The sequence below is a fragment of the Petaurus breviceps genome, unplaced genomic scaffold, assembly GCF_028583685.1.
Source record: "Petaurus breviceps papuanus isolate PSGF00001 unplaced genomic scaffold, PetGlider_PUasm1.0 174, whole genome shotgun sequence".
In the NCBI taxonomy this organism is placed as follows: Eukaryota; Metazoa; Chordata; class Mammalia; order Diprotodontia; family Petauridae; genus Petaurus; species Petaurus breviceps.
Window position 1 is genome coordinate 12,786,313 of NW_027185761.1, and position 72,089 is coordinate 12,858,401.

The 72,089-nt window shown below is 38.7% G+C and overlaps 1 protein-coding gene across 1 annotated transcript; it reads right to left on the bottom strand.

Annotated features, from left to right (window-relative positions):
* Positions 1-16,367: 16,367 nt before the first annotated feature.
* FBXW12 (F-box and WD repeat domain containing 12) lies at positions 16,368-51,631 on the bottom strand. Its single transcript, XM_069083762.1, has 10 exons — positions 51,412-51,631; positions 49,925-49,962; positions 42,017-42,180; positions 41,333-41,451; positions 37,089-37,298; positions 31,198-31,362; positions 24,962-25,169; positions 22,058-22,236; positions 21,848-21,975; positions 16,368-20,823 (listed from the first exon to the last, which is right to left on the bottom strand). Exons 1-10 carry the CDS (start codon positions 51,505-51,507, stop codon positions 20,724-20,726), a joined length of 1,407 nt encoding a protein of 468 aa, XP_068939863.1. The 5' UTR covers positions 51,508-51,631; the 3' UTR covers positions 16,368-20,723.
* Between the last annotated feature and the right edge of the window lie 20,458 nt (positions 51,632-72,089).

Sequence of the window (72,089 nt, forward strand, 5' to 3'; positions counted from 1 at the left end):
AGATTGCCTATTTAGAGCATGTTACACATTTCCTGTAATTGAGGAACTCTTCCAAGGTGATATGTTCATAATTTTATGAAGAATGATAAAAATGAGTAGTAATATAACAATCTTATAAATTCAGCATAATTTTGACATACCTTTGTAAACATCATTAAATTCAAATGAAGTTATTAGTTGGCAGATCTTCTCTGACCTCTTTCCCTTCCACTAAGAATTTTAAAATAGTACAATAAAACCTTGAATTGCTCAGGGAGTGGTGTTTCCTGGTTAACTCCTTTAATTTTATCATTGTTGGAAACATTACTAATGTTCTAATCTTTGGTCTTAAGCCTGTTCTGAACATGAGGGTTCACAATCCTAATCTTTAGATTATTCAAGATTGCTTTGTTATTGAGGGTTATCATTCAAAATGTTCTCCTTTCATCCTGCTTTGCATGCAGGCATTTTGAATATCTGTGGGATTCAGGGCATATTTTGAAAGTTTATTTTTTTTAAATAAAGCTAAAAATATATGTTGTCCTTGTCTCTAAAAATGGAGTGTTTTGAATGGGAGTAGAAAATTAATTTTTTTTATGTATGTCCTTTATTTTGTTCTCCACACCAAACCTAGAATGGCTCAGGTGTAATGCCTCTAGACAATTTATAAAGACAATCTAGTCCAACCTATTTTTCCAAAGAAGAATCAGATCAAAAGTATTATTTAAAAGATAACATAGCTAGTTTGTAGAGTCAGGAATAGCTCAGATATTTCTTTGATACTCTTTCTGTTATACTATGCTATCTGTATCAATATCCATTTATTATTTAAATCCCCCAGAGAAGTCAGTTGCCATACCCAAGGATTTGAGCCAGGATTTGAATCATTTTTTTTTTTTTACTCTTACATCTATCACTCTTCCTGCCTTTTGGTGCTTCCTGTGTCCTTTATTCATCCAGTTTGCATCTGGCTTCATTTTAGGAAATAATATAATGAAATAAATTCCTCAGTTTTCATTTTTCCAAGATATGTGAGGAATAGAGTTGGCAGAATATGAATTAGAATTTTGTAATTAAAATACAAAAGATGATCACTCTTCAAAGCACCACCAAGGTATACTATGTTTTACAAAAGTTGAGAAAGGAATCATATAGGGGTGGCTAGGTGGCACAGTGAATAGAGTACTGGCCTTGAAGTCAGGAGGACCTGAGTTCAAATGTGATCTCAGACACTTAACACTTACTAGCTGTGTGACCTTGGGCAAGTCACTTAACCCCAATTGCCCTGCCTTCTCCCCTCCAAAAAGCAAAAACAAACAAAAAAAGAAAGGAACCATATTTTTGTTACCTTTTTGCCTTTATAAAAACTTGTGGTCCTCTAGCTTGTATAAGACCTTTTTGGTTCTATACCCTGATTTTAAATTGGATTTGGAAGAAGTTGAATAACAAAGTTCTGTTCACCAGTATTTTGATTTATATAGAACCTTTCCAAAGAATGTCATCCATATTAGATAGAATGAGGTTTGCATTTCTTATGCAATTTTCTAATTAATTTAACTTATGGGTAGAATGTTATTTTAAATTGTAGGCTAATATTTTAAAAATAAAGGCAGCTCCTAAAGTAAAGCATAGTTAAAAATATTTTATTCCTTAAACTCTTAACATAACTTTGTTTCCTTGCCTCAAAACTTAATCCTCTGTTATTTCCACAGCAGTCTATTATGATGTTGAAAACCGGATTTCCAGTTAAGTCATCAGCAGAAGCAAGTAAGATTGTTTTATCTTTTTTAAATGTGCCTTTTGGCGGAAATGTATATTTTAATAATATGGCAAGCATCTTTAAAATTTAGAGTAAAAACAGAACCCCTAAAAATTGATCAAGACCGGGTCATGGAGAAGATTAAAGTTGGGGAGAGAGTCATAGAAATTGTACCTATGAAAATCCTGTCGTAACATATGCTGTATACTGGGCTATATGAATAGGATGGGTCCAGTTGTTCATGGCCCTTTTACCATATTCTCCTTCACAGACTTGAGATTTATAGGGATATATGAGAGAAGACTAGAACTATGGAATTTGTGTAATTTTTGGTAGCAGTTCTGATATGACAAAAATAACAGGTATGCACAATCCCCATATACTATGCAACTTCTACCATGGTTTTTGGAAATTGTGTTAACCTGTGTGTTTTGAAACCATAATGGGAAATATATCCACAAAGCCTTTTTATAGTTTGCACAAAGCTATAAGGCATATAATGTTAATATACTCATTTTTCAGATGAGGCTGAGGCTTACCAAAATTGTGACTTATCCAGGGTCACATAGCTAGTGACATCCAGAATGGAATTCAACAAGGCTCTTTGACTTCCAGAAGTCGGTGCTTTTTCTGCTACTGCCAGTCTGCCCATGATTACACAGTGATACTGCATAGATGGTTCAGTGTAACGATAAGTGTATAAACTACACTGTGTAATTCTTGATCTGGCAATTATTTGTTAAATGTCATCTCTTGTGAAAATTTAATTTCTAAGCACAAGGGGGAAATACAGAAGAAATCGTCTAAAGTCAAGGCAGCTGCACTCTGCCATATAATATTTCTGTATTACAAAGTTTGAAAGGATCATGTTCAGCATAAAGGGAAATACGCATTTAGATCTTGAACCACTGAAATATTCAAAATAAATCATAAATATGCTCACTATATGCTGAGAACGGTGGTTGCAAAATTGAGATAGGATGTTTTGAGACATTTAGATAAGATAAGGTTTTAACTAGTTGACCTAAAGAAAAGGTTCTTTTCAGCTCTGTAATTATGATCTTATGGTCCATCCTTCTATGGAACTTTTATAGTTTAATAGTAAACCCCTTTGGAGTTAAAATTTTGGTTACTCAGCTTCACTATTTTTGTGTAGTTCTTTAATAACTGATTTAACTAGTCATTTGTATTGACAGTCAGCAAGCACTTAAATATCTTAGGAGAGATGAAGTTATTGATTTAACTAGTCGTTTCTGATTCTAGAGTTGTTGCTTAGATGTTTTTAACAAAGCTCTTGCCAAATAAAATATTTCTCAGTTAACTTAAGGGTATTATTTAATTTCTCAATTTTTCTTTAAAGGTCATTTGAAATCCTAGTTACTCTGGAAAATTGGTTTAGAATTGAAGGTAATCATACCTTGGATTACATTCTCCTTCCAAATTGTAGTATGACAAATAAAATATTACTGTGAATATCTGCATGTTACTATTATAATTTTTGTATCATGCCAAATTACTCCCAAGTTTCTGGGTTTCTACTCAAGTGCAGAGTTTGATTGTCTTTATCACTAGGATAAATTGTAAATTAGTGAATTAGGGTTTTAGTATTTATACATCATTTCCCAAAGCTAATCATTTTGTTTAAGCTAATGATATTCTGCCTTGATTGTTGGCCACTTGTAAATAATCATATATTAAATTGTATTCTAATTTCCAGTGCTAGGGACCAAAGTCATTTAAACTTTTCCTGATACCCCTAATTAAGGTTGAAGGGTCTCCTTTAAACTAGTAAATTGTTATTCTTAACAATAGCAGCCTCTTTTACAACCAGTTTGTGTGTGTAAATATATATATATAAAATTTGGTAAATGCCTATGGTGATATTGCATATTATGAAATCTGTATCAAAGCAGCATTTATTAGATTATAGTACTGAATTCTGTTATTGTACACTTAGTGTTTGCTGTGTATGGGATACAGACATCTTTATTATTTAAAAAGGATGGAAATTTCTAGGATCAGGCCTTTGTCTCTAATTGTCTAAATTGTGTTTCTTGCTGCAGTGAAATATTAATAAGACATAGACTCAGCTGATCAAGCTTGGTAAATGGTCTTTGACTTCTCATCCTCTAAATATTTCTAGGAATGGATAAACGAGTAAGATTTGTTTTTAATTTTTTAATTTTTGCTTTTTTTTTGGAGGGGGGAAGGTAGAGCAATTGGGGTTAAGTGACTTGCCCGAGGTCACACAGCTAGTAAATGTTAACTATCTGAGTCTGGATTTGAACTCAGGTCCTCCTGACTCCAGGGCCAGTGCTCTATTCACTGTGCCACCCCGCTGCCCCATAGATGCATTTTTTCAAGGTAATTTTGAGGGTTAGTCCAAGAACAAATTTATGGATTATGCCAAGTTCTAGCATTGCCTGCCACCTTCCCATTTTCGCCTCTCCTTTAAAAACTTTTCCTTTATTGCCTCTTTTATGTCAAATAATATTCCCCATTGTTCTTCTCCCAGCACACCTTTCTTTCTTACTCTTTAAATTTATTCTTTTAACTCATCTCATCATTGTCAATTCTTATCTTTGCACTCTGTGTACACCCCTTCTCTAACTACCCTATTAATGGTAAAGTTCTTAGCAGTTACAAGTATTATCTGCCCATGTGGGAATATAAACAATTCAACTTTATTGACTCTCTCATGAGTTCTGTTTCCTATTTATCTTTTTATGCTTCTCTGGAGTCTTGTATTTGAAAGCCAGATTTTCTATTCAATTCTGTTTTTTTCATTAGGAATGCTTGAAAGTCCTCTATTTCATTAAATGTCCGTTTTTTTCCCCCTTGAATGCTTATCCACAGTTTTGCTGGATAGGTTATTCTTGGTTGTAATCTTAGCTCCTTTGCCTTCGGGAATATCACTCCAAGCCCCTCGCATTCTTTAAAGTGGAAGCTGCTAAATCTTGTGTGATCCTGACTGTGGCTCAATAGATAATTTAAATTGCTTCCTTCTGGCTGCTTGCAGTGTTTTCTCCTTGATCCAGGAGGTCTAGAATTTGGCTATAATATTCCTGGGAGTTTTTGATATCTTTTTCTCGAGGTAGTTGGTAAATTCTTTCTGTTTCTATTTTACCCTCTGATTCTCAGATATTGGGGAAATTTTCCTAGATAATTTATTGAAATAATGTTTAGGGTCTTCCTTTTTTTTTAATCTTGACTTTCAGGTAGTCCAGATTAGTTATTTTTCCAATGAAATATTTCACATTTTCTTATATTTTATCATTCTTTTGATTTTGCTTTTTGATGTCTTACGGATTCATTAGCTTCCAGTTGCTTAATTCTAATTTTTTTTTTAAAGCAATTGGGGTTAAGTAACTTGTTCAAGGTTACACGCCAGTTATTTGTGGGTGTGGTGCTGAGTATCTGAGCCCGGATTTGATCCCCCAGGTCATCCCGACACTGGGGCCGGTGCTCTTACTCGCTGTGCTACCGGGCTGCCCCCTCAATTCTAATTTTTAAGGAATTACTTTCTTCAGTGAATTTTTGTACCTTTTTTTTCCCCTGTGGCCAATTCTACTTGTTAAGCCATTCTCTTAAGTGGATTTTTGTGCCTTTTTTTTTTTAAACCATTTGGATTTTTAAGATGTTTGTTTCAGTATTTTTTTTTTTGGTGCCTCTTTTAACTAAGCTGTTGATTTTCCTAAAATAATTTTTCATTTCTTTTCCCAATTTTTTTTTCTGCCTCCCTTTATTTGATTTTTAAAATCCTTTTTGAGCTCCTCCAGGAATTCTTGTTGCACTTGTGTCAATTCACTTTTATTTTTCTTTGTGACTTTGCTAATCCATTGTTATCATCTGAGTTAGTAGCCTGATCTTCTTTGTCACCATAGTAACTTTTTTATGGCTGGGTTCCTTTTTTGTTGTTTGCACATTTTTCCCACTTATTTCTTGACTTTTACTTTTATGTTAAAGTTGGCCTCTGCTCCCAAAGTGTAGGGGACACTGTCCCAAGCTTCAGATTTTTCATGCTGCTGTTTTCAGACCTAGGTCTGTGAGTCTGTTAAGTTTTCAGTACTTCCAAAGTGTTGTTACCTAAGGAAAGGTGTGGTCACTGTTCTCCTGGCCTGTACTCTGCTCTTTACCTTGTTTCTCTGTAGGTGCAGGAGTTAGCTCTCCTCTTGGCTCTAAAACTACCCAATTCCCCTGCTCTCCTACAGCCTCAAGCACTAGTACTCCTTTCTGCCTTGGAACTGAGGCCAGAGCCCCCTACTCTCATGAGCAACCACTAACACTCTTCTTTATCTTAGCGCTATGACCAGGGTCCTTGCTCCCCTGCCCCTCCACCCCAAGTGCTAGTGCTCATCTTTGCCCTGAAACTGTATATGCCCATTGCAAGAGGGTCCTGAACCCCATGCCGTCAAAGGGTTCCCTGTAATTCTTTCTGATCAGGTATCTGAACCCATTTGTGGGTTTGAGAGCTCCTGGAGCTGCTCCTGCATGATGGCTACCTCCAAGGCTGTGCTCTAGGCCAAGTCACCACCCCAGTGAGATGAACTTTTTCTATGGACTTTCTAAGTTGTCTCAGTCTGCAGAACTGTTTCACCCCAACCTTTTGTTTGGTTTTGCTGCTCCAGAATTTGATTTGAGATGTTATTTGGAGGGGAGTTTGGGAAAGTTCAAGTAAGTTCCTGTCTCTACTCTGCCATCCTGGCTTTGCCACCATACCAAGTTCTAACAGTGTTAAGAATGGTTTGTTAAAATTTAATTTGGTATTAAGATATAAAAGGTTCCAAGTGTGGAAAAATTTGGAATTCTTGTTTTTGTATGTTTGGTGGTTTGTTTATTCAACAGTACTCTGCAATTTTAGTTTTCAAGTTAATTTCTTAAACTTATTTATTAATTTGTTCATTAACACAGTTTAAAATCACATACAGGAAAACAACAGGATCATGTCAGCAGAAGAAAGCACCATTATTTTGCTTTTTTTCTTGATCTCTTGACTGGTCTGAACTGAGATTCTTTCTCAACATCTGCGACTACTAAAACAGTCTCCACTGTGGGATGAGGTAGTAGGTTGTATAGTTTTAGGGTCACACCCACCACTGGGAGATAACTATACAATCTACTGTCTTTCTTAAAGTGGGAGGAAATCTTCAGGAATATTGTTTTTATTTGAAATTAATAACTAAATGTCATAGAATAGTTTGGTCATAACTCATTATAATGTGAATTATATAAATTATATTTGAAGGTACAGCATTCATTTGTTTACATATTTTTAAAAAAGAAGCAAAGTTTTGTTGGCAACTGGTTTAAAGGGAAAATCTCACATTTATGTCTTTAAAATTCATAGATTTGTATTTTTTTTCCTTAAGTATATCTCATGTTATTGTGCCTCTAATTGGCATGAACAGATTTGTATGAGTTACAAAGAAATAAAGCAATTACTAGACATAATTATAAATTCTACCTTCTTGGGTAAAAAAACTATCTTACACAATTCCTTATGTCTGTTGATTTGAGGACAATATTGTATCCACTGTAATTATTAACTAAGATTTAGATAAGGTTCAGGTGCCCAACTTATCATAAAAAGCAGTTTGAGAACCATGAATATGACTTTTTGGTTTTTATACTTCTTTCTCTTCATACTTTTTGTAACCCTTTGTACATTTGGACTTCTAGAGTAAGCAAAAAACTTTTTTATATTGTATTATGTCAAAAAATGTTAATGTGTAAAATTATAAGTATTTATCATAACTGTGTTAAGATAAATGGTTTTATACTTGTCATCTTTCCGAAAGCTTTTGATCGCCATTGCTTAAGATTGCTCTATCAGAGTGAGGTAGTAGATTGTATAGTTGTGGGGTAGTGATTTTACCCTGTTCAGGAGATAACTATACAATCTATTGCCTTCCCTGAGGAGTAGACGTTCTACTGTTGGTTTTTTTTGCTATGATTTGTATCTGCTCAATTTTTCAAAGTTGGGAATAGTTCAATTCATAATCCTACTATTGTATTTTCAGATTTACAGAGAAGTTTCTTAAAATGCTAATTTTACAGGTACAATCAATATTAAGAGTATACTCTACTAGCTACATGGAAGAAGTCTGTATTCACCTGTTCTGGCATATTGGGTTCAGTCATGGACAACATATTTTAGAGAGAACATTGATAAGCTGGAAAGCCTTCAGAAGAGGTCAAATAGAGTGGTGAGTTGATACTATATAAGAATGAGTTTAGCCTACCAAAAAGACTAGAGGAAAATGATAGTTTTCTTCAAAGTATTTGAGGAGCTGTCATTTGGAAGGGTGACTAGACTTGTTCTCTTTAGTCTCAGAGAGCAGAATTAGGAACAATAGGTGGAAATTGCAAAGTAGCAAATTTAGGTTTAAGATTAAAAAAAAAATTAACCAGTGACTCAGAGATAGTACATAGGAGTTCTTTAAAGTAAGACTAAGTGACCCCTTTCCATGTCTGTAATAGAGGGAATCCATGTTCATGTATAGTTTGTTTGTATTAAATGGCTCTTGAGCTCCCACCTCTGAGACTTGATTCTGTGAAGGTAACATATGTATATACCTGAGTAGTAATATTTTTGAAACTGGAAATTTTTTTTTTTTAAGAGTTGGGAGAATATCCTGCCTAATCCTGGGGGATTGGCACACTTTTAATTTGACAACGAGTTCAACATACAAGCAAGGGACCACCTAAAGATATAAAATATTCATATTCTATAACCAGTGAAGATAAATATTTTTGTACTTCCTCACTTCTTACCTACTCCCTCCCAAAAGTCAAAGAAATAAAAATAAATGGTATTTTTCTATTCACAAAAGCAATTCAGTGAACATTAAAAGGACATTATGTGTAACTTGATGTGCTCATAAAACTCTGTAGGTGATATTTTGGTTTTAGTGTAAATTTCCAATATTGTAATTCTTGAATTTACTCATAAATATTAAGCTTTGTTAAAAATTGTTTATGCTGCTAAAACTTAAGGAAATCTACTATCTTAGTTTATTCTAATTTGAGAAGCTACAAAAGCTTGAACAGATAAAAATAGACAAATTCATATTGTAGCACAGTTATGTGTTTTTGAACTTGGTGTTCTTCCATAGTGTCAAGAACACAGAGAAACTGCAAAATTAACTCATCTGAAAGACTTGCCACATATAACTAATCAGTATCCTTTCTGATTGTCAGCAATGTGTGCTTCATTTTCATCATAATCTTTTCAAACCTAAAGGTTTGCCAGGATTTAAACATGCAACCCGTTCAGTTTTTCTTCACATGTGGTGTGTTTCTAAATATACCAACCTGGGCATATTTCAGCAAACTAAAAAGCTTGAAGCAGACAAAAAGAAAAAACTAAAGGTATAAAATAATAGGGCTATCAGAGTTGCAAGGAGGGATGTTTGTGTTACAGTATCACTCTGCAACCAGGACATGTACCTGAAGATGTTCTGTAGTCAGCAACATTTGAAAGATTTGCTCCACAGCACATCCTACATGCTGTTTACTTTGTAATCCCACCCAATGCAGTAGCAGTGATAGCATTACTTTACCTTATTTGAATCCTGAATCTGAGGTTTTCAACAAAATGGACTGACAAAATTTGCCCAGTTTGTCGAAAAAATTTCACATTGTTTTTATAAGTGAAACTACACTTGGATTCTTAATTAGTTTAAAAAAATATTCTGGTGCAGAATGTCTGACAAGTACAATGTGTGATTCAAATTGAATAATTTCTAAAGAAAATATTAAGACTGTAGTGAACATGGTTTTTGCATTCAGTCATTTTCAACCCCACCCCTACCTCCTTTGAACTCTTATTTGTGGCTAAGAAAAACCAATAAACAAAAGCATCCAGTATACATATAATGGTGTGTGCAACAATTTTTCCTAATCCCTCATTCCTCACTTCCTCTGAAGAAAGAAAGATGTATCATTATTTGTTCTCTGGATTTTCATTAAAGAAGAGTCAGCTTCCTGTATTTAAAGTATTTTGTGAAAAACTAAAATGGTATGTATAATGTTGGCTATTGTTTCAGTGAACTTTTCATTTAAATTATTTTCAATTCTGTATAGTCTCTTTGTTTTGGTTATTTCCACCCGTGTCCATTTGTAGAGACCTTCCCATGTTCCTCTGATTTCCTCATATGCGTAATTTTATAACATAGAAAACTATGCATAAAATATTTAAATGATAATCTGTTACATGTCATATATATGACATAGTTTTCCTGAACATTCCTCAACCCAAACTCCTGCTTTGCAGTTTTTACTAGCAGAGTACCACTATGAATATTCTAGAATATATGGGCTTTATTTTTCTCTGAATTCCTTAGTGAATGTCTCATTAAATTCTGAGATCCCTGATTTAAAGGATGAGGATATTGTGGTCACTTTTCTTTCAGAATTCCAAATTGAAATATACTTTGTTTCCAAGAATATCAGTATGCTTGGACCCGCATTTTTGCCAATTTGCTGGGTGTGCAAGTTGTTTGAAACCTCTTTTACTTTGTATTTCTCTTATTGTTAGTGATTTAGAACATATTTTCATGTGGTCATTTATAGCTTGCAAATTCTTATTTTGAAACTTTATATCCTTTCTATTCATTTCTTAAACTTTTAAATTCATCATTCATTGTTTGGTATAATGGAAAGATCACTAACAAGGTTTGAGGGAGACCTGGGTTTTTTAACCCAGTGCTCCTGATTTAGGCACATTTCATTTTTATTGGGGAAAATTAGATTAGACTTAAGCTATCCCTAAAATAGCTTCTCACTCTAAAAACTGATTTTTATTCAGCAAGTAATATATTAGTCCCTTTTACATGTTTTGTAACTCTTTGGGTGTTCATTCTTTTTGAAGATTGACTTTAGGTCATGGAGTAGACAGGCTACCAAATTTTATTTATCCGTTATGATTGTTCTCCCATGCCACTATCACATTATTTGTATTACTGCAAAGCAAATATTAAAACTATTATTTACTATAGAACTAAGTGTTTTGAGCCTGATATATTTCACTTGGGCTTCTTTCTTGTTGTTTGTGGTTATAGCTCAGTTTTTAAAAAACAAAGTTTGATTCCTTCTACAGGCAAGTTTATCCATTTTTCTGTGAATACTCTTAATATAGGGTGCCTCATTGATTCTTTGTAGAGATTACATTACCAGTTCATATTTGGACTCTCAGAAAATGCCTATTTTGTAATTCGTTGGTGGGCTTGACAATGTAAAAACTTATTTCCACTGCATTTTCTTGTATTGACAATGGTGTTCCAGGAGAATATTGCATTTTTAAGGACTTTGGTTAGTTTTTACATGTTTTTGTTATTTATATTGACTTGTAGACAAATTAGCATCTTGTTTACCCATCTAACTAAGAGTTTTGATGTAAAAAACTGCTTATAATATTTGATCATTTGATGTCTGTTAGATGTTTGTTTTTGTGAACTTTATAAATTCCAAGAACTGAAGGCCAAGAGGAGCCCAGTCGCAACTATCTTCCAACTCCAGAGTATAGATACTTTCTGTCATTCCTCTGACCTGTCTTCTGACCAAGCCCAACATTAAGCTCCTTGTTTCTAATCTCTTGGAAGAATAAATGGACTCTAGTGCTGTTTTGATTCTTTCCATTTGAGAATTAACCCTACACTAAAAGAGACAAAACTTTTAACCGGAGAGGAGGTACTGAATCTTCCGAAAACGTCTGTGGCCCCTCCTGGCAGAAATATGTCTTGCTCTTTCATTTAGTGGTATTGTAAGATTTGTTGGTGTACAGAAATTGTAAAGATTGCCCTGTTCTCCAGTCTTCCCCAAACCTTCGTGTGTCCAGAATGACCAAGAACATTTGCTATTCCTTGCTGTAGGAGGAAAGCCCAGAATTTCAAGCACATTCGTACAAATTTCAAAGCAGCATTTGCTCTTTTTTCTAGTTCAGATCTTTAAAAGTCAAAGGGAAGAAAGCACAGAATCTTCTTTGGTGTGCTTATTTTTCAAAGAAGATTTGGAAAAATCTTAGTATTATTTGATTAAATTTCTGTGCTTTAGCACAGACACTTTTGTCCCCACAAATTATTTAATTGGTGAGGGATGAGTTAAGTTTTCAGACTGGTCATCTGCATACCATTGGTATAACTGACTTCAGTTTATTCATGGGTCAGTAAATTTAAAAATGCAGTGCTGTTTTTAGATTTTTTTTTTTTTAAGTAACTTGCTCAAGGTTACACAGCCAGTTATTTCTGGGTGTGGTGATAAGTATCTGAGCACGGATTTGATCCCAGGTTATCCTGACTCTGGGGCTGGTGCTCTTACTGCGCCACCTGGCTGACCTTGTTTTTAGAATTTTCTGAAGAATGTGGAGTAACAAACTCAATAAATATGCTAGAGGGGTGGCCAGGTGGCTCAGTAAGTAAGTGCCAGCCCTGGAGTCGGGAGACCCAGGATCGGTTCCAGCCTCAGATACTTTAACACCCACACAAAATGACTTGGCCGTGTAACCTTGAGCAAATTACTTAACTCCAATTGCTTAAAAAAACTCAGAATTATCATGGAGGATATTCTCTGATTTACTAATTAGGTACTGTCAAATAATGTTTACAGTATTGCCTACTGTGATGGAATCATTTCTTTTATAACAGTTTTGAACTTTTGGTTAATTATATAAATTTAACAAGTATAAGTGTTTGTAGTCTTAAGAACAGTGTGAATGGAAGGAATGATTGGTCTAAATTTCAGGAACTAAATATTACAAATGTGGCCTAAGCTAACAGGTTGGTTCACAGTGCAGCTGCCAAATAGAAGAACTGCAGAAGAATGAATGGGCTCCTAGGAAGAGGTAGTAGGTTGCATAGTTTTAGGGCAGGGATTTTGCCCACAAGGAGTTAACTATACAACCTGCTGCCTTTCTTAGGGCTCTATTATTACAACGGAACCTGTTTCTTGGCTCAGTTTATAAGTAGATGTCTCCATGTTAAATGGGGGTGAGGGTGGGAGAAAACTAGAACTATACAGAAAACACAAGTATATAATTAGTGATGTTATATTCAAGTACTCAGCAGGTTTGGTCATAGACTGCAATTATTAGGATTCCTCAATAAAAATAGCTACTGAATTTATTGAGGTATTAAAAGTATTAGCCCAACAATCTGAAAATGGCATGTGGTATCACAAGATTTACTTGGACCAAAAATATGTTTAATTGTATTAAAAACAGAGATCAATGTTCATGTAACCTAAGTTTTTAATATTAAACTTAGATGTGTCACATGACAGGTTTTTTTTTTATGTTGGGCCTATAAATTGCTTTAAAAGGTGGATTTCCTTAGAACATCAAGTTGCTTAGCATGGGCACTCTTTTCTATGAGTGATTATTATTTATAGATGGATTTAATGCTAAAAATTTATCTTTTTAGGACATGCTTAGAGAAATTTCTAAGGACTGCTTAGAAGCTTTTTCAGTGATAGACTTGAATAGATGACCTTAGAATTTTGTTAACAGACTCTCTGAAAACCAGGTGTGTGTAAATGTCAACTTTCCCTGTTCTCGCTTCCCTAAAGAATAAATATTATCTAACTTGTTGGACTTTTAAAAATATCTTATTTAAGTTAAAGCTGTATAATAAAAATGTTGAATGTCTTATTTAACTAAATTTTTTCCCTACAGAATTTTGTTTTTAACTGCTACTTTAATTTGCCTATGTGAACTCTTGCTTACATGTAGGGAAGAATGAACTATTAGCAAATAAACATCTGTTCCAAATCAACTTTTTTGTCTTTCATTCACAAAAGCTCCAGTTTCAAGATTTACAGAAATTCATATATTCAAGACTCATGGTGGTGATTTTTGGGGGGCTGAGTGGAATCAAACTGGTAACTTAATTGGTGTACAGAGCTCAGTGTAAGGACTTTCTCAATACAGATAAGGAATTTAGGTTCAGCCCCAGAATTTATAGGTGGGGAAACTGGAATAAAGAGGAAATATTACCTGCTCTGTATCTAATAACTAGTGTCTTGAGGTGGGATTTGAACACTGATCTTATTCAGCCCTATCCTCTATACACACTTTTTTTTTTAAGCAATTGGGGTTAAGTAACTTGCTCAAGGTTACACGGCCAGGTGTTTCTGGGTGGGTGCTAAGTGTCTGAGCCCGGATTCGATCCCCAGGTCATCCTGACACTGGAGCCAGTGCTCTTACTCGCTGTGCTACCTGGCTGCCCCTATACACACTTTTAAAAAAAGCATTTGTAGACATTAATTTACCCAGCATCATAGTAATAATGTCTTAGGTAAAACTAAAACCCAGTGTTCTGGAGTGAGGCCAGCTCTCTTCCCTCTTTTCTATGTTGTGTTGCTTCTTGGTCTAAAGATAAATTTATTAATTTCTAGGGAACACCATTTTAGGCGTGCAACCTATATTTTATCAAGTACCTACTACATGTTAGCCACTGAGGATAAAAATGAAACTCCATACTATCCAATATTTTTTTGCTTGCCTTTTTGTCCATTCCTTAGAACATCACATCTACTGTTGTAAAATTTTAGCTTTTTATAATGTTAGTATATTTTGATAAGCTAAGAAAAAAACAGGGATATCTTTTGGGCTATCCTAAATCTTTTATGATAATTTATTCTCACAAGAGGTCATCCCACCCCCACCCATGCTGACCTTGCAACTATCTTGGTTTTTTTAATTTCTAACAATCATTTTCTTGAAATTAAGTTTTTCAAGCATCTGCTATGTACAAAGTACTTGCTGGTTGCTGGCATAAAACTTCCTACCTTGGAAGCTCTTAAGAGCCCGTGGAAGAACAAAGATGGTGACTAATAATATTTGAAACTATTATAAGTAAGGAAGTAATATTTAAGGACCTAAGGAAGCTTGATTTTTTCTTTTTGGAGGGGGTAAGGGCAGGGCAGTTGGGATTAAGTGACTTTCCTAAAGTCACAGTGTTAAGTGTGTGAGGCTGGATTTGAACTTGAGTCCTTGACTCTAGGGCCGGTGCTCTGCTCATTGCGCCATCTAGCGGCCCAAAAAAGCTCGTTTTTCAATAGTGAATATAGTCACTAATAATGACATTGCTGATAAAAAGTTGGATAACTTGGTAAATAAGTTAAAATTAGCCCCAAGGCTATGTTCCCTTTTAAAATTTACCCATCAAATAATGGAAGATTGACCACAAGAAGAGAGAAGTTAATCAATGCGTCAGATAAAATTAGGAAGGATTGCTGGGGAGACTGTTTCCTCTTCATTTTGTCCCAATATTAAATATCAAATGTATTTCTTTTAAGTAGAACTGAAATAATGGTGTCAACAGTTGGAATTAATTTCTACTCCGGAAAAGATTGGATAATGATAAAAAGTTGCAAAGTACTTTTTCTTTTAAGCCCTTTAATCTTGAATTAGGGTGATCATGATTAATCTCTTAATTTGGGATGAGGTTTGGTTAGGTTATGATTTACTCATGGTTACAGCTACCATCATAAGTTTCTTTTCCTTGCTTTTTTGGGGGAGGGCAATTGGGGTTAAGTGACTTGCCCAAGGTCACATGGCTAGTAAGTGTAATCAAGCTTCTGAGGTCGGATTTGAACTCACGTCCTGACTCCAGGGCCAGTGCTCTATTCACTGCACCACCTAGCCGCCCCCATCATAAGTTTCAAATTTGTCTTTCCTGACTCCCAAGTATAACATTCCATCCACTGTACCACACTACCATAATCAATATAGTTATCTTTAAAGCAGAGAAAAAAAGCTAAGCCAGCCCAGTGATCTGTCTGACTGCTGAGGCCTACATAAATATTACTACTATCAGCCTCCATAATTGGCATGTCTTTGTTTCTCTGTAGGAAGTATCATATGAAGAGTGAACTTCACCTTCAGGCTGAAAATAGTTCTATTTGTCCAAAACAATCTTGTCCTTCAAATCGGGTGGGGAGCCTGTGTCCTTGAGGCCACATGTGGCCTTCTAAGTCCTTAAGTGCAGCCCTTTTGAGTCCAAACTTCACAGATCAAATACCCTAATGAAAGGATTTGTCCTTTAAAACATGAACTCAGTCAAAAGGCCACATCCAAGGACCTAGAAGGCCATATGTGGCCTTAAGGCTAAAAGTCCCCCACCCCTGCTCTAAGTAGAATCTAGTTCTTGTATGGTACCAGGATTTGATTGAAAAGTTCATGTTTGCTCCCTGTAAACAATGACTCTACCCAGTTCATGTATCCCCATTAGACTTGAGTTAAACTTTCGGGCCCTCCAAGGACGATTCATCTCTCTGGTACTTGGTTGCCCTTTTTCAGTCTTATATTTTCATTGTTTTCCATGTTTCAACACATGGCTATTTCATATAATAGGGCAGTCCTTGGTTTTTGCTTCATTTCCTAATGGTGCCCAACATTTTGTAGGCTCCCTTTAGTCCCAGCAATACATAAATCTATTGTCATCAGTGTATAGCCTTTGATGTTAACAGTTTAGACTGGGAGGCTTTCAAGGTTCTACCAGCTCATAATTACTGTAGTGATTATTTTTTAAAATGTTATGACCTTTCCAATGTTCTTGGAATGTCAGTCATTAGTTTCTTTGGTGTCAGGCACTATACTAAGCATTGGAGATACAGAGTTGAGGCAAAAACAGTCTGCTCAAGCAGTTTATTCTAATAGAGACAACATGCAAGTAATTATATACATGGAAGATAAAATTAGACGAAAGTGACTTGGGGGCTGGAGAACTAGGTAAGCCTCTAGCAGCATGTGGGATTTGGGTTGAGCCTTGAAGCTAGGAATCTAAAGTTTAGTGGGGAGGGGAATTAGAATACAGAACAAATTTCCCTAGTCTCATTGGCCCATTTTTATACAGCCTGCAAGCAAAGAATGGGTTTATACGTTATTAAATAAAAGAACACTTAAAATGTTAAACTTTCTTACCTTACAAAACCCTTATGAAAACAGGCTAAGCATGTTCAATTATAGTAATAGTAAAGGTGAGAGTTCCATACAAGGGGTGGTAGTTGCATGAGTGGAAAAGAGGTGAAAGATGTGGAAGTTAAGAACAATTGAACAGACTTATTATGTGGGGTGAATGCAAATGAGTTAAGGATGACAGGTAATCAACCTTGATGAATAGGAAGATGGTGGTACTTTTTCCCACCACTTAATAGTACTTTATTTTTTTCTAATTACATGTAAAGATAGTATCCAACATGTACTTTTACAAGATTTCAAGTTCTAAACTTTCCCCCCTCCCTCACTCCACTCCCCAAGATGGCATACAATCTAATATAGGCTATACATGTATAATCATATTAAACATACTTCCATATTAGTCATGTTGTGAAAGAATCATAACAAAAAGAAAAAAAAAACAATTGTATGCTTTGATATGCATTCAGACTTCATAGTTCTTTCTCTGAATGTGGATATCATTGTATTGCTGAGCAGAGGTGTCTATCAAAGTTGGTTGTCACAGTATTGCTGTTACCATGTATAATGTTCTGGCTCTGCTCACTTTCCTCAGCATTGGTTCATGTGTCTTTCCAGATTTTTCTGAAATCTGCCTGCTCATCATTTCTTATAGAATAGTAGTATACTGTTACTGTAATATACCATGACTTTTTCAGTGATTCCCCAATTGATGGACATCCCCTTGATTTCAATTCTTTGGATGGTGGTCCTTTAAAAAATAGAAAGTTGAGGGGATGGGAAGGTTTAGGAGGGAAAGAAAATCTACAGGTGCTTAAGCTGCTTTGGGGAATTCACTTTGACATATCTAAGAGGCAGTTGGTGATTGAGGACTATAGCTCAAGTGGGAGATTAAGACTGGAGATATATATATATATATATATATATATATCTGGGTATATAATCTATATGAGACAATTGGACCCATGTGAACTGATGATCTCACCAAGCAAGACAGGAAAAAGAAGAGGGACCAGGACAGAGCCACAGATTATAGATGAGAACAAGTAGTATTCACACCAAGGAGACCTATATGCCAACAAAAATGAATATAGCATCAGTACTGAGAAATGGAAGTAGTAAACATTTTTAGTTTTTAACTTTTTGTTAATGAAACCATGTGCACAATAATAATTGACTACAGTAATGTAAGTGTTTGATAAACCCAAAGATTCAAGCTTTTGGGATAAGAACTCACTATTTGATAAAAAAATAAAACTACTGAGAAAACTGGAAAGTAGTTTGGCATAAACTAGGTACAGATCAACATCTCACACCATATGCCAAGATAAGGTCAAAATGGATATGTGATTTAGACATAAAGGGTGATACCATAGACAAATCAGGGGAGCATGGAATAGTTTACATGTCAGATCTGTGGATAAGGTAAAGATTTATGACCAAGACAGAGCATTACAAGATGTAAAATGGATAATTTTGATTGTTACATTAAAAAGGTTTTGGACAAACAAAATCAATGCAGCCAAGATTAGAAAGAAAGCAGAAAGTTGGGGTAAATTTTTTACAGCAAGTGTCTCTGATAAAAGCCTTATTTCTCATATATTTATATAACTGAGTCAAATTTATAAAGATACAAGTTTTTGATAAATGATCAAAAGATATGAACAGGCAGTTTTCAAATAAACCAAAACTATAATTATGAGGAAGAAAAATGGTTAATTATATTTAGAGAAATGCAAATTAAAATATTTCTGAGGTACCACCTCACACTTACCAGATTGGCTAACATAAAAGAAAAATGACAAATGTTGGAGGGAATGTGGGAAAATTGGGACATTAATACACAGTTGCTGGAGTTGTGAACTGATCCAACTATTCTGGAGAGCAATTTGGAACTATGTCCAAAGGACTATATAAAACCATACCCTTTGACCCAGTAATACCTTTACTCAGGTTCCCAAAGAAGGTGATACCATGCTCTGGGAGGTGCTGGAACAATGGGGGGGGGGCAGTTGTAGCCTTGAGGGCACTGAATAAAAATAAAAAGGTAGTGGAAGCATAAGATCATAAGCATAATAAGGTCAAGTCCTTAAGTCAGGTCTTAAGCAAGTCTTGGCAGAGACAAGTGAACTTGTCATGCATTGTCAGGAAATCCAGCATGCATCAACAAATAATGACTTGTTTACAATATGTTTCATACACACATACATATATAACATACAGTTATATAATATCTCATCATCAAAATCTCAATGCAGGTAGAAAAGCACAAATTTACAATAAATTATTAAATTTAAGATGTGTCATTAAAATTTCTTTAAATGATGCAATTTTTTTAAAAAAGTGTTAAACAAAGTAGAATTCCAGAGGGGTGCTGAGTAAATTTACTTTAAAAGGGAGCAGTAGGCCAAATAAGTCTGGGAACCTCTGCTCTACAAGGTCTGTATCCCAAAGAGATTTTTTAAAAAGGGTGGGGGTTAGGGGGAGGACTTATACAAAAACATTTATAGCAACTTTTTGTGGTGGCAGAAAATTAGAAATTGGGAGGATTTCCATCAACTGGAGAGTAGTTGAACAAATTGTGGTATATGATTGTAGTGAAATACTATTGTGATATAAGAAATGATGAGGAGGATGCTTTCAGAAAAATCTGGAAAGATTTACATGAACTGATGCAAAGTGAAGTGAGCAGAACCAGAACATTGTATGCAGTAATAGAACATTGTATGATGAACAGCTGTAAGTGAATTAACTATTCTCAGCAATAATTCAAGACATTTCCAAAGGACTTTTGATGAAAAATGCTATCCACCTCCAGAGAAAGAACTGATAGGAGCCTGAATGAAGATCGAAGCACAGTATTTTTCACTTTTTTCCTCACTGATTTTTTTTGCCTGTGTTTTCTTTCACAACATGACTAATAGGGATATGTGTTTTGCATGATTGCACATGTATAACCTATATCAAATTGCTTACCTTCTCAGGGAGGGGAAAGAGAAGGGAGGGAGAGAATTTGGAACTCAAATTTTTTTTTAAAAAGTTTAAAATAGTTCCTACATGCAGTTGGGGAAAAAAATTTTTTTAAAGTTTGCATAAAAAAAGAGGAACCATGTAAATTATGTAAAAATATACATGTAAACCAGCTTCTCTTACTAGAAAAGCTACTCAGATGACATGTTACTATCAAGTGGAATAAAGCCATTTTATGCAAAATGCAAAAGAAATATGTACAGAAAAACAAGTAGCGACATACAGCTTCAGGAATTATATTCAACCTAAAGAAGAAAAAAAGCATCAGGATTTTCCCAGCCAAAAAAGGAAGCCTACCTTACATAAATACCATCTCAAACATTCAAAGTCTTCCATTCCTGTGCTGCTTTCATAATAAATGGGATTAGGAGAACACTTGCAAGGAGAAATCAGAAGAGAGGCTTCTTTCCCAGGCACTTTAAAGAGAACTTGGCAGCAGAAATGCATCACTTACAATACCTAGGCAACTTTGTGGGTCAAGTGTTTGGTAAATGTACTGGAGTGAGGCAGTTGGAATGGTCACATTAGCATGCATAGTAAACTCTTTAGAAGTGGGTAATGATGAGTTGTACTTTCCCTTAACAAAAAGAACCTTCAGTAATTGAAATATCCATTGCCTGGTTGAAGAAGGGAGTACTGAGTTTGCATATGGATCTCAATGAATACTAGATCTAGCCCATAAAACAGAAGGCACTTATCGCATTACATACTTTTAAGTAGTCCAACTTGTTACAGATTCAGATTGAAATGAAAAAAAAAAATTCCCAAGAATTCAACCACATAGGTACATGCTTAAGTAAAACTTGTTTATACAAGCTACTATGTAATTCTTTACATACTTTATTAGAGTAAAAAAATTTTAAATCATGTATCTTTGTATCCTTCATTGAGTCTTAGCTATAGTAGGGAAGCAAATATTTGTTAAATGAATGTCATCACAACTTGCCTTCCAATTTATTGGTCAAAATTTTTATAATTTCTAATGTTCTTTACTAAAGACAGAATGGAGAGAAAATTATAACTACTCTCATCTTAAATGTGTTATAGATTGAAGAAATATGCCCTTAAAACACTCTTGCCACATTTTCTGGACTCCACAGCCATGATGCTCACATTGTCACATGCCACATCTGTGAATCCACTACAGGGAAAGAAGAGAAAATGCTTGTAAATGAAAAACATGTAACAAGAGTTTAATGCTACCAATTACTCTCTGGAGTGAGTCACCTCTGTAAAGACAATTTTATCTTTCCAAAGGGTTCTTGGTCCTGGAGGGCTACCCTGGGACACTAGATGTGAGATTTTTGAGAACCCAAGTAGCTGCTGTAGAGCAGGAAAACATTGTTGGGATATTTCAGACTGAGTGGCAATAACAATCTTATACTTAGACATCCAATCCCAGTCACTAAAATCCCAAGGAGCACTCACTCACTGGATCTTTGCCAAACAAAGGCCTGCTTTCTATTGAATTTGTAAGGTTCACTGGTTCAGTAACTAAGGTAGTATTCATTCAAATGAAAAACAGCATTCCACAATGAATGAGTATCAAAATGAAGTGTTCCAAAGAGCTGAAATTTCAAGATTTATATGAAAACTTATAAAATGATGCTAAGTCCTATTAGAAGATCCTATTCCCATCCTTAGGTGACAGCCTACTTTAAGCAAAATTCAATACAACAAAATTCCAAAGGCTCCAAATAACTGAAGGCAGTACCTTGAAGTTGCTATAAAGGGCACCTGAACCATACACAAAACTGCCCCAGGTTACATCTCAATAAATGTGGGACTAAAGGCAGAAAACAGTAAGTCTCACATGAATTTTAATTCTCCCACAGGAATCACTTTAAACACTGTACTCATTCTCACAGTCATTAGGTCTCAGACTGCTGATGTTCCAAGTGTGCCTGCCCTGAGGTCTGCATGGCCTTCATCATCTTACATAACTGAAGCCCCTGTCTTTGCCAACGCTAATCTTGCTATCCAAGCTGAACCCATAAAAATACCAACAAAACCATAGACTCTGCTGAGAAAATGGCTATTCATAATAAACTGACATCTCTAGGATATTTAAAGTTTTTCAGGGCTCTTATTTTATCTTCACATCAATCTTAGTAGGCAGTTTAGTTAACACCCATTTTCCAGATGAAGAAAGAGCCAGAAATTACCTGGACCACCTGTGAGATCCCCCTAGTAAGTGGTAGCAGCTCTTCAGAATAACAGTGTTCTTTTCCCTTTTCCATTTGTACACTCGTAAGGAGATGTCCTGGGAGGAGGTGACAACACGAATACTGTCCTTAAAATGAGAAGATAGGAAGTGAGTTTACCCAAAATTAAAGAAAAGGGAGAATGATGGTTGAGTACCTGAATCAGCATACCACCCATATGGATGTAATTGTCTGGTGATGGTCTTGAAAGGAAGCTAACAGGTTGCCAGCCATTGAAAAGATTGTCAGCTCTGATCCACATCCTAGAAGAATGATGTCAGTACCATGGCTTTCCAGTATATGAGGCTCTCTTATAGATTCTGGCAATATGAAACTTGCAACCTGTTGTGCTTTTATCATTAAAAACAAAAACAAAAACCAGTAAATAGGTCACATGATAGCTAAAGCTTTTAGCATCTAAAAATTACCAGTCCTAGATCAACTAATAAATATACAATGACCCAGTCACAAACACATTTATTGCACTTACTAAATACCAAAAGATAGCTAAGCTTCATGAAAGGTTCAAATTAGGGTGAGGTATCTAAAAATTCTAAAACTTGACTAATTTTCATTATCAGTGTTTCCCATCCAATTGTTTTTCTGATAACAAATCAGCAATTTTAAAAATGTGAGAAACTTTGTGGGTTTTAAACTTGGAAGCCTATATTTCATTTCATTGGTGGAAAAGGTAGTAGGAATAAGCTAAAGTGAAAAAGAAGACTTACTTGTCCTCAATTTTCACCTAGCACAGAGCACTGCAAACAGTATGTGCTTAATAATTAGATAAAGCAAGCTTCAATGATATGCTCTGGGAGACATTGTAGTACAGAAAGAAGGTTGGTTCTTAAATCAGAGCACCTGTGTTCTAAGTCTAAATCCACCTTGATGCTTACTACCTGTAGGACCTTGGGAAAATCCCTTTCATATCTTACAGCTGTTTCCTCATTTGTAATAGAATGAGGGAATTGGACCTGATGTCCTCTGGTTAGCTCTAGTTCCTAGGTGAGGTGTTTATGGCTCCATAATTATATAGTATGTGGGGGCCTAGGCCTTTATACTTTAATTCATATGAGGCATCTGGAATGGGGATGGTAGTGAATTCAGGTTCTATTAAGAAAAAGGTTGTGCTGAATACTGAGTTTATCTCCTAATCTAGAAATCAAATACTAATTACATTTCCTGGAAAAATAAAAGAATTCTTTTAAAACCAAATCAAAAGAATTGTGCTACTTCTACCATGACCAAAGCATTCTGAGGAAAAGACAGTGAATATAATAAGTATACATGTGTCAGGGAAAACAAATAATTCTTTATACCAGTGTCAGAAAGGTCCAGGACATGAGAGTATCTGCCTGTCTTAAAGGCTGGTTTGAGATGTTTAAGTCACTGTATGAGATATTCACACTGACCTGTCCACACTGTGGAAGGTTACACTGCTCAGTGTAAGAACTACTGTGATCCACTGAACTAGGGATCAGGAAAGATTGCCTTATATAAAAGTATCACCTTATAACTCCCCCAGTTAATGGCCCATCCAATCCAGGATTAGCTCTCTAAAAGTGGCATCTAAGGACATTTGGTGAGAAGTATTAATGGCTTTTAATGATGTCAACCACAAATGTTGGGGAAATTTTCCAAAGACCATAATTTTTGAAACTTCAAAAATTCTATGAGACAAATACTCTCTTGACAAAATTAGTTCCCAATCACATGATATTTTGGCTTAGAATTTTGTGAGTTGCTGTGGCCATGAAAAAAAAAGGTGTCAATAGGAAGTTGGTCATGAATCTCCAAATTTATCTACGTTGATTCTTGGACAACAGAGGCAAAGTCTATTCTGTTGCCCATATGTAAAGCTCTTCCAGTTTGGTAGGACCTGATAGAGGTTCATGCTCTATTGGTATATCTTTGAGAACGTGTTGTCATTTCTATGCCATGATGAAACATCAGAAGAGATTTTAATGGAGGTTCAAAACATTTTAGTTCTCATTAAAAACCCATTGTGGAAAAGTTATACATGAATTTATCAAATCCTTCTTGAGTACAGCTTTAGCATTTACTTACTCTTGAAATGAGATATTCTATATAAATACACAAGCTATTTCATATATCACAAGATAGTTTCTCTTCTCTCTTTAGATAGATATACACATATACACAGTTCAAGAAGAATCTGGAGACCACTTGTTTGTCTTGTCACAGGGATTTTTTTTTGATGTGGGTTGGACTACATGACTACTGAAGTTCCTTCCAATTTTTGGAAATTCTGTGATTACCTACAATATAGATATTTTTAAGTCCTGTCCCTCACCACATCCATGTTCTTCAAGATGTTCTATGTCCTAGTCATGTCTCCTAAGCCATAGACATAAAGGACCTAATCACCTTAATAATTATTTCCCTAGCTTACATATTTATATCTCCAAGAATCCCAGAATCCCAGAAATGGAAGGTACCTCAGCATCTATCTACCCCAACCCATATCTGAAAAACAACCCCCAATACATCATACTCAACAAAGGGTCACACAATCTTTACTTGAAGAACCCCAGTGAAGGGGGGGAGATTCACTAACTCCCAAGGTAGCCCATCCACTTTTGGATGATTCTCCTTGTTTAGAAATTTCCCTGAGATCAAGTGTAAGAGCTTTTCTGCATAACTTTTACTAATTGCATCTAGTTCTGCCCTGTGGGGCCAGGCAATATATAAAACAAATTCAGAGAATTCATAGAGCTAGGAGGGACTTGAGAGATAACTTAATTCAAACTTTCAATTTTACACAAGGGGAAATCGAGGTTTAGAGATGAAGTGATATGTCAAGGGTCAGGCAGCTAGTTATTGGTGCATTCCATGCTAGAATCCAAGTTCCTGCTTCCTAGGCTAGGGCTCTTTTCTCTATACCACACACACACACGTGCGTATGTTTCCTTTATACTATATAAGTATGTGTGTATGTGTGTGTATCCTCTATACCATATATACCATGAGTTTTTTCATTAGTGAAAGAAAAGTACACATTTTTACTTGCTATAAGGGGCGAAGTACACAGTTTGAGGAAAGAGTGGAGCCTACCCAGTATTTCTAATTTATTCTTGGATCGTTTTGATGTTATATCAAAAGTGGTAACAGACAAGTTTCTGGTTCTTCTATCTTCATGCAGCACTATTAACCTGGCTGCCTCTTTGGGTGCCCAGCTGGCATTCCGACATTCCCCAACAGGCAGGGAATCAGTAAGAGGCTTATCTTCAGATGGTCTGGTCAAAGAATCTGTATGAAATACCTGCAGAGACATCACAAACACCATTGCAAGTATAACCTGAACCATTCCAGGAATATTTGTTCCTAGAGCAAATTCAGCTGAAGGTAGGGAGCTGGCCTAGAAGGACCTTGGGACCCTAGCGGTGGCAGTGGCCCACTGAATCAGCAGTTTGGTGTTTTAAGCTGGTGAGATGGCAAGCAGGAAGCAGGCCCAGGAGATAATGTTTTTCTTGCAAAGAAACATGTGCCACCTTAGATGTCAGCAGCCTAGGGCAAAGTCTCCTACATTCCATGCTAGTTAAAGTTCTAGGTCCAGCTAGACATATTTAGTGAGCAATACATGGGAATGGATGGGTTTACTGCTAAGGAATCAGCTTTTCTAAAGGTAGCTCTATCCTTGTTCTTCTGGCCATAGGACATCATTATGTACCAGTGGTACCATCAAATTTCAGATTTTGGTCAACAGTAATAGTCACACTGAGTGATTTTACTCTGATGGCAATGGTTCAGTTAGCAGTCCAATGAAAACAGCCAAGGTACAATCATAGAACTTCAGATTTGTCAGGGACCTCAGAGGTTACCCAGCTTAGCCAGTTCCTTTTATGGAATATTAGACTAAGATAGGAGTAGGCAAACTTCTTCTTCCTCATTTCCAGGTCTTTCCCCAACCACCTTCACTCGGGAACCCTTCCTCCTTTAAGGTTCACTGTACACAAGTACAGCAGAGCCTAGTGACTGGTGTCTACCCAGTCATCCTTCTTTCTCAGATTTACCCATCTCACAATCTTTCTATCTCATATTCTGCCCTTATACTTGATGGCCCCTCAAATACCCTTTTTTCCCCAGACTATCCATTTCCTTAACAACTCCTATGATCTGTACCTTCACATCAACTTAGCCACACACAGATATGATCAGACCCTTCATTCCCATCATCACCCATAAATGTTCCACTTTGATAATTCAGAACTCCTGTACCTGGCCATAGCCTCTTATTCTTCCAGTTTACCTTGTACCTTACCCTTTCTAAGCCCAGCCTTCAACCTTACAGCAACCTTGAGTCATTCTACCCCTCTCTGTTTTCCCAGTCCATTACTGTATTCTGGCCTCTCTTTTCTCTTCCAAATCTCACTCTGTCATTATTCAATTCAATGTTACACTTTCCTCACTCTTTGAACACTTGATTCCATTCTCTTGTTACCACTCTTCATTTTCCAGTCCCCAATTCTGGATTATTCCCATTATTTATATTCTCCATTCCTGCTCACAAGCTATGAAACATTACTAGAAAAAGAATCATGCAACCGCGCTGATAGGGTTCAGTGAAAATGAATATTTTTGATTTTCTGTTGGTCCATATTATTGTGTGACCACCATCTTTTCCCTGATAGACTCTATGATACTCCCCACAATGGTTGTTCCAATTTTTTTTCTCTCCCTCATTAGATTGTGAGCTCCTTGAAGACAGAGACTGTCTTTTCCCTCTTTTTATATCCCCAGTGCTTAGCACAGTGTTTGGTAGCTAGGTGGTGCAATGGATAGAGGACTGCATCTGGAATTGGGAAGACTCATTTTCCTGAGTTCAAATCCAGTCTCAAATCCTTTCTAGCTGTGTGACTCTGGGCAAGTCACTTAACCCTGTTTATTTCAATTCCTCACCTGTAAAATGAGTTGGAGAAGGAAATGGTAAACCACTTGCCAAGAAAACCCAAAAAAGGGAACTACTAAAAATCAGACACTGGGGTGGCTAGGTGGCGCAATGAGTAAAGCGCCGGGCCCGGAGTCAGGAGGACCCGAGTTCGGTTCTAGCCTCAGACACTTAACACCCGCACACACACACACACACACACACACACACACACACACAAACTAGCCGTGTAACCTCGGGCAAATTACTTAACCCCAATTGTCCTCCAAAAGGCAAAAAAAAAAAAAAAAGTCAGACACAACTGAACAACTACCAAAATGGCATATAGTAGGGGTTTAATAAATGTCTATTGGCTGATTTTTTTTTCCAAACTATGCCACATATGTTCTGGCCTTCTTTATTCTCCTCTCTCTGGAACTTATACTCTGCCCCTCAGACCCTGAGCTCTGGTAGGCAAGCCTTTACCTTATGTTACCAAGAACTGGGCATCCACATCACTTCCTGGCCATTTCTAAAACATTCCACATGGTATATACCTCCCTCTTTCTAGTTCCCTTTTATGTGCTATCTTCTCCAATTAGATGACTTTTTTTTTAAGCAATTAGGGTTAAGTAACTTGCTCAAGGTTATATGGCCAGTTATTTTGTGTGGGTGCCAAGTATCTGAGGCCAGAACCGATCCCGGGTCTCCTGACGCCGGGCCGGCACTCTTACTCACTGCGCCACCTGGCCGCCCCCAATTAGATGACCTTTAAAAAAATATTTTTATGCTTTCAGTTTAATTGATGTATTTTGTTTTTTGATGACATCTACAGATCACTCCCACTTCATGAAGGGTCTCATTTAACAAAAGAAAACAAACAGTTCATTAGAACTTATAATACAGGGACCTCACATGAAAGTGCATGCAACATTTAACATTTGGAGCATAACCTCCACACCTCAATAATTTAAAATGACTAACATATTAATCTATTTTTCCTCCCTCCAAACATCACCACCCCAGTGGAAAAAAAGAAAAAAATTTCTGTTAAAAATATGCATAGTCAAACAAAACAAATCCCTCCAATACACGTATAACTTACTCTCACTTTCTCTCTCAAAAACTGCTAGAAAAATTGGACAGCAATATGGAAAGAATTAGACTTACACCTCACACCTTATACAAAGATAAGGTCCAAATGGATACAAGACCTAGCTATAAAAGGTCACATCATAAGCAAATTAGAGAAGTATAGAAAAAATTCCCTATCAGATTTATGGATAGGAGAAAAGTTGATGACTAAACAAGAAATTGGAAAGCTCACAGAAGACTAAACTTGATTATTTTTACTATATAAAAAGTTTTTTTCACAATTAAATCTTGTAAAGCTAATATTGAAAGGGAAACAATTAACTAAGAATGTATCATTACTGCAAATTTCTCTGAAAAAAAGTGTCATTTCCACACTATGTAAGGCATTGACTCAAATCTATAAAAAAGAGCCTTTTACCAATTGATAAATGGTTTAAAGATATAAACAGGTAGTTCTCAAGATAAGAAACCTCAATCTTTTCATATTCATGGAGGAAAAAAAGTTGTTCCAAACCACTACTTGTTAGATAAAAGCACATTAAAGCAATTTTGAGATTCCATATCACACTGATCAGAGTGGCAAAGATGACAAAAAACCAAAATTATAGATGTTGGAGAGACTGTGAGAAAACAGGCACAATGATGTACAACCATTCTGGAAAGAAATTTGTGATTATACATGAAGAGTTACTAAACAGTGTGTTCCCTTTGGCCCAGCTATTTCACTGCCAGGTCTATACCCAAAAGAGATAAAAAAAAAAAAGAATAAAAAGGTCTTATGTGCATAAAAATGTTTATTGCAGCTCTTTTAGTGGTAGCAAAAATTTGGAAACTAAGAGAATGATCATCAATTGAGAAATGGTTAAATAAGTTGTGGTATATGAATAAGATGAAATATTGTGATATAAGAAATGAGGAAATAGGTGGTTCAAAAGGATATGGAAAGACTAATATGAACCTACACAGAGTGGAGTGAGAAGCAGCTCAAATCATACTATGCACCTATATTATAAAAATGAACAATTTTGAGGACTTTTATGAACTAATGATGAATGAAATGAGCAGAATCAAGAGAAAAACTTATACAACACCATAAAAACAAGCAACTTTGAAAGCTATAAGAACTGTGATCAATAAAATGACCGTTCGTAATTCCCCTACTAGACTGTAAGCTTTCTGAGAGTAAGGACTATCATATACTTGCTTGATATTTGAATCCCCAGCCAAGTTGACTTTGGTACATAGTAAGTGCTTAATAAATGCTTTTTCATTAATTCATTTCAAGACACTGAGTCTATCCCTCTCACCTACCTTTCAACAAAGGACCCTGCCTTATACTTAACTGGAAAAATTGAGGCCACCTGAGATAAGTTCTCCCTCCTATCCAATTCAATATTTCAAGACACCTCAGCATCACAGATTCTACCTCCCCCCGCCCCCTCCCCCGCCCCATCCCCACTCCCAGCTCTCAATTCTCTCCTCTTTTACCACACTGTCAGGGGTATAATGCTGCCCTTCTTGCTAATCCCAGATCTTTTACACATGCTCTTGATCCTATTTCCATCTGTCTCCTCCACAAGCTTGCCCTTTTGATCAACTTTCTTCCTCATTTTCAACAACTCATTACTTCTCTGCTGCCTAAAAATATGCCCAAATTCCTTTATGTCTAAAAAAAATTATAATAATTCACTTGGCCTTATTACCTCCTTGAGTTATCTTTTGAACCTTGTTTTCCTTTCATAACCAAATTCCTGGAAAAGGTTACATAGACAAGTTGTGTCTACTTTCCTGCACCCAATGCCCTTCTGAACCCCATCATTTGACTGAAACTGCTCTTCCCCCTCCAAGGTCACCAATGGTCTCTTTACTGGAACATCCAATGATCTGTTCTCATCTTTCACCCACATCCAAGCAGTTTCCAAGTCTTACAGAGTTCAATTTTTCTATATCTCCCAGACCCTCCTTTTCTCTATTCACAGCACAGCCATCCTCATCCAGGCTTAGATGACCTCATAATTGGTCTCAGATTTTCTAGTCCTGTCCCTCTACAGCCCATCCTCCACATAGCTGACTAACTAATATTCATCAAGCATAAGTCTTCCTAGGTCACTACTCTGCTCAAAAAGCTGCAGTAACTCCCCATTGTGTCTAGGATAAATACATAACTTCCTCTGATCAGAAAACCAGTGTAGCTCCAACCTACCTTTTAATGCTGATTAAATATTATTTCCCATCACATATTCTACATTCCAGCCAAGCTGGCTATCTGTGACTAGCTTGCTATTGCCAGTACATAATATTCTATCCCCTACCTTGGTGGAAGGCATGGTTTATGTAAGAATGATGAGGCTGGCTGGGTACAATGGGATCAGAATAAGGGTAGCATTGAATGACAGGCTAAGGATTTATTTTATCTCTGAAGGGTTTTGAGCATCGAACAAATTATGTGTTCATATTGCTTTGGGAAGATAAATCTGGCAGCTTAGGCAGAAATTACCAGGAGAGGAGGGAAGAAGAGAGAAAGGTAGACAATAGAAAGGCTACAACTGAAGCATTAAGTGATCACAGTCTTAGCTTGGGTGATGTTTGCAGAGAGGAAAAAAGGATGGAGTGGTTTAGAGTGAGATTTTGAAGGAAAGCTTCTATTTCTCCAATATTTCCTCTCTCCCTTGTGCCTTGCCTAACTCCTCAAAGCCTGGGTTCTTCTCCTACCCCTAAAGTGCCCTCTCACTAAGGCAAATAACCCCATTTTAACTCACTATGGGAATAGGTACTGTGACAGTGATTTCACTGGAATAAGGAACTCCCAGATGTAGAAACTTCCTCTATTGACGTATGTGGGAAATTTGGCTGAAACCTAGAGACTTATAGAGATGCCTAGAAAACTGATAGGTAAAGGATCTTGCCCTAATGCACACTGTCAAGTACTTGTCAGAGACAGAAACCAGGTCTTCCGGCTTCCTGGTCTTCTTCTGGACAACTCTCTAGGAACTTGCAATAAAGAACCCATGTGCCCTTGGGAAAAGAGAGCCTTGGAGGCCAGCAGGTCCTGAGGAACAATTTCTAGAGCAGAACTGATCTGTCCTTCCACCAGACTTCCCTGTTGCACTTACATTCTAATGAGCATTGAGTTATTTTGTGCCTGTGTTTTCTTTCTCCTATTAGAGTGAAAGCTCTTTATTTCCATTAAAGAACAGAGAACCTTGTAGGTGCTCATCACAGTGTGCTGAACGGAACTGAACCCAATGCTGGAATCTATTCCTTCAGCTTGTCATCAATATTTCAGAGTATACAACCTAGGGGAGATGTTTCTCAGAGAAGGCTGTACCTTTGGCAAAACATCTGGAGTCTCCGTGGAGCCAATGAACAACCAGTTCTTGTCAGGTGAGCAGCATAGCAAATCTGTATGACAATTCTGAAATGCAGTAACTTGGGAGACCTCCTTCAAGCAGGGAATTGTAAAGGTATAAAGCACACCTTCTGTAATGGCCACCTGAAAAACCAAGAAAAATTAGAGATATCTACAAAGCAGTAAGAAAGAACAGAGCTCACAAGGCAGAGAAGTAGAAGCCTAATCTGGTGCTCAAAATACTTTTATACTATCTGAGCTCACACACCATAAGCTATTGGGTTATATCTGTTGGTTACTGCCAGCTTTGTCCTAAAAAACAATGAATAGCTGGGTAAGAAAAAGGTTCCTGAAGATGGGGACCACAGCTAGGAATATAGGAATAACAGGCAACCAGAGAAGAATGTAGAGCAATTAATAATTCATAATAGGAAAACACTAGAAGATTTCCCAATTAATTAATATAGAGTAATTAATTATATATTTATATACAATTATTATTATTTAGATATATATAGATATATAATTATATATATTAACATAGAGTAAAGGGGCCCCCTTTCCCCACTAATTTGACATAGTCTAGAAAGGTTAGCAATAGCAATAAAACAAGTGAAAGAAATTAAAGGCATAAAAATGGGCAAAGAAGAAAAAAACTATTTGCTGATGACATGATCGTTTACTTAACATAATCTTAGGGGGTCAGTAAGGAAAGTAATACAATGTAATAGATTCAACAAAGTAGCAGGTTACAAATACTCAAAAAAAAATCAACAGTATTTCTACATGGCAACAAGAAGAGCCAAGAGCAAAGACAGATTTAAAATAACTACAAAATGCATAAAGATCTGGAAATGAATCCGTCAAAGTCCATTCAGTTCTTGTGTAGATACAATTGCCAAATGCTCCTTAAAGAAATAAAGAACAATTCATGTAACTAAAAGGAGAGTCAGTGGTATTGTCAAGGCTATGCTAATATAAAAAATGACAATACTACCAATGGTAATTTACAGATTTTAATACTATGCCTATGAAGCTAGCAGCTTTGCAGGGCTAGACAAAATAATAATAAAACTCATAAAAGATGTGGACTATGAAGGGAAATAATGAAAAAAGTACAAATGAAGAGACAATAATACTTTCAGACCCCAAATTATATTATAATCATCAAAAATATTTGGCATTTGTTAAAAATAGACAAGTAGATCAATGGAATGGATTAGATAAGAAAGAGCCAGAAATTGATTGAATTCAATGATCCAGAGTTATAAACCTAAAACATATGTTAACAAGGGAAGAACTCCATATCTGACAAGAATTGCTGGGGAGACCAGTTGAAAATAGACTGTCAGAAATTAGGGTTAGACCAACATATTTTTGCCGTCTGCCACAATAAACAAAACGGATATGCAACCTAAATATTAAAGATCATGTAATTAAAAAATTAGAAGAGAACTAGACCAGGTACTTTTCATAGCTGTGGCGAAGAGGGCTAATGCTTAATCACAGAATAGAAGCAACTACAAAGAATAAAGTGATAACTTTGATTACATGAAATTAAAAACCTTTTGATTAATAAAATTAATGCAAACAGAATAAGAAGGCAAGTAGTCAACTGTAGGGAAAAGAACCTTCGCACCAAATATCTCTGATAAAGTTTTGATAAACAAGATATATAGATAACTAACACAAATATATAAGACAAAAAGTCATTTTCCAATAGATAAATGGTCAAAGGGGATTAAAAAAACAGTTCTTAAAAGAATTTTGAATTATCAACAACCATATGAAGGGACATTATATAATAAGAAAATGAGAGAAATAATAATAATAGCTAACAATTATATAGCACTTACTATGTGAGAGGCACCTAAGCACTCTGTAGCTGTTATCTCATTTGATCCTAACAACACTGGGAGGTAGGAGCTATTATTATCCTCACCATACAGATGAAGAAACTGAGGCAAATGGAGGTTAAGTCACTTGTCCATAGTCACATAGCTAGTAAATGTCTGAGATCAAATTTGAACTCAAGTCTTCCCGACTCCAGGCTCAGCACTCTATATTCACTATATTCACAACCTTTGAGGTTTTACCTCACACCAAAACAGGCAAAGATGACAAAAGATAAGAATAGTAAAATCTTGGAGGGATTGGAAAGAGACTGCCACACTAATACATTGTGAGTAGAGCTCTGAATTGGTCCAACTAGCCTAGAAAGCAATTTGGAACTATGTGAAGAAAGTGATGAAAATGTTCATAGCCTCTGACTCAAAGATCCCACTATTAGGTATGTACTCCAGGGAGGCCACTGACCAAAAGAAAAACCCCATATACAATAAAGTATTTATGACAGTATATTTTGTAGTAGCAAAGAACTGAAAACAAATTCCTATCGAATTGGGAATGACAGAACAAATTTAGGAGTATTTAATCATAATGGAATATTAATATGTTGTTACAAATGATGAATATTTTGAATACAGAGAAGCAAGAAAAGGCTTCCAATGAACTGATGCAAGGTGAAAAAAGCAGAACCATAAACACAGGGAAAATAGAGATATAAAAATGAAAGATATCAATAAAATATATTTAAAAAATAAAAAGTAGGAAAAACAATACAGTGACTACGAAAAAAAATTAAACCTTGTACATTGTTTGAGGGACACTGATAAGGTAAAGAAAGTATCAATGGGACAAAAAGTATCAAAGCATCCAAAAAGCAAAAGGTACCAGGGAAAACAAGGAAAAGAATAAAGGAAGAAGTAAATAAGCAAATCAATATTGTAGTGGTAGGATAATACAGAGGAACTTTGCTTAAGTGGAAATATTTAAATATGTACACACATATAGGATGAAAATGAGAGGACAGAACAAATTTTTTTATTTTTCAGGCAACTCTAGGGGAAAAAAGTTGAAATCATGATTTCAGGTAAGGCAACAACAAAAAATTAGTATTATCAAGAGAAATGCAGAAATAATATTATGCTTAAAGGTACCCTGGACAGTGAAAAATACCATATTTAAAACCAAATGCCATAGTATCTGAGTGTTTAAAAGAAAATTTAGATGAAATACAAAAATACAGTAGGAAACTCATATTCCTCTTTAATAAGCAGATAAATCCAAAAAGAAGAAAAGCAAGAAGGAATATAAAAAGCTGAACAGATTATTGGAAAAATAAGATTTGATTGACCTGTGGCAACTTCTGAATAGGGATATTAAAGAAAATGTATCTATCTTGGCATTTTATTAAAAATGGTCATGTACTGGGATATTAAGGAATTACGAATAAATACAGACTAGAACAATAATAATGAACAAAGAAAAGATGAGCAAAAGACAGATCTAAGTGGAGATTTAGCAATGACATTCTAAGTAATGAATGGGTCTCTATGAGTTATAGAAACAATAATTATGTTAATGATAACAACAAGAAAACACATTATAGCTGTTAAAGTTATCAATTGAAAACATACATTATACAGTTAAAGTTGTTCTCAGAGGGAAATTTATGTCTGAAAATTTATATTGAAAAACAGAAAAAAGCTATCCAAAGAATTGCAACAAACATATAAAAGACTACTACAAATCAGAAATAGTAACAGAAATACAAATTAGAATAACTCTGTGGTTTCACTTCACACCTATAAAATGAACCCAAATGACAAAAGATCAAAAACTCAGAGTTGGAAGGGCTATGGTAAGACACAGACTAGGCATGTCTATATACTGTGGTAGAACTAGAAGCTGAAATAACCATTCTGGTGACCAAAATATTTGCTCTTTCACTCAGATATCATCAAGTTGAGCTCCCCAAGCAGTTCAAAGGCAGAAAGGTGCCATCTATGCCAAAAATAATTCATATTGACACTTTTTCTGTAGTAGCAAAGAAGTGTGTGTGTGTGTGTGTGTATGTGTGTGTGTGTGTGTGTGTGTGTGTGTGTGTGTGTGTGTGTGTGTAAACTGAGTGGTCATCCATGGGCAATGGCTAAACAAACTGTGGGATACATGAATAATGGAATATTATACATACATATATGTATGTAAGTATATATTTCTGAGGCTTCTGAGTCATTGACAAACCTTTGGTCTCATTTCCTAATAATGAATTACACTTCCCAACATTTTTTTTCATTGTATGTCCCCATGCCCTTCTTTGAAGCCTTTGTATATCAAGGTATATTTGTTAAGGGATGATTCTTAACATCCTTGGCTCCCTTTTCTGTCACCCTGCAAAGATGGAAAGAGTCTCTCTGGGGCTGAAGATGTTTTTATATTTTTCTGTTTAATGAGTTACAAGAGCCAAATAATTATTTAAAGAGTAGAAAATCTGCCCATGAGGAGTTCATCTTTGCTTAGCTGGGCTAATCCTTGGACAGTAGGCACATTCTGTTGCCAGGACCACATTGAAGCCTTTAAAGCCTGGCAGAATTTGCCAGAGTTTGGGTGCTACAGGTATATCTTTGAGAAAGCAGGGTCAAATTCATGCTACAGTGAGGTAGTGAAGTAGGACTCTTACAGAAGAAAGATTTAATTAAAAGAACAATATCAGAATACTTATTTTGTGCTTATGGATCTTTTAGTCATTTTGAATTTTTTGAAATTTCAAATTATTTGAAAAATAATTTTAAAAGGACTAAAAAATCTATAATCATACAACTATACATAACATAGTTGGCTTTATTCAGAAGCAGCTGGGCAGCACAGTGGATAGATAGCTGGGCGAGGACTCAGGAAGATCTGAATTTAAATCTGGCCACAGACGCTAGCTGTATGATCCTAGGCAAGTCACTTAACTTCTATTTGCATCTATTTTCTCAACTGTAAAATGGGGATAATAAAAGTACCTACCTTGAAGGGCAGCTGTGGGGATTAAATGAGATAATATGTGTATGATGTATGTATTTGTAAAGTGCTTAGCACAGTGCCTTTTATCTAGTAGGTGTTAAATAAATGCTTATTCCCCTTCCTTTACTTGTAATACCAACAAACAAACCTGAAAACAACCTATCTGTTCAAGATTAGAAAATGCCTTAACAAACTGTGATATGTTTGAGTAATAGAATACTTACTCATGTTCCGGACCTGTCATTTCATTGGTATATAGAATTTCTGGTAAGGAAAATTTCTTCTATCTATGCAGATCAGCAACTTCTCTGGACCTTATAATTACTGAGAGTTGATTGAGAGCCCCAAGAGGTATAACATGAACCCAGGTCTTTCTAACTTTAAGACCAGTTCTGTCTCCACTATGGTATGTTGCTGTCTCTTTGTAATTCTATTCTACTGTAAATGACAGCTATATTCTAAAACATTGAATGCCAGAGCTAGAAGGGGCCTTAGAACACAGGATGTTAGAGCTAGAAGTTGCCTTGGAACACTGACTGTCAGAACTAAAAGGAATATTGTAGCACAGAATTAGGGCCTCGAATACAGGATGTCAAAGTTGGAAAGGACCTCAGAGAACAATTCTAGGGCTTGAAATGACCTTAGAGTATAATGTAGGAGTTTGATGGGACCTCAGAGAAGATATAATTCTGGGATTCTTATCCTGGATTCTTCAGACCCTCAAAGGATCTATGGATAGATATAGGAGAAGGGGTTATACTGTGAACTTATATGAGAAAAAAATACTTCTTTATTTCCCTAGACTTTTATTTCTGTTATAATCCTATGGATTTTATGTATTTAAGACCAATATTCTGAGAAGGGGTTCACAGGAGTCCCAGACTACCAATGGAGGTCCACGGCACAAAAAAGTCAAGAACCCCTGATCTGATTCAATTCCATCATTTTACAGAAAAAGGAACAGGGACATAGAGACAAAATAACCTGCTCAACATCAAATATCTTCCAAGCCTACTTACAGTCAAGAAGGGGCTTTCTGGCACCCCACAGAGCACCAGATTACACCAAGTAGAAGGTGTGATGAAGGTGGCTTGCTCCTTCCCAGTTTGTCCATCCCACACCTTGATGGTCCCTTGCTCATCCATGGTGATGACCAGCTGAGACTCAGGGATGGTCAAAAGTCTCTTCAGTGGTGCTGGCTGAACAGAGCTGGACCAGATCTCAGTGCCCTGGGAAAACAAATGCTCATCATTTACCATTTGTGAGAACAGCTACAGCAATATCTAGGAATCTGTTAAACTGATGTGGCTCCTCCACTTAACAACCTCTAGGGTTTCCCATTGCTTACTAAATAAAGTATAAACTCCTTATTCTGGCATTCAAGGCCCTAACCTACTTCTCCGTCTTAGCCCTACACCATTCTGTGCCTTGTGTCACAGGCAAATTCTCTTCCTACCCTCACCTACTCCATCATAGAATCAGATTTACAGTTAAGGCATCTACAAGGTCATCTAGTCTAACGAATCGAAGCACCTTAAAGAGAAAGAAACTGAAGCCCATAAAGGAAAAATTACTTACTCAAAGGCACATAGGCAGTAAATGTAAGAGGTCAGTTTTGAACCCAGGCTCTCTGATTCCAGAATCAAGTGTTCTTTCCACATCCTCTTCGTTCTTATTTCTCTGCCTAACTTATGCATTCCCCCATTCCTGAACTAGACTCCCCTCCCATATCTGTCTGTCCAAGTGCAGTCTTTAAAGTCCAATGCAGAGACTATGTCTTCCACGAAATCTTCCCTAAAAATCTGTTCTTCCCAGTTCTCTTGAAAATGATAGTGATTTCCTCCTCAAATTTGTCACAGCTCTTTGCTCAGACCTCTCTTTTCGCTTACCTCATTTGTCCTCATATCAATTAATCAATCAACATATATTAAGCACCAGGCACTGTGCTAAGTCCTGGGGATACAAAAAGAGGCAAAAAAAAAAAACCCCAAACCCCAGTTCCTGCCCTCAAGGAGCTTACAATCTAATGGGAGAGAACATGCAAACAAATATACACAAAGCAAGCTGTACACAGGATAATTAGGAAATAATTAACAGAATGAAGGCACTGAAATTAAGAGGGGTTGAAGAAGGCTTTCTGTAGTAGGTGGGATTTTAGTTGGGACCTAAAGGAAGCCAGGAAGGTCAGCAATTGGGAGCTGAGGAGGGAGAGCACTCCAGGCATGGAGGACACTTGTCTGTGTACTTTTTCTCCCTCATCAGTTTGCATATTCCTTAAGAGCAGAATGTCTGTCAGATTTAATTTCATAACCCTTGTGTATAACAGTGCCTTGCCCATAGTAGGTACTTATTTAGTAAGTGTTTACTGAATTCAAAAACTCCAGCAGAATGCCTTCTGGGGCATTAATAAAAATTCTCTTTTCTCCAAATACCTTTTCTCTTGTTTTCAAATTCTGGAACCACTTGGAAGAAACTTAAAAGCCATCTAGCTTACCTTTTTTGCTTTATAGTAGAAAAAAAATATAAGGCCCTAAAGACCCAACCAAAAGAAGGGAAGTGAATTACTCAAGGTCACCTAGAAAATTAGTGTCAAAACTGGTACTCTTCCTTGAATTTCTTATTGTGTCACCGTGATGACTCAGCCAACCTCATTTGCTGGAAATCTTGATTCAGAGCCAAAGGAGCCTTTCTAGAGATTACATCATAGAATGAAACCAGTGGAAATATTCTCAAGGTCACATGCCTTCTGTGCCCTCCTTCACTTTCTTCAACACTGGCTGTTCTTGAGGACTAAGAGAGCAAAAAAGGCCCTGGTCCTGAGACTTTGGCTGGAGAGCTGGCTCTGACGTAAGCCAACAGCATGACCATGCTGAGTCCTTTCCCTTCCTGGGCCTTAGTTTCACCAGTAAAATGAGTGTCAGACCAGATGATCTCTGAAGTCTTTTCCAGTTCTCGCATCCTGTGATTTTATGATTTTAAGACAAGGAAATGGGTCCATGGCTTGAAGAGTGAGGGAATTAAAATGACTTTCTTTAGTTCTTCATGGATATCACCATGGATCTGGGACCAGAAAACAAAAGGACCCATTCTGAGGTCCCTTCAGTCTCTTGTTTTTACCTCTCATGTCAAGTCAACTTGACTGCTTCATGAATTAAGTGGGATGGGTCTTAATCTGCCCTAGCTGAGGATGCCCCTGGTCAGTGAGATCGTGGAGTCATTCAAATAGCAGAGAGACTTAGAAAGCAATGAGGAGGGTGGGGAGGGGGAAGGTCACAATTCAAGATATAAAAGATCACCAGAGTCACCACAGGGTTGCATTAAAAATATGAGCTCGCCAAGTACATTCAATGTAGAAGGATCAGAAGCATCAAATGATGTAAAAAACTTGTTTCATTCTTCATAGAATTCACAGGTTCATAGATTAAGGGTTGGAAGAGATCTTAGAGGCCATCTAGGCTAATCTCCAAAATGGGTTATCCAGAGAATGCACAGATATTCTCTGCCTGAATACATGTTTGGCTTGAGCTTTTGGGTGCATCAGAGAAGACAAATTCCAGCAGCTCCCAGTCTGGGTGTTTTGATATGATGTGACAAACCCTGAGTGATACCCTTGGTCCTTCTCCTTCCTCTCCCTTCCTGACCCCCTCCCCCAACTTTCCAACCCCATCCCTTGATAGCAGCTAGGTGGGGTACCCAGTACTCCTTCCATTGTATCACTTAGCTACCTCTACACAACACTGCATCATCCCCCTTTGTAGGTAGGCTGCTCCCCTGCCTGGAATGCTCTCTCCTTACCTCTATATCTCATAATCCCCTAGTTTGCTTCAAGGCTCAGTCCAAGTGCCAAGACCTTTCCTGATTCTCCAAGCCAGTGCCCTTCTTACCCCTCCCCAAATTATTTTATATTACATAATTATATATTATATTTATATATAATATATTATACATATATAAATATACATTTATGTATTTAATTATTTCTGTGTCGTTTCTCTCCCCTGCCTCCTCTTCACAATAGACTATCAGCATCCTGAAGGTAGGTATTATTTGGATTTTATCTTTGTATCCCCTGAACCAAGCCTGGTGCCTGGCACAAAGTCAGCACTGAAAGACTGCTTGTTTGAGTAAAGATGTATGAACTGTGCCAGGGGTAATTATTTGCGTTACAAAGGGATTATCTGGTTTACAAAGCATGTCACCACAACATTCCATTAAAAAGTTGTGCTCCCCAGTGTATTTAACTTAGTATTAAATTAACAACAATTTTACACATGCCTCAAGGATATACCAGGAATATGCTACTTGGTAACAATTTTACACTAACGAGGTGACTTTGTATTAGTGTGCAAAGTCTTTATGTTGTTGTTCAGTCATTTCAGCTGTGACTGACTCTTTGTGTCCCCATTTGGGGTTTTCTTGGCAAAGATACTGGAGTAGTTTACCATTTCCTTCTCCAGCTCATTTTTACAGATGAGGAAACTGAGGCAAACAGGGTTCAGTGACTTGCCCAGGGTCAAACAACTAGTAAGTGTCTGAGGCTGGATTTGAACTCAGGAAGATGAGTCTCCCTTACTCCAGGCCCACAACTCTATCCACTGTGGCACCTAACTGCCCCTATGAAGGAATCGTAGGATGATGAAATTAGAGCTGGGAGGGACTCAGGTCATTTGTCCATCCTTCTCATTTTACAAATTAGGAAACTGAGGCCTCAAGAGCATATTGAGATGCTACTTTACCAGGCACTTAAAAGTAATTCTTATTAATGTTAGAGTCAACTTGGCATACATGATTGAACACTGATCCTGGAATCAAGAATACAAGGTCAAATGCTAGCCTCTGACATTTTCTAACTCTGGGACCCCGAGAAAGTCACTTAATATCTGTGTTTCTCAGGCAACTCCATAGAACTTATTTAGCAAGTCACACAGGAGTTTTGATCCATATTAATGGGAGCAGTTCTCACACTAGGAGTTTCTTCAGTAACAAAATCACAGATTCTTTGGATGTTTTTTCATTCATATAAGAAGAGGAGATCTGAAAATAAGCTGTACCAAGACCGCTATTGAGGAAATATTATCCCCCTACTCAGAATCACCACTGATCTGTTTCTTTGCAAGACTTTCTAAAAATGCTGGATGATTACAATGATATTTACGTTACTGAGCAGTGTCCACTGTATCCCCAGACATCTGTCAACACAGCCTTTGCATCATGTGGGTTTGTAGTTGGGAACATCGCACTTCCTGCCTCCCTCTAGACTCACCTCTTGCACATTCCAGGCACGGACAGTACAGTCTGCTGACACAGTGCACACCACTGACTTCTCTTGCCCATCAAATCTGTGTTCAATGGCTGAAAGGTAAGCCATTCCATCTATCTTTCCTGAAATGAAAAGCAAATGGACCCCTTTTGGCCATAGGAAGCAAATAATTGGGTTTCTCTCCTAATGATGATAAAAAGGCACCTAAGAAACTCTTTACCTGCCCCTCTCTTCAAAAGTTAACTTGGTTGTAGGATGATTGGGAAAGTGGGCGTGAGGTCCCTCAGCAAACATGACTTGCTTAGGGTAAATGGAATGAGTTCTAGCATTTTCCTATGAATCTGTTGGTAGCCATCACTGTCATGGCTTTCTTTTAATCTACAGTACTATGGTCACCATAATAAAAGGAATGAGAAGAAGAGGTGGGGAGCAGAATATTTCTTTGGGCCTTGGGCTAGTGAGTTAAGAAGACACAGGTTAAAATCCCACTTCTTTGGTGTATGACCGTGGGCAAATCATATCAGCTGAGACTCAGTATTCTCTTCTGCAAAAATGGGAATAATGTGCTCCTTATCGCACAGGGTTACTGTGCATCTTGAATAGAATAATGTATGTAAGTCACTATACATACTTTCAAGGGAGGGGTGTGTGTGTTGCTTGTGCTGTGGTTCCTCTAGTATTTATTACCCTCATGCCCTGAAATGGCTTTGCAAGTGAAATCTTGCGAGGGCCTCCCACGAGCCATCTGGTGCTCTAGCTGAGAACGATGGAGGTAGTACTGTTTCCATGTCTGTGCTCTTTCACTTGATTGAGAAATGTTGCAGAAAGTCCATCGGCTCAGGCTTAACCTCCTGAAAGAGAGTGACAAGGTTTCATTTGGGTCCCAAATGCTTTCTCGTGCTTCTCATGAGTTGGGGAGGGGAGTGAAGAGCAGTCAGTTAATAAGCAACTATTAAGTGCCTTCTATATGGCAGGCACTATGTTAATCACTCAAAGAGAGGCAAAAGACAGTCCCTGACCTCTAGGAACTCACAGCTGAACAAGGGAGATGCATGCAAACAGTCATGTAAACACAAACTATAGACATGATAAATTGGAGATAACAACAGAGAGAAGACACCAGGGAAAATTTCTTGTGGATGGTGAGATTTTGGGGAGGACTTAAAGGAAAGCAGGGGGGTCAGGTGGCAGAAATGAGCAGTGAGAACATGACTCTCCAGGGCCCCAGCTTGGCGTCTAGAGATACAATGTGTGAACAGTAGCCTGTAGATCAGCGGCCCTGGATCTCAGAGTCCACAGGGATGAGGAAGGTATAAGAATTCTGGAAAGATGACTCAGCTCTTCTCAGCAACACAAAGATCCAAGACAAGTACAAAGGACTCACAGTGGAAAATGCTACCCAAATCCAGATAAAGAACTGATGGACTCTGAATATAGATCGAAGCATACTTTTTTTTTTTGCTTAATTTTTTTCATGGTTTTTTTCCTTTTAATCTGTTTCTTCTTCCACAAATGTGACTAGTATGGAAATATGCTTTACATAATTGCACATATATAAGCTATATCAAATTGCCTACCATTTCAGGAAGAGGAGAGGGGATGGAGGGATGGAGAAAAATTTAGAACTCAATATCTTGTAAAAATGAATGCTAAAAATTGTCTTGACATATAATTGGGGAAGAAATAAAATACTATTTATAAAAAGAAGAGAAAGGTAGGAGGGGGCCAAGTTGTTCAGGGATTTGAATGCCAAACAGATGATTTTATATCTGATCCTGGAAGGGTAAGGAAACCACAAATATTCATAGTAGGGGGAGTGATCTGGTCAGTTCTGCTCTTGAGGAAGTTTAATTTGACAGCTGGACTGGAGTGGGAAGAATAATCCTATAGTGATGCTATTCTTGACTGTAAAGCAGGAGGAACTTTGTGTCTTGGAGGTTCCATTAAAACATCTTTTCACTATCAGAAAGACAATGACAAAAATAATGTTCAAGTGCAAAACTTTGGGCTTAGTTAGGTGAATCCCACTGGACTGAGAAAGATGAAAGCCATTCATTGTTAAATTGAACAATTATTTATTAAGCACCTACTATGTACAGAGTGCTGGCTATACAAACAAGAACAAAAGGGAAAAAAAACCCTAAATGCTATTTGTCTTCAAAGGATCTTACATTCCAGAGCTGGGAAACAACAGAAAAGCCACAGATATACACAAAGTAAATGTGAAGTAATTTGGGGAAGAGGGGATAGGTAAGCCAAGCAGTTATGGTTTTCATGAGGGATCATGAAATGATCTGAGTCCCAGGAATCACAAAATATCATAGGAAATAGAGTTTGAGAGCTAGAAGGCAGCTTCCAGGTCATTAAATCCAATGCTCAAAAAAAAATGTCCAAAGAGGACTTACTAGAGTGACTTCCTTGAGTTTCAGTTTCTTCACCTGTAAAATATGGATTATAATATTTTAACTACCTATCTTGTAGGCTTGTTTCCAGGAAAATGCATAGTTAAGGTCAAAAACCCATTCATTTACTAGGGAATGGCACCAATTAAATGAAATAGAAAACTCAAGATTTCTTCAATTGTCTTACTACAAATGTATTTTTCAAATTTGCACATTCTTTTTAAATGATGCTCTATCACCTACTATATTTACTTACATAATTTTGAACCACTGTCTCCATCTTTTAACATTAAAGGATAGCAAAATTTGTGGCCAAAATATGATAACAGGTATTCATAAAGATTTTGGTCTTGGTTCAGGGCCACAAGAAGCAAACTCAAAATTCCCACTAAATAGTTAGTAAGAACAATTTTCTAAAGACAAGTAATTCATCCAAAGGCACCTGGAAGTCAATGGCAGGGTTAATTAAAATCTGCCAGGTGTGACTATAAAATAAAGCAGCTGATATTAACACACATGCCAGAACTTGTTGGTCAGAACTTTGTCATGTATAAAGAACAGTAAGAAGGGCAGTTTGTCTTGACTGCTGGGTATGTGAAGGTTGGCAATGTGTAGTAATTCTGGAAAAGGAGGCTGGGACCATCCTGTGATAGGCTTTCAATGCCAAACAGAGCAATTTGTATTTGATCCTGGAGACAACGGGGAGCCAGGGAAGTTTATTGAGTAGGGGAGTAACACAGTCAGAACCATGCTATAAGGAATTATAAAGAAATCACTTTGGCTGTTGGGTGGAAGATAAATTGAAGGAGAGGGGAACTGAATTTTAGTAGCCCATTTGGGAGGCCACTGTAATTGTCCAAGCAAGAGGGGATAAGAGTGTGAACCAGGGTGGGAGATATGTGATTGGAGAAAAGAAATGTAAAGTATGTGCTCTTAAAGTGGTCTGGGGGCTCTTGGGGACATTCCAGTTCTAGGTCTCTGGTCCTATAATCATGTGCAAAGCCAGATGTTGATCCTTCTTTGCCTATGCTTATTCCCTTCATTTTTTTTCTTACTTTCATGCTATAATTAGCAATATAATTACATACCAGTGCTAACAGCTGGAAGAGCTTTTAATGTTTCTCTGCTACAAATTATGCTTGCTCTTGATTTTCGATACTTCTGATCATAGAAAAGAAAGATTTTCTTATGCCTATGCTTTTTTATGGTGTTATCAAAAATGATTATGAGAAAAGTGAAATTCCTGAGAGTTGTATTGTAAAAAGAGTAATAAACATATTGTACTTTTGTGAAAGAAAGTGATTCAAGAGAAAATGAAATTCTCCAAGAACTATAGTACAAGAAGTACAGCAAAGTGAACATTAATGTCTATTATATTTTGCAAAGGGTTTGTTATAGTCATGTATTTGTATTGCTTTGTTGGTAATATGAACTATATTTATTTTTTTCCTAGTACAAAACAGTTCTTGAATTCTTTGATGAATCTGACCATAATGGTGAATCCTTAACTATCTCACTGAAGCCATTTTACTATAATGTTTATTTAATATGCATTCATCAACATTTTCATATCCCTTAGTGACCCCGGGCTAGAGTTTTTCCTTCTATTCTCTCTCTTCTGTAACTTGGGCATCAGGACTACTGTTTTGATCTCCTTGCCCTGTTTTCCAGGTCAGTTATTTTTCGATAATAGATATCTCTCTGCTTCTTTCAATTTTGCTGTCCTTTAACTTTGCTCTGTTATTTTTTTTTTTGCTGAAATACTGAATTCTAAAATTATTTCCTTGATTTTAAAGGGTATCTACTGCTATTTCCCAAATTCTGTGCTAAGCTTTTTATCTCTTAGTCTATTAGGACTTCCAATCACTATTGGGGTTCTTGTGGACATTCTGTTCTCTTTTCTGGGGTTCAAGTTCTGGCTATTACTTAATTACTTTCTTCTCTAGGGTTGAATCCTGGGAATCTCTGATCTCAATCTTTACAGTTTAAGGACATTTTCTTTTTGCCCCTTTCCTTAGTCTCTCTGATACATAACTATATCAATAAGATAGACAGCTATCTATATTTATATTGTTATCTATCTGTCTTTCCAGGATTCAACTCCAGAAGAGGGAGGGAAAGAGGGAGAGAAGGAGAGGAAGAGAGAGAATGTGTGTGTGTGTGTGTGTGTGTGTGTGTGTTTCTTCTCCTCCCAAACCAGTTGAGGAGTGGAATTTGGGGATTCTGCTAGATTACAATGTATTTTTTCTTTTGAGGGGGAGGAACTGGTAAAGTCCCTTTCTGGATATATGCTCCACCTGCTAATGGTCCCCACATCCTCCTGCTCTTCAGCCCCTTGATCTGCCTCCACATGGAACCTTTAATATTTGGCCCAGAGAGAGATGGGTGGGAGTAGAAAGAACAGATGAACAAAGTACAAAAACAGTGGGAGTCTGAGAGCAGTGGCAAACACTCCTCATGTTTGGTGGCTAGTGAAGGTCCTTTCTAGGTGACTGGCCCACCTGGGACTACTAACCTTCCCAGTGCCCCCACCCCTAATGGTATGGTAGGGGCAAGGGCAAAGTGGTCATGCCAAAGAGATAGGAGGGAGGTGATAGTGTGGTCCTGCTAGTTTTACCTTTTCTACATGAATTGCCTTGAAGGAATTCTTTTTCTTTCTATTCTTTTAATTGTTCATGCTTCTTACCTTCTTGAGGCAGTAAGGGAGAGCAGAATTAAGGCACAACCTTTCACACGATTTGTGGAAAAGTCCACAAAAACTTGCTGCAAAAAACAATCTTGCACTTGATCTCACATACCCCTATTGTTTCCTAAAATTCAATTTCACAAACATTTTTAAGAACTCACTAGATTCAATATTCTCTGGCAGGTAGCCCCCACATCACAGGATCAGAGAATTACAGATATGGAGTTGAAAGGAACTGCAGAGGTCATCTAGTCTTATCCTTCCTTATACAGATGAGGAAACTGAGGCACAGTGAGATCAAATGACTCGGCCATGGTCACACAAGAAGCAGGGGTCAGAAATGGCCTTTAAAACCAAATCTTTTGACGTTAAAGCCAGTTTTCCTTCTACTGTGTCATATAGCTTCCTCTCTTTCTAATTTTCTTTTTGTTGTTTGGTCATTTCAGTTGTGCCAGACTCTTTGGGAACCAATTTGGGAGTTTTCTTGGCAAAGATACTGAAATGGTTTCCATTTTCTTCTCCAGCTCATTTTACAGATGAGGAAACTGAGGCAAAAAGGGCTAAGTGACTTGCCCAGGGTCACACAGCTAAACTGTGTCTGAAGCCAGATTTGAACTTAGGAAGAGGGGTCTTCTTGACTTATGGCACAGCATTCTATACTCTTTGCCACCTTATATCTCTTGCTATCTATTGGTTCTTTCCTAGCTGCCTACAAACACATTCAAGTGTCCTCCCTCCTTAAAAGTCCTCTCTAGACCCTATGATAGCCTTATACTATTTTCCCTGTCTTTCTTCTCCATTTGTCAGCCAAACTCCCTGAATAAGCTACCTACACTCATCCGCTTCATCTCTTCTCACTCCTCACCTCAGTATTCTGGTTGCCAACCTGATCACTCACCTGAAACTTTTTTCTCTGAAGTTAACAGAGATGGCTTACTTGCCAAATTCAGTGAATGGCCTTTTCTCTTTCCTCATCCATCTTGACCTCTCTGAAGGATGTGTTGTCACTAGGGACCACCCTTCCCTACTCCCCTGGTTTCCACCTAATTGTCTGGCCATTCCTTCTGAGTCTCCCTCCTCTGACGGATCATCAGCTACATATGCTGTGGGTTTAACCCTGTCCTTGGCTCCCTTCTCAACACTTTCTCGCTTGGTGACCTCATCAGCTCACATGAGCTTAATTATCATCTTTATGCTGATGCCCTTTAGATTTATAAATCCAGCTTTTTATTTCTCGAGTTCCAGTCAAACATTTCCAAATGATTGATTACTGTATTTCTCAAACTCAACCTGTTCAAAACAGAATCCATTCTTGTCTCTCCCTCCTGCCCCTCCCCAAATCTGCCTCTTTTACAAACTTCCCTATTTCTGTCGAGTGAACCAGCGTCTTCCCAATCAATCCTGACTTCTCCATTTCATACACCTCACACATCCAGTCAGTAGCCAATTCTCATAATTTCTACTTGCACTATATGACATGCATCTAACCCCTTCTCTCCACTCACAGCCACCATCCTCGTTCAGGCACATATTACCTCTCCCTGGACCATCACAGCAGCCTCCTCATTGCTATTCTTGCATCCAGCCTTCCCCCACTCCAATTCATCTTCCATAGAAGTGTCAAAGTGATTTTTCCTAAAAGCACAGTTCTGAAAACATCATTTTCTTACTCAAAAGAAGTCTGGTGGTTCCCTTTTTGCTTCTGAGATCAAATAAAAACTGCCCTGGAATTTAAAGCCTCTTTGCAACCTGGCCTCTACCTATCTTTTCAGCCTTTTTTTTACATTTTTCCATTTTATTTCTCCCCTTTATGAGGACTGCGGTCTTCCCAGACCAGCCCTCTGATTTTCCTCATATGTGACCCTTCATCATGACATATTTGCACTGGAATGCATTCCTTTCTCTGTTTCACCTATTAGAATCCCGAATTTCCATTCAGGCTTAGCTGCAATGTTACCTTCTCTATGTGGCCTATTTTCCATGTATCTATATATGCACATGTTGTCTTTCCTCCAAGCTAATTTGTAAGCTCTTTGTTTGTTTTTTGGAGGGGGGAAGGCAAGGCAATTGGAGTTAAGTAACTTGCCCAAGGTCACACAGCTAGTAAGTGTGTCAAGTGTTTGAGGTCACATTTGAACTCAGATCCTCCTGACTCCAGGGCCAGTGGTACATTCACTGTACCACCTATTGTATGCTCTTTGAAGGCAGCTAGGTGTAGCTGTGGATAGAGCCCTAGATCTGGAGTCAGGAAGACCTAAATTGAGATCTGACCTCAGACACTTAACTAGTTGTGTGATCCTGTGCAAGTCCCTTAACCAGTCTATCTCAGTTTCTTCATCTCTAAAACAAGGATAATTAGTGTACCTACTTTCCAGGATTATAAGGATAAAATAAGGTGTTTGCAAAAAATTTTGCAAACCTCAAAGTGTTATATAAATGCTAGCTATCATTGTTTCTATTCAGATAGTCTGGTTAGCACCCTGAGAGGAGTCAGAAGGAAGGAGGGTTGTAGGAGAAGGGTGCCAAGTAATATAACTCCAGGGGTGGTGTAATGTAAAAGTGGGCAGGAAATACAACTTCTCTCCAGGAAGTACCCCTCCTTTTAAGAAATGGGTCTGCTATACAAAGGAAATTCTCTATAATGGTCCACACAGTGATCAATAGATACATATTACTATTGTACATTAAAGCAAAAGTCACTCATAATAAATCATAAAGCAAATACCCACGAATGGAGGGATTTGTATAAAAGTAATATGAAGAGAGGAAAAACTCTAAAAACTAGAGGGAATCAAAAAAGTTTTCATATAAGCACTAGCACCTGAGCCTTAAAGGAAGCTAAGGATTCTAAGATCAGAAGATCACAGGTATAGAGAGAGATGGAGCCTCAAATGCTATTTTACAGATGAGGAAAGTGAGACCAAGGGAAGTTGAATGACCTGTCCAAGGTCATACTGGTCAATCATCAGAGGAGGGATTTGATCTCAGGTCCTCCGTATCTAAAGCCATTGTAATATATTACCTTTCTGAAACAGTGGTGAAGGAATAACATTCCAGGTATTTGGGGCCAAATCTGAACAAAGGCATAGAAATAAGAGATCAAGTTTAAATGTAACAGAGGCCTGGAGAGACTAGGAGCAGACACAAAATACCTGCCATGAAGATAAGGCCTCAGCTCTCATTGGCCGGCTTCCTGTTAGCCAAAGTATGGCCAGTAATTGAGTTTGCCTGAAAGGTAGAATGCACGAGCAGTAGGAATGTAAAATGACTAGAAAGGCTGGGAGATTGAAGATTGAAGGAGCAGTGAGTGAGTGTTATTATCCCGGACAAACAATTCCTAATGAATGAGAAAAAATCTGCCCCCCCCCCCAACCATTCTCTTCTATTCTTGTTTCCCTATAAAGAAACAGAGCTGAAAAGAGAACAGGCACCCAGTAAAAGGCCAGTAGATTATTTTCTTTTTCTGAATCAGGGGTCACTTTCCTCCAAATTTCATCCTTCACTCACCTCCACAGGAAGGCATACTCAGCAGCTTCATTCCAGACCTGGAGAGGGAAAGGAAGGGAGATGGAAAGAGAGAAACATTCTAGGGAACCTCTGTTACTTTGGTCTCCTGACTTGCTCTCTGTTGGTGTGTTGGAAGAGTTCTCTCAAGGAGTAATCCTCAAAGAAAGGAGAAGGGGAGAGAGCTGGAACTTGTCCACTCAACATCCAGGCTCAGTATACTTTTTGCCTTTCCAATGTTCTTTTGAAATCTCAGGTTGTTCTATTCTGAAACTGAGTAACAGCCCTAGGCCCATGTTGCCACAATGTGAAAGAACACGGAGAGTAGCTTTCTATGTAAAGAATTTGGACTCAGGGGATGAGGTTCAACTCTTTTCTCTACAAACTGTGTTAAATTGGCCAAATTATTGACCTTTTATGAACTTTGGTTTTCTCAACTCTGAAATGAGGACAATTAATAGCTGTCCTTCCTTAACTTATAATGTTGTTATGAGGCTCAACTGAAGTTACTTTTATTAAAAAAAAAAAATCCAGACCACAGATTCCCTCTTCCCCAACAACTCCCAAGGTCTCATGCCCCAGAAGAGCCTCTGTCCAGTCCCTTAGCCCAGGCTACCTGCCAATGCATCTCAGGTCTTTAAAGAGGGTGGAAATAAGGGACTATACAGTGTAATTGAAGACTGGAAAGAAAATTGTATCATTTGAACTCCTAGATCCCACCCCTGGTCTAACCACAATAAATGCCAATCACAATAGAAAGCAAACCAGAGAACTAGCCAAGAGAGTTTCCCCTACCCTTTGCCCTCAGGTTATGAGTTTGAGGAAAAAATCTATTTATTTAGAGAATGAGTACAGCTAACCTCGAGTTATCCATGACCTTCTATTCCCCCCAAACAAGCAACAAAATGAGGTTAGGTTAGGGGAAAAAACCAGTGGTGGGTAATCAAGAGACCTGCCCTACCTCTGCCACTAACTTGCCAGGCAATGTTTCCTCATATCCACCTCGTGATGCCATTTCTAAGGTTATTCCACTTAGTTTACACTCAGGAAACATGGGGGGGGGGGGGAGGGGAGGAGGAGGCAAGGAGCAGGAGAGGGACAAGGTCGTGACCCTGGGACCCTCACATAAGGCCTCTCCAAACTGCAGGAAGAGCAGCCTTTTAGGTTTTGCCCTGCATTATAAAAGTTCTAAGAAATTGGGGGAATCCCAGAGGAACCTCGAGATGTCACATCACCCATTGCCCCGCCAAGGGCCAGAAGCCCAGACGGGATAGATGGGCCCTCCTCTGGCCCTAGGGTGTCCATGGGGGTTAGGTCCTGTGCCGCTGCCCAAACTCAGCTGATCCCACCGAAGTCCATGAATAGCACCGCCCTCCTCGACCCCAACACTTCAGGGCGGTGGGAGGGGACTCCAGGACCATTGGCACAGGGCCTCGGGACAAATCAGACAAGCAGGTGTGGGGTGCCCATCGGGAGACGCCGGCTCGTACCTTGTCCACCTGGGCCGCGCGGAGCAGGTCCGGCGCCTCCAGGAAGGAAAAGACGTGCAGTAGCCCGTCCAGAGGCAGCACTGTCGGGGTCTCCATCCTGGGCCAGACCCGTCCCGTCCCTTCAGCCCTCTTGGACCACCCGGCGGACTCCTTGGAGTCTCGGTCCCTGCCTACGCCCAGCCCCGCCCTCCCTTCGCTTCCGCCCCGGAGGCCCAGGCCCTGTCCCCGCCCCCAGTCCCAGGCCAAGCTCCTAGGCTCCTCTTTGCCCCGCCTTCCGCAGCCGGGCCCTCGCGGGGCCCATGCTCCGGCCGCCCTGGCCCGGGGGAATCTCCTCCTGGCCTTCGCCCGAGGGACTCAGGCTCGCGGCCTTGCCCTGGGCGGAAATCCCGTGCTTCGGAGCTCGTTCCCTGGCCTCCTCCCTTCCCATCACACCACCACCCCTTATCCCACCTCCCCCACCCCCGGGCTCCGCAGCTCTCCTGGCACCGGGGCAGATAAGGCTCGAAAATGGGAGACTGGGCGGCCTGGGCAAGTGACCCCCGGGGCCGCCGGGGCACAGCGGCCTCCGCCTTCGGCATCTGTATTTTTCCACATTAAATTCATCATTTTTTTTTATCGCGTGTGTGTGTTATGTATAACTACACAGGCCTCTTCACTTCACTTGTTCGACTGATGGGATATAAATAAACAAACCTTTCCAACGTGATTACATATCCCAATCCTCTGGGATTCCCCAAGTTATATTATAGTTATCCCGTCACGTAAAAGGGGGTGACTGGTGATGTCAGTAACTAGCCAAAGTAAGGTGCATTAGTCAATCACACTGAAACATCTCCAATTTCGCCTTATAATAAAATCAGGGAGCTCACATTTTTTTATGGGACCTTTGCTTATAACAACCCTCCCTTATTCACTTTCAAGCTACTCTTTCTGAAAGACTTTTGATCACCATCCCCAGGCACAGAATGTCCCCTCATGTCTAATTTAGAGTGGTGATCTTATCCTGTGTTGCACAGTTCTTTGTCAGGGTTTATAGGTAGTTGATTTTAAATTCGAATTATTTAAATTTTTAATCCAACCGGTTTTTCAATAGCACAGCAGAATTTTCTTCAAATAGTAATTTTATATATTCACTGTCTTAGATATATTCTCCACCTGTCACATTGAAAACTACTTTGGTCTAGTTAGAGCACTCTGAATTAGGCTCTGAATGCCACATTTTAGGAAAGATTTTTGACAAACGACACAATCCAAAGAAAGGCAAGTATAGTGGAGAAGAGCTTCAGTATTGTGCTATGGTGTGAAAAAGGACAGATGGAATGACTTGAGCATGGAGGGAAAAATCTGATAACTCTTCAAATGTTAAAAAGGCTTTCACTATGGGAGAGGGGTTTGGCTTTGCAGAGAGGTAGATGTAGTCTTATAAGGGAAAACTTTCTAATAATAGGAAGTACCCAAAAGTAAAATGGGCTGCCTGCAGAAGTGATGAGCCCCCATCCCTGGAGGTCTTTAAACAAAAGCCAAAGTGCCGTGTGTAAGGATCTTATACAAGAGCTTCATTTCAAGTAGGGGAAAAAGACACTCGAAGTAAAAAAAAGAAAACATAAAATATTATGGAACACATAAGAGTGGTGGTGTAAACAAAAGTGCTGAGTGAGGTCTGGTGGTGGTCTATTCCACTACAACAACTCTGAGGTTTAAAGAGGATTTAAAAAAAAAAAAAAGGATTGACCACAAAGTAAGAGGTCTTAATTGCTTGAGTTTTAACTTATAGAAGGAAAGGCTATTGTAGCTTATCTTGAGGTACCTAATGATGGGAGTATGAAGGAGGAAGCAGGAAAAAAAGGGTAGGACAATCACCAGCCTATCCCTCAGAATCAGTGTACTAATACACCAAGCTCTCATCCCTTTCCCTGTATTTGATAGGTGGAGACCCCAGGTTCATGAATCAGACCAACTCCATGATTCAAAAGAGGGGTAAGAATTTTGTAAAAAAAAAAAAAAAAAGGTCCAATTGGCTACAAGTTCCAGAAAAAGGAGGGGGCAAGCTAAGGAAATGGGGCATGTTTAAGCCTGTTACAATGAAGTCTAGGCATTGAAAACTGGAAAGTCTACAGTTTTAGGGGAAGGTTTTTACTAAGCTAGAGGATCATGGGAGATTCCCTAGTAGAGCTGGCATTTGAATATTGCATACCATGTTCCAGGTGCCAAAACCAAAGTTTTGTGTAAAGGCATAAAAGCTTTGTGACTGTTTATTTAGTATGATGAGCGTTGGAGAAAGAATAGGGAACAGATAATGAATAAAGGAAGACTGTGTTGCTATGCTCTTGGGCATAGAGGATAAATCTCAGAATTGGAAACAGTTTTAGCAGTTACCCAATAAAGCCTTTAAACTGATATGGGAATTTCCTTAACAACAACCCTGGGTGGGGTGGGGGTAGGGCATCCTGATCCTAATCATATCAGAAACTGAAATGGATCAATCCCAGAAGGAAGAGATATATGATCAGTCAGGTTTCCTGTACCCAAATGCAAATTCTAGGTTTTCCCAAATGAGGATACTGAGTTTATTTTAAATTAGTAGACATGGCCTAAGTTGATAATAATGACTTCTGGGTTATAGAAATGAAGAGATAAATGTTCTTCCTCTTTTGGCCCTTCCACCATACTTTCAACCTGGTTCCTTGAAACTGGTACTTTGCTGAGAGAGGGACTGGAACTATGGGTTAAGAGCTGATTGGTGGGGACAATAGCATCTATAGAAGCAATCAAAAGGGGATACATTGTACTAAGGCTGAGATGGTGGTTTTTGACAAGTTTAAAGTGATATTATTGTTTCCTTATGTCCTACTTGCTATTTCCCTTACAGGACATTTGATTTTCTACCTTCCCACCTTTGCATAGACTATCCCTTTTCCTGGGATACTTTCTCTCCTCAGCCCTGCTTCTCGGAATCACTAGCAGTTTTGAGTCTCAGGTCCCTCCTCTTCCCTATCTGTTAGTATTGTCTCATCACCATAAGTTACTTTATAAATACTTCATACATCCTTTGTATTTACTTATCTGTCTACCTGTTGTTTCTTCAGAGTAGAATACAGTCTCCTTGAGGGGCGGGATTGTTTCATTTGTTTTTCTATCTCTGGGGCCTAGAATTGAACTGAATTGAGGTGATTTAGTCATCTTAGTCACACAAGTGTTTGAGGTCAGAGCAGGATGGGATCACAAGGTCTCTGCATTGCCAAGCCAGATCTTTCCTCTACATCCAATATCCCTTTCTAATATCCCTTCCAGCTTGAGCATTTAATGATAACCTTTGCAGCAGGACCTGAGTTATGATAAGGCAGAGCACCTGCCACATTATTAAGTGTCAGAGGAAGAGATCAGGAGCATAGCTAGGAGCCAGACCTCACAGCTTGGTTATAGGCAGCCTGGTCGAATTAGTGAGGAGTCGAAATTTCCGACTGTTTTAAGAGAATCATAACTTCATTACTTTCAACAACTGGATATTGTGAATTATGTTGAGAAAAAATAGGGACTACTGGGGGATGGAGGAAGAACTACAGTTTACAAAATACCCACCTTGTGAGAAAAAATGCTTATTAAATAACCACTTCTTGGGGAGATCCAGGGTTTTTTTCCCTTCCTGCCACTCTCCATTCTCTACCTGGTCAAGCCAGCATTTGAAGGACATTGGTGATGAGATTGGATTAACTTTTTCCTTAATCTTGTTCAGATCCCACCCAAGTTGGGAAGCAAGCCCATTGTGTTCTACTCAGGCTTGGGCAGGGGATAGATCCTTTGTCTAGATTGTACACTGGGGGTGGTCTGGGCACAAGAGTGATCAAAGTCATATCCCCCAGCCATTCATTATAATAAGTCCACCTCTCATCATAAGATTCATTTTCTCATTACTTATTAACCAATCAGAGCTGATTTCCACTCAAGAACACCTGCTCTTTCAAGGTCAAGTAAGTATTGAGTGGGTTTCATCTGGGGTCCTGGGCACTGACTTCTTTTATTAATTACTTGCTAGAATAATTAATAAAATGATTAATTACCCAGAAACCATGTCTCTTGACCTTTTTATGTCACACTTGCATAGCCAGCCATGCCATCTAATAAACATTTACCCACCTACATTGTAAAAGGTACCTGGGTCCTCCTGCCAGAGAGGAACTCTAGTGCTGAAGACCAGAAGAATTGGTCTTTGTGAGAATCTAAGCATTAGTCAGAAAGACCAGGCCAAGCTGGTACTAAGGTTTCTTCAAAAGCCTACTGAAAACCAAGGGTTTGAACCAGAAGCAGGAAACCATTTGTAAGAGCAGTGATTCAGCCTTGGAGGTCAGTGCTGGAAAGGAGACAAGATACAAGGAATTGGGGGGAGAGATGGGGAGGGGTGCTGTTTCCTGAACAAAGGATGTACATTTCTCATGACTCTTTGGTTGTTTCAGGAGTCATGAACTTTCTTAAAGATGTTACTTTCACTGACAACTCCTTAGAATAGAAATCTATTTCCTTTTCCTGAATCAACAGAATTTCATTAAGTATTCATGGAAGAACTGAGCCTTGATGGATAGGTAGGATTCAAGTGGACAGGGGAGAAGGGGAGGGTATTCAAGGTGGGGGGGGGGGGGGGGGGGGGGGTGGTTGTGGGTTGTTGTTCTTTGAGACTCTTTGAGACCCTATTTGGGATTTTCTTGGCAAAGATACTGAATGAGTCTTCCTGACTCCAAACCTGGCACTTTAGTCACTTTACCACCTAGGGAAGGGGAAAGCTGAGATTCAGCAACAGCCCAGCCCTTTTTAGAAATGTTTACCTAGGTTCCCTTGGCAGACATCCTTGGAAGTTATACCGCATCAGAGACTGAACTGGTTTAGAGGTGTAGATGACTCTGAGGACTGAAGACAAAGCTACAAAGCAACCTGGACAAACTTCCACAATGTCAAACCCCAACAGGATTGCTATTGGGTGCCCTTTGCGATAATCTGATTCTGGCCGTGATGAGCACCAAGAAGAATGTGGTGTGTGCATTCCAGGAGCCCTGTACTCAAGCCAAATTGGTCTCTGTTCCTTCTTCTCTGAAATCTCTAAATCTGAAATCATTTTGGGTTTCTGCTGTTGTTCACACCATTTCCCCTCCCTGGAAGCCCCCCGCCCCTTTCCTTCCAGATATCTAAGTCCTACACTTTCTTCAGTTTCAGTGATGACTTCCTCACCCACCCCAACCTTTAATAAATCTCGTCCTATGAATTTTCATAGCATTTGTTTCATTTCAGGAACATTCATTTGGCATCTAGTATATGCTTCCTTGTATCTTATCTTTTTAAGTGCCCGTCTTGGCTCTACCTATGCAAAAGATGTGTTTCAAACCTATGGTGATCCCAAATCAAGGTATGCAATCTATTAAAAGATTCTCTTTTTTCAAAGCTTTGTTAAAGTATAATTTCTTGAAAAACAGCAGGAAACAAATAACAACAATAACAAGCTCATTACCAAACACAGCATGATTATAATGACCAAGGCTGACCTTGAAGAAGAAACAAGAAAATGTGTCTCCCTCCCTTTTTTGCAGAGGTAGGACATTGCTTATCCAGGGGTGGGGAATCTGTGGCCTCGAGGTCACATGTGTCTCTCTAGGTCCTCAAATTCAGCCCTTTGACTGAATCTAAACTTCACAGAATGAACCCCCTCAACAAGAGGATTTGTTCTGTAAAACTTGGATTCAGTCAAAAGGTTGCACCCAAGGACCTAAAAGGTCACATGTGGCTTTAAGGCCACAGTTTCACCACCCCTGGTTATACTATCAGACTTCATTGATGTATTTTTTGTTTTTTTGCTTTTTGGAGGGCAATTGGGGTTAAGTGACTTGCCCAAGGTCACATGGCTAGTTTTTGTGTTGTGTCTGAGGCTGAATTTGAACTCAGGTCCTCCTGACTCCAGGGCTGGTGCTCTACTCACTGTGCCACTTAGCTGGCCCTTTGGTTGATGTATTGATTAGTTTTGTTGTGCTATTTTCTTAATTTTTTTTTTAAAGCAATTGGGGTTAAGTAACTTGCTCAAAGTTACACAGCCAGTTATTTCTGGGTGTGGTGCTGAGTATCTGGGCCCGGATTTGATCCCCAGGTCGTCCTGACACTGGAGCCAGTGCTCTTACTTGCTATACTACCTGGCAGCCCCTATTTTCTTAAATTAAAAAAAAATTGTTACTAGAAATGGCTTGCTGTGTCGTGCAAAAGAGGGGGCTATATTGGAAAGGAGGTGATATAAAACAAGATAAGAAGACCAGTAGCATTTCTCTCTTGAGTTTATGAAACTCACATAAGATAACATTTGCAAAGTACCCCCAACTGTAAAGAGACATAAAAGTGCCAGTTAAGGTTATATTTATTATGATTTTCATCATTTAAAAATAATCCTGCAGATTGGGTCTATTCGATGTGCCGGGGACCTTTGTCTAAGCCTCTTCCCACGGCATAGGGAGCAGTAAAGCACTTGGCCTGTCTGTCTGTTATCTGACACTATCAGTAGTTCTCTCCCTCTTCCTGTTCTAGTCCTGCCACTCTTGGGTTTTATCCTTTTTGCTCTTTCTTGCTCACAAGTCATTGTTGGTGATAGGCCAAAGCCTACTTGTGTCCACAAGAACAATGTATCTTCCTTCTTTGTAATCCATAGACCAAGGGACTATTTCCAGTTGTCCTGATCTATATCTTGCCACTGGACCCAGATGGCTCTGGAGAAGAAAGTGAGGCTGGTGACTCTGTGCAACCCTCCCTCACTTAAATCCAATTCTCTCGCAAGTCATGGCATCATTGTCCTGATGTCATGGTCTTCTTTGAGAATAAAAGGACAAATAACAACCCATGGGCTAGAGCCCTGATGAGGCTTGGGACTCTCATGGGTTGGACTCAGTCAGGAGGCTGGTCTCAAGAGGGTCCACTTCTCTCTTTGGCTCATTGTCCTCAGTTGGAGTTGTTCCAGGAAACTCATACTCTCCTGGTATAGTTTGTGTCCAAGTCTCCTCGAATGTAGGTAGAAGGACCACCGCAGAATATACACTAAAGGTACAACATGGGTATGAGATAAAAGACAGACTTTTCTTCACCCCCACAGAAAAGCAAAAGACGCAAAAAGCCCAGAGGATCCCATGAACAGATGCAGAAACACACAGAGCATTTAAAGAGTCTCCTCCCTGCAAAGGAACTGAACTTGTTGCTACTTATAATAATTTATAATAATAAAGATTAAAATGATAATAGCTAACATTTATATTGCACTTTAAAGTTTGTGAAATATGTTATCTACCTATATCATTTTCTTCTTACAATATCCCTGTGAAGTAGTTGCTATTATTATCCCTATTTTCCAGATGGTGAAACTTAGGCACACAGAGAGGTTAAGTGACTTGCCCAGGATCACACAGCAACTGTCAGAGGTAGGATTTGAACACAGGCCTTCCTGGCTCCAAGGCTAGCACTTCCATCTACTATGCCATGTGGCTAGGGTATTAAGGTAGCATTCTGAGATTTTCATGTAATATTTCTCTCCCACATTCATATACAGAGTTCCTTATAGGCTCATAATGGCACCCCCATGTTTTAGGTTGCCCAGAAAGGCAAATTTACTTTGGGGATTGATAAATAAACAAACCCCTTCCCATCAGACCTATCATGTTCTAGTAACTATCTGACCTTACTCTTCAAGTAGGATGCTGTGCACAAATTTTTCTCAGGAATAAGGTACATCAGAGAATTTCCTTCTCTTATCTCTGGAAGCACCAATACTGTATGCTCATATTTGGGAATTATTGAACTTGGGATTACCCATGATGCAATTCCCAAAGTTATTGCTTCCTAAAAAGTATCTCTTTTCTAACTAGGTTAGATTGTAAGATCAACCTACCAAGTCAGGATCAAATCCTGCTTCATAATCTTACTAGGTTTGTGATCCTGGGTAAATCATTTAACATCACTGTGCCTTGGTTTCCTCATCTGCAAAATGAAGGGGATAGACCATCACCTCTAAGGACTCTTGCAGCTCCAAATTCATGATCTTGAAGGAATTCTTTGCACAGGAGTTCATGTACTGTGTCCTTGAACTTCCTTCTCAGGTCACATTGTGGTTCTCCTACAGATCACCATTAACTGTTTTGGGAGTAGGGTAGAGGAGGGAGAAATCGCCTCCCCACCACTCAACACTTGAAATAAAGCACAACAGGAAAGAGCAAAGTGGAAGTTCCCAAGAAACTCACTAGTGCTATTTGTTCAGGCATGTGGAGGGGTAGCTGATTCTGACAATTATCAGAAGGTGGCCTTAGTCTCTGAAATCTAATTGTTCTGTCTCCAATGAGCATACTCACATTTCACGAGGAGGTGCCTTTCAGCTGTCTCCAAACAACGGTTCATGCTTCCCAATCTCATCCTTGAATGGACTTGCAACTAACCTTTACACCTAAACTACTACAAATTCTGAATTGTAAAGGGTTAAGAAGTGAACAAGTGAATGAAAAAACATTCATTGTTTACTATGTGCCTAGCACTGTGCTAATCATTGGGACTATAAATACAAAAGTGAAGACTATAAGCTTTAAGAGCTTTCTTCAAAAAGGGGAGGATAATACACAAAGGGAAGTGGTGGCTAGGGAAGACTATTTTGGTATGGAAAATTACTGGGATGATTGAGTGAGGCCACAGGGAAATTGATTCACTCCCCCTTTCCAGGAGAAATGACAGAGTTCATTTGATTATAGTGAAGCGTTATCACACAGTACCGTATGGCTAATTCCATTGTCATAATTTTCTGTGGTCCCAGAATACCACAACATGGATACAGTGTTCAGCTGGAAATAAATAGAAAAAACTCTGGATATGAGGCCTGAAGACCTGTGTTTGAGTTCTTACTTTTGTCATTTATTAGCTGAGTGACCTTGGATAAGTCCTCTAATCTTGCTGGAGAATTCTGTAGGGAGCAGAGACTGAACTATATTCACATTTCCTTGACCACAGGACTTAGGACTATTCAGGGGGATGTGCTGGAAAAAAAACTCTTTGGAGCTAGGGTACCTACATTTAAGTCTCAGTTCTGCTACTTGTCAGAGTAATCACGGGCAAGGAACCTAATGTCTCTGGGTCTCAAATTCCTCATCTTTAAAACAAGGAGGCTGTTACAAAACAATAAAAAAATAAAAATTGTGAAATGACAAACAAACTTGGCCCTTAAAAAGAAAGCTTTTCCTTTTCTCCCTTCCCCTTTTCTCCTCCCTGTTCCCTTCTTCCCTCTCCCCTCCCATACTTATCCCTTCCCAATTCCCTGACTTCTTTGCAGAGGTGCAGGGTTCATGGGTGGGTCATTGTTTGATTGTGTCTGACTCTCCCTGACACCATTTGGGGTTTTCTTGATAAACGTACTGGAATAATTTGCCATTTCCTTCCCCAGCTCATTTTACAGATGAGGAAACTGAGGTAAACAGTGTTAAGTGACTTGCCTAGGGTCACACAGTTAATAAATGTCTGAGGCTTTTGATTTAAACTCAGAAAAATGAATCTTCCTGATTCTAGGTCCAGCATGCCCTCCACTGTATTGCCTAGCTGCCCATGTATATCGTGTAAGATTTGTTCATTGTATTGATCAGTTTTGCTGCATTCCCACCCTACTCTCTCTTTTCTTAAAAAAATTTTTTTTGTTATTATATGAGATAGTTCTCTGGGATTGCCATTCTAGTAATTTTATCAGAAAAGGAAATGAAACTAATTAAAGATGATTTGTTCTTAGTGAATCCATGCTCCCTCCTAGTGATCACCTCATTCTTTTCTAACAACTCACAAATTATTCTCTAATAATATATATGAATTTGATTTCTTTTGTATACTTTTCTTTGGAGGTCATAGGGCAGAGTGATAAAGGCAAGTGTGGTATAGTGGGAAGAATACTTGGAAGAATGCTATCAAGAGACAACTGGGTTTGAATCCTACCTCTGACCCTTACTAATTGTGTGACTATGGGCAAACCACTCAATCTTTCCAAACTTCAGCTTCCTCATCTGTAAAACTGGGATGATAGTAACTATAGAATTTACCCCACAGGGCTATTATGAGGCTCAGATGAGCTAATGTATATAAAGTGCTTCAAAAGTCTTGAAATGCTATGTGAATATCAGCATTTACTGCAGCGTCCCATGATTCATAGACATATATCATCATTGGGAGAAAACTGGTGATAAAAAGGTGGATTCTGGGCCAGGGAGGGATTTGGGATGATTGAAAGCACTGCCCTATTTTCCAAATGCAACCCGGTCCACTCTCTTGTTCCTCTTTAATTCTGAGGCCAGCTCAGAATGTCTTTTCATCTAAAGGATGAGATAGATGTACTGAAAAATTAACTAAGGAGACTGCCCATCCAACTGTGGGATATGGTCTGGACCACAAGCAGCCTTCATCCATTTTTCCTCCAAAAGGCAATGGTAAGATACATGGTGGGCATCAGTGGCTTATACTATGTTACCCCTGATGTTTTGTTTGCAAAAAAGCAGCAAACATCCATTCAGGAAACATATGACCAGAAAAAAGGGTCGGCAAAGAGGGTTGTGAGAGGAAAAGATCATAGCTCCTAAGCAAGGACTCACAAGATGTTAAATGACCAAGAGGAAGTCCTCAGTACATTGGATGGAATTCCTATGGAGGATTTATGGGAGACCATGGTATAGTGGTCTGACTACCTCAGCAGTATGCAGACTGAATCAGCTTTATTAACAGAGCTGATAGGCTCTTTCTGTTTTTAGAAGCTGAGCCAAGGGACATGCCAGCTGGGAACCCTCACTTGCTAGTGGTTCAAACTGTCCAGTTTATTGGGCAAAATACAGGAACAAATGTGCCACTTCTTCTCTACAGAATCAAGCTAAGGGTCCAAACACTCCCTGAATTTGAGATATGCAACACTCAAGATTTTTTGAGAGCTACACAAATTGTGAAATTGCCTAGGCAACCCTTGGGATCTATGTCCCTAGGCATGGGGAAGAAAGTCTTTTATCAGTCACAGCACGAGAGGATGGTCTAATAGAAATTGGGTATGGCAGCATAGGTGAATGCCAATGCTTGACTAATAGCAGCAGAGGAATAAGGTGCTATTATGACTTCATGTATAAGCAATTCAAGGCATACAATAGTAAGACAAGTCACACAATAATTCAAAAGCCTGGGAATGTTGCCAGTCTGTTGAATAGTTCCCATAGAAGTCCACAATCTATGCTAATGAGGTTCCCCAGATGAGTTGGTATGAATAGGTTGTGCTATGTGATGGAGGGATTACCCAATTCATTAAGATCATGGATACATTGAAGTATATAAGAATGATCAAAATGACTTGTTCTTAATGAATTCATGCTGGTTCCTAATTATCCCTTCATTCTTTTCTAAGTTCTTTAAATTTTTTTCTTTTTATTGTGAACTTAACATTCATCAACAAACATTTCAGTATATAAAAGAACAAGAAAGAAGCTTGTATAAGAAACCTTGAACTGTGGTTAAGAAGTATGTATGTATGTATGTATGTATACACACACACACACATATATATATATATACTTATATGTGTGTGTATTAAAAACAATTAATAAAGTATTAACTAAATTGGTCTATTTGTGGACCTTCTGAACTTTTTTTGTTTCATTCTGTAAATTAAAAAAATATTTTTATTAATTCTTTTTTTGGGTTGTATCTGTCACTACCCACTTATATACCACTCTATCACTCCCTCTCCAAACAGAAGCCTTTTCATGTAGTAATGTCATAGCTAAAATCTAGAGCTTCCAAGTCAAGGGCAAAATAATGTAAGCAGTCAGAAAAAAAGAAATTAAGTATCAAGGTACCGTAGTCAGGGTCACACAAGAGTGTGCAACAATTTTATAGAAGAAAGAAAAGCTTGGACATACCCCAAAGACAACAGAAAAGATCTAGACAGAATACAGTACTGTTTTCTAAGGTTTTATAAACAATTAAAAAGGATCCATTCTGGAATTTTGTTAGAGATTGATATCAAGTTTATATATATGGAGTTTCTGAAGTCTACCATTTTTCCATTTTGAAAAATGACTCAGTATTTGTCTCTTCATTTTTCTGCTTCTTCTCTGTGATTTCTCAGAAATCAATGATGACATGCTCTAGAGTTCCTTGTTTTTAGCTCTCTCTGCATCCTAGGATATAGTTTGTGTGAGTCTAAAGATATGTACTCACATATAGTCCTTTGATTCTCTGTTACTGTCCTTCATCTACATTGGGACTCAATTCTTTTGCAATGTGTTTGTTCCAAGTTAAAGGTATGGAAACATATGACCAGAAAAAAAGGGTGGGTCAGGCATGTAGTGAAAGGGAAAGAGAGTAATTCCTATGCTAGGACTCACAAGATGTTAAATGACCAAGAGGAAGTCCCAGGTTGCACACAGTCCTGAAGAGAGGTAGGAGAATATTTGTGGCTTCTAGAGAGAACTGTGTGCATGTAGGAGATGTGGAAGGAAGGAATAAAAAAACCCCACATTTATCAAGATCTTATTATTATCATGTTGTTGTTGCTGTTCAGTCATGTCTGACTCTGTGACCCCATTTGGGCTTTTCTTGGCAAAGGTACTAGAGTGGTTTGCCATTTCCTTCTCCAGCTCATTTTACAGATGAGGAAACTGAGGTAAAAAGGGTTAACTTGCCCAGGGTCACACAGCTAGTAAGTATCTGAGACTAGATTTGAACTCAGGTCTTCCTGACTCCAGGTTCACCATGCCACCTAGTTACCCACAACAACAAAACCCTGGAAATACAAGTACAAAAGTGACATAGTTTCTGCCCTTAAGAAGCACACATCATTTTGTGTAACTAGCATTTGGTGGGAAGGAGTCAGGGCTTCAAGTCTAATCTTGGTTTACCTTTGTCCTTCAAGGGATAGCAACCAGGAAAGGTAGTGGCTTTGCTGCTTTTGATTTGAAAAAAAAAGTTACTCTAGACCAGCAGTATTTGAAAGGACAGAGAGAGAATAATTCTAGGCTGGTATTCCCTCTCAAGGAGAATAGAATAGCCAGGCTCATGACTTTTCCTCCTCTTCCCCTCTGGGTAAGAAACAAACTATCTCTTATAAGAGGGATCCATGCCAATCCTGAACCACCTGTTTATATATTTAAACATCTCATGAGGATATACTCATCTTTAACGGGTAACCCACACTTCACAAGAATAAGTCATAGAAAGGGTGCAGGGAAAGTATGAACATGGCAAGAAGATGGCCAGAGTGGATGGCTGGATGGGATAGTCTGGCATCTGGGGCCATACATATAGTGGACCATTTGACTTTGTCCTCCCTCACCAGTCAGGAAATCATGGCTTTAATGCCCAAGTTCCAAAGCTGAATGGAGTCCCAGGGGAATTTGAAGGTCTGGTGACAGAATCTCAATAATAGAGAGAAGAAAGGGAGTTAGAGCCTCTATGGAAGAAAGTGGAAGAGGAGACTGAAACATTCAGCCTCACTTGCACCTGGAAAAAAGGCCAGGATACCAAGAGAGGAAGGATCGGGATTGCAAAGAACCATGCTTGTTGGGCAGCAACCTAGACCTATCCCTTCATTCATATGATGAATCATGTAGACTGTACAGGTTCAAAGGGAAAGTAGGACCCAACAGGTAGGATTTTTTTTAAGCAATTGGGGTTAAGTAACTTGCTCAAGGTTACACGGACAGTTATTTTGTGTGGGTGCCAAGTATCTGAGGCCGGAACCGATCCTGGGTCTCCCGACGCCAGGGCTGGCGCTCTTACTCACTCTGCCACCTGGCTGCCCCAAACTGATATTCTTTTTTTTTTTTTTTTGCTTTTTGGAGGGCAATTGGGGTTAAGTGACTTGCCCAAAGTCACACAGCTAGTAAGTGTATCAAGTGTCTGAGGCTGGATTTAAACTCAGGTTCTCCTGACTCCAGGGCCGGTGCTCTATTCACTGCACCACCTAGCAGCCCCAGGTAGGATTTTTTTGATGCTATTCAAAAAGGGGAGGAAAGTCTTCCTGTTAAGAGCTGGTGCTCTCTCTTTCTCTCTCTTTTTCTCTCTCTCTGTCTCTGTCTGTCTGTCTGTCTGTCTCTCTCTGTCTCTCTGTCTCTGTCTGTCTGTCTGTCTGTCTGTCTGTCTCTCTCTGTCTCTCTCTCTCTCTTTTGTGTATAGATTTTCCTTTGTCTGATGCCTCATGAGCCTGAATACTTGCAGGGGAGGTAAAAAACCTTAGATAGATAAGAGCCATGATTTGTTGTACATTATTTCATGTGATTCTCCCAACAGCTCTGTGGAGAAAGATGATGTAGATGTTGTTACCCCCGATTTGCCAATGAAGAAACTGAGGTTCAGAAAGATTAAATAATTAGTAGACTTGTTCAAAGTCACAGAGTAGCAGATGTAGGATATGAACCCAGGTTTTCCTATCTTTCCTACTTCAATACTGCAGCATGCTGCCATGTAAATCAGATGCTCTCTGGATGATTGATTTGGAACGAGACAGTACACGCAAAAGTTCACTACACATATTGGGAGTGGCAGGGTTCCTGGTCTTTTCCTCTCCCCACAAACACTGGATTAAGCATGTTTCCCCTGGCACCTCTGCCCTCAACAAGCCCCATGAGGTCTCAGGGTCTTATTTGGAAAGTGGTGACCCCAGGTGTCAGCTATGATAAATAAAGCCCAGTTATGCCTAGATGAACTGGGGAAACCTTTCCTGATGAAGGCTGAAGGTGAGTGAAGGGTAGTGGGATGGGAGGGGGTGTGGTAATGGTGTGGGCAGGAAGAGTGGTGGTATGGGCTGAAGGTAAGAGAAGCCCCCTGACCCAGAGGCCCACTCCTTATACCAACCAAACCCTGCTACACAACATCTGAGAATGTGGGACTATTCAGGGAAAAGGGTGGCTGGGGAGTGGGAATGGGATGGAGGGGGAGGAAGGGCTTGGCCTGCCTGGGCATGTGCTGGGGAGGAAGTCACATGTGGCACAGGCCTGACCCAGGGACCGTGCGGGGAGGGAGATATTTTAGTCGAGAGAGGAAGGGCCGGGTCCACAAGATGAATCACCATGGCCCTGATTATCCTGAGGAAAAACCTTGAAGGGTGGGAGAGCCCGATAACTGTCCTCTCGAGGTGACCACAGAGCCAATTGTCAGCTGGCTCTTGTTAAGAGCACAGAAGGGCAGCTTCTCTCTAACCCTGCTCCCCCCCCCCCCCCAAATCACCTCTGGCCAAGGCCCTGGACATGTACAAGACTTGGATTCAAAAGCAATGAAGAACAGGGTTATCTTTAGGAAACCTGACCAGAAATATTTCTCTTTGTCTCTGTGTCTCTCTGTTTCTCTCTCTCTTTCACACACACATGCACACGTGTGCACACACACACACATGCACTCGCACTCACACACATGTCCATGCAGTAAAAATAACTTAACCCTGTGTATAGGATCCAAGTCAGGGCTACTTCGTTAATACAGTAAGTATTTCAGTAGTAGTATTTCCAGAGTTTTATAGTTTCATAGATCTCTGAGTTCTAAGTCCCATGAGGTCAGACCACCCAGTTTAACCCCATTATTTTTAATATGAGGAAACAGACCCAGATAGAGGAAAGTCATTTTGGTATTAAGATGAAGATGTGAATCAGGGCCATCTGATTCCAGATTTAGTACAGCTAGGTGACACTGGACCTAGAGTCAGGAAGACCTGAGTTCAAATTTGGCTTTAGATACTCACTAGCTGTGCGACCCTGGGCAAGTTTCTTGACCTCTTTTTTGCCTCAGTTTTCTCATCTGTAAAATGGTGGTAATATTCTTTACCTCCCAGGGTTGTTGTGAGAATCAAATGAGATAAGGTTTGTAAAGCTATTAGTATAGATGTTTGTTATCATCCTCTCCATTATCCCACCATAACTCCACAGTGTCTGTAGACTCATAGAATCTCAGAATTGGAGAGGATTCACTGGTTCCATTAGAATGTAAGTTCCTTGAGAGTAGGGACCATGTTTTGTATCCCCAGTGCTTAGCACAATGCCAACACTTAATAAATGCTTGTCAACTGGTCCTAAGTGACCTGTGACCACGGCAAGCAGAAATCCTTTGTCCAACATCTCAGACAGATGCACATACAGGCTCTGCTTGCGCCCAGCAATGGGGAATATTCACATGTGTTACAAGCAGCCCTTTCTGCTTGAGGATACATCTGCTAGGACATTTTCCCTTCTCTTGAGCCACTCTGACTCTGTAATGTGCATCCACTGATCCTTGTTCTGCTCTCTGGGGTCAAACAGAACGAGTCCAACCGTCCACCTCATGACAAGAACAAATTTAATCTCTGTGCCACCTTGCTACTCTCTGCATCCGGGAAAACATCTACCATGTTCTCCACAAATATTCTTGTCCACAAGCTAAACATCTCCAATTCCTTCAACCAGTCCTAGTATATTTATATATGTATGTATATATTATGCACACATAAGCACACATGCATACACACAATTCATATGTATCCATATAATATATATAAATATGTTATACTTGTATATATGTCATACACACAGTATATTATATATGTGTGTATACTTATATATATGGTTGGTTGCTATCCTTTGTTCTCAAAGAGGACCAAATTGGCTATGATAAAGTCAAGTTTCAACATGTCCGACTGTGGCTGATCAGACCAACACATGCTTGGAATGCTCTACTGCAGATCGGGCACAAATAGTCTGTGTGAACATTTGGGGTGGATTCTCCAAATTTATGCATCCTGTGTTTCCCTTGAGCTATTTCAATTCTGCCTTGCTCATAGAGCTCAGCACCTTCTCTGATGTGGGCCTGCCATGCTGAGCAGTCCTGTGCCAGTGTCTCCCATATCACACGATAAATTCCAAAGTTCTTGAGAGAGACTTTGAGAGTGTCCTTGTGTTGCTTCTTCTGATCACCATGTGAATGCTTGCCATGTGTGAGTTCTCTGTAAGAACTTACATTTCATCAGACATGTGTAAGTTGAGTCCCTTGCTAGATGGCATACATGACCAGAGACTCTTGGCTTGCCCTTTGGTTCCTGTGACAGGTGCTGTACCAAGTGAGTTATTAGTGATTAGTAATGAGCTTCTCTGTGGGTCATAAACGGTGAGGACAGGTGGATTTGTTCCCTTTTTGTGGTGTCATCTTTGTTGGGACACAACCAAAGCCTTTTGGTTTTGGATTTCTGGGTGTATGTGTGGAGAGATAATTTCTCTCTGTTCCCTCAACTCCCAGGAGCTTCTATGAAAGTTACACACCCATGATGAGAAGTGTGTAGGGATGTTTAAGACAGGATTTGGAATCTCCTGCTGCTCCGTTTCTTTTCCTAAGCACAAGTGTTTTATTGTTGTTGTTATTGAATTGTTTCACTCATGTCTGACTTGAGTTCGAGAAGATGAGCCTTTCTGAGTCCAGCGTTATCCATTGAACTACTTACCTGCCCTAACAAGGGTGACCAAAGAGCAATTTGGTGGGATGAGTCATTGCAGTCTCAGCAACAATCTGGTGAGTTTAGATCAGGCATTCTTGGGTACTGATCTGTTGAACAGTGGGAAAGTCATTCTTGCAACTTTGGGGCTTCTCAAAAAGATGAACTACAACCAGGTAAAACTACTGAAAGTTTTCTGAAGCAACAGGCCTGAAGCCATGCCCTGGCTTTCCAGGAGATCTGGACTTGTCAGTTGCTGAACCAGTGTGGGTCATCTGTTCAGCAGTCTCACAAAGTGTGTAACGTTCCAAGCATTTGTCAGTACCATCCTGAGTCTTTTGCACTTCTTTTGTAGTGGAGGAAATAAAAAGCTCTCTAACAAACGAGAGATGGAAAACATTGCAAAATGGATCATTTTAATTATATTCACTTAAAAAAAGATTTTGCACAAACAAAACCAATGCAAGGAAGGGAAGCAGAAAGCTCAGAAACGATTTTTAAAGCCATTGTTTCTGATAAAGAATTCATTTCTGAAATATATAGAGAACTGAATCAATTGTATAAGAATACAAGTCATTCCCAAATTAATAAGATGGTCAAAGGATGTGAACAGGCAGATTACAAGTGAAGAAATTTAAGCTATCTATAGTTATATAAAAAATCTTCTCATTAGAGAAATGCAGATTAAAACAACTCTAAGGTACCACCTCATACCTCTCAGATTGGCTAGTATGACAGAAAAGGAAAATGATAAACATTGGAGAAGATGTAGGAAAATTGGAATACTAATGCATTGTTGGTGGAATTGTGAACAGATCCAATCATTCTGGAGAGCAACTTGAAACTATGCCCAAAGGCTTATAAAACTGTGTATGCCCTTTAGTCTAGCAGTACCACTACTAGGTCTGTATCCCAAAGAGATCATAAAAAAGGGAAAAGGAGCCATATGTACAAAAATATTTACAGCAGCTCATCTTGTGGTGGCAAAGAATTAGAAATTTAGAGGCTACCCATCAATTGGGGAATGGCTGAGTAAGTTGTGGTATATGAATATAATGGAATGAGTCAGGAGGACCCGAGTTCAAATACGGCCTCAGACACTTAACACAAAACTAGCCGTGTGACTTTGGGCATGTCACTTAACCCCAATTACTCTACCTTCCCCCTCCAAAAAAAAGCAAAAAAAAAAAAGCAGAAAGAAATGATGAGCAGGAGGATTTCAGAAAAACCTGGAATGACATACATGAACTGATGCTGAGTTAAGTGAGCAGAACCAGGAGAACATTGAACACAGTAAAAGCAACACTGTTTGATGATCAACTGTGATAGACTTAGCTTTTCTCAGCAACCCAATGGTCCAAGACCACTCTAAAAGACTCACGGTGGAGAATGCTACCCACCCCCTAAGAAAGAACATGGAGTCTGAATGTAGATTGAAGAATACTATTTTCACTTCTTTTGTGTTTGTTTTTTATTTCTTGTGATATTTCCCTTTTGTTCTCATTCTTGTTTCACAACATGACTAACGTGGAAATATGTTTAACATGATTGTTCATGTATAATCTATCTCAGATTGCTTGCTCTCTTGTGGAGGGGAGAAGGAAGGGGGTGAGGGAGAAAAATGTGGAAATCAAGCCTCTTGAGGGCAGGTACCATTTCACTTTAGTCTTTGTGCTCTCAAACCCTAGAACATAATAGGCATTTTTTCTTTAAAATGGTATTTTTAAAATTTACATGTAAAGACAATTTAACATTCATTTTCATATATTTTGAGTTCCAAATTTTCTACCTTTCTCCTCTCCCACCTCCCTATGATTAAAAAATTAATGTTGAAAATTATCTTTACATATAATTGGAAAAATACTATTAAGAAAAAAAGACTTAAATAGCTCTACTATTTTTTTTTTTACTGTTTTGTCCAGTGAAAACCTTTCTAGAATGGCTGCCATTGATCCCTTTTGGGGAGTTCTTAGGTATGATTCATCCTTAAGCTTTGTTTAAGGGATTTTCCTCCGGAGTTCTACTCTGGGTTAGAAGTACAATGAGCCATAGTATGACAAAATCAAGAATCCTCTCTTTTGGGGATCAGGCTCCCCCATGATTGAACCTGGGGCTTCATGAGACTTTTAGAGGAAAGGGGTATTTCCTGGTTCAACAGACCTAGGTACATACAGAGTATATACAAAATGGATGCAAAGTGATGGGTGGAAGAAGGGACTAGTAGATCAACGAGCAAGGCAAGGTATCATGAGTAAGGTAGTATTCGGAAGAGATTCTGAGAGGTGCAGACTGGGGAGGGGTGCAGGGTATTCTCAGCATGAGGGGAAACCTGTGCAAAGATACAAAGGTAGTAAATGGGGAGCCTTGGTGAGGAAGAGTGTCTGGACAGGAGAAAGCATGAAGGGGAGTGATGGCTAGATTACTAGAGAGTAATAAGGCTGGAAATACTTAGAATATACATGTTAATGGAGATGATGTAAACAGGAATAAGCCTAGGCAATTCAAAAAGGTTAAAAGATGAAACCTATGGGATGTTGGTTATGCCTCCTCCATAGGAATCATTGGTTGAATCGTGCAAGCCATTTGGGTAGTATTTATTTGGGTTGGGCTCTTGTAGATCTAACCTGGGTCTATAAGAAAAAGCCTAACCCCCAAAATATCTGCCAGAACTTTGGGGACACCCAGTGACAGGTGAGATCAAAGATCAGATTGGAATTCGATTCCAGGGGGTGGGTGTGGGGAAGTGAAAACTGCAGATTGGCAAAGCCCTCTCTTGGACACATAGTAAGCACATATAAATGTTTTACTTCTCTATTTGCTAGACACAGTCACAGGGATGACAGCCAAGGAGAGGCTCTTGGCCTGGCAGCTACCTAACCTCAGGAAACAAGGGAAGCATATGGTGAGAGCTGCTTGACTCGGGGCTTCTGGATGACTGACAAAAGCCTTGGGCCCAGCCTTCTGGAGGAGGAATAAAAAGTCCAGGGTCCAGCATTCCAAAAAGAAAAGGGGGAGGGGCCTGGACATTGCCTCCTGGAAAGAAGGGAAAGATCCTACACAGCCTTGGAATTCTTTGGAGAAGAGATGAAAGCACCATAGACCTCCTGGGAGGCGGGGCATCAGCAGTGGCCAGAGTCACAATCTAGGAGACAAATTTCCACCCCCCACTGTGAGTTATTCAGACTATGTAGATCTGATAATAACAACAAAATAGCTTGCATTT

What these genes read in the sequence shown, in the direction of transcription:
- FBXW12 (XM_069083762.1), bottom strand. Translation starts at nt 51,507, where the DNA reads ATGGAGACCCCGACAGTGCTGCCTCTGGACGGGCTACTGCACGTCTTT. An exon ending in GCGCGGCCCAGGTGGACAAG is followed by an intron (nt 49,963 to 51,411) that starts GTACGAGCCGGC and finishes TTCCCTCTCCAG; the next exon opens with GTCTGGAATGAAGCTGCTGA. An exon ending in CAATTACATCCATATGGGTG is followed by an intron (nt 21,976 to 22,057) that starts GTATGCTGATTC and finishes TCTCATTTTAAG; the next exon opens with GACAGTATTCGTGTTGTCAC.